Source organism: Ailuropoda melanoleuca, chromosome 7 (genome assembly GCF_002007445.2).
Source record: "Ailuropoda melanoleuca isolate Jingjing chromosome 7, ASM200744v2, whole genome shotgun sequence".
NCBI classification, from domain to species: Eukaryota; Metazoa; Chordata; class Mammalia; order Carnivora; family Ursidae; genus Ailuropoda; species Ailuropoda melanoleuca.
Window position 1 is genome coordinate 46,449,908 of NC_048224.1, and position 72,089 is coordinate 46,521,996.

Below are 72,089 nucleotides of genomic sequence, written 5' to 3' on the forward strand. Positions count from 1 at the left end.
ACACTTGCTCTACCCCTGGCAGTCTGCTAAATTCTTAAATACATCTCCTTATTTAATCCCCAACACAACGCCATGAGGAAACAGGCTCCGAAAAGTTGAGCTGCTTGTCCAAGGTCACTCAGCTAATATGTGATGCATGTCAGGCGCGTCTGGCTGCAGGGTCTGAGCCCATAACCACGGAGGTACAAGCGCATGGAGCCTAATAACTCTGGGTCTGGATCTGAGCATTGCCTTGAGCCAAGTAGGTACAGGGTAGGAATTCAGGAATAACCCGCAGACCGAGGAGATCAGCTGCTTGCATAGCATGGAGGGAATATTTCCTGCCTTACAGTCCAAAGACCTGGGTTTGGATGTCATTCCCTCCACTTCTAAGTGTATGAGCCTCACAGAAGTCATGACTTTCTGATCCTCGTATTCCTCCTCTGTAAAATGGGCTCGATGATAACATATCACAGGATTATCATAAGCATCAAATAGGGATATATATAAAGGGTGGGTACACAGTAGGTGTTCAGTAAATGTTAGCACTTAATACCGTGTTTATGAGCAGGACTAACCAGGGCATGGATGGAATAAGTCATGGCTGGAGAGAGTCAGATGACAGCGGGTTTCCAAGACGAAGAATTGTTCTAAGTGTTTGCCACAGACAGTGTGACATCTGCGGAAGGAAAATACCTTCACAGAGCACCTTTGGGTCCCCAGACCAGTGTACAGACTCAGTCTCTTGCTTCATTCTTCCCTTTATACCACGAGAAGCCAAGCCACACACCCACGAAGTGGCTGGCAGCACCCAGCTCTGCTTAGGGGGCCAAGGTGCACCTCTGGGGCTGAGTGGCAGGAGCAGGAGAAATCCTTTCCCCCACCTCTAGATGGCGCTGTGCACTGAACGTGGAGCCGGGCTGCTCCCGCTCTGGGGTCTCACTGCCCCCGGGGGTCTCACAGACATGTTCCAGCTCCTACAGTTCCAGCTGGCATCTCTCCGTCAACGCTCAAACCCAGTCACCTCTGCTCATCCCAGGGGGCAGAGGCTAGAGGCTAGAGACCCGGCCATTCTTCCTTCCCCTTGCTTTTTCCTCCCACGCAGATACCTACACACGGACACCCACACCAACACACACAAACACACGGGCACACGTACACACTCACATGCAAACTCTCTCTTTCTCTCTCTCTCTCTCTCACATACACACACACACACACACCTCTTTCTTCTTCTTTCCTCCAAAAAGCCGAAGCCATGGAGCTACCTGGGAGGGCAACATGGTAGTATTACTTCTACCCCAGAAATACCCCTGTCTCAACTCTGGTCTAGCTGGAATGTGGAGGCGCAAAGGAAGAAGGGAGCCATTTGTACTGGAGAATGAAGGAAGGCTTCACAGAAGTGGTGGCATGTGGACTATGGAGTCCAGGTAATGGAGAGAAGCCAGTGTGATCTGGAGCATGGGTTGTGTGAAGGAGAGTGGCGGAAGAAGCTGGAAAGTTACGTTCAGGCTAGTCTGAGAAAGCCTGGAATTGGGTCGCCAGGGTGGCTCAGTCTGTTAAGCATCCAATTCTTGGTTTCGGCTCAGGCATGTCTCAGGGTCATGGGATCGAGCCCCACATCAGGCTCCATGCTCAGTGGGGACTCTGTTCGAGATTCTCTCTCTCTCCCTCTGCCCACCTCTCTCTCTTTCTCTCTCAAATAAATAAATCAAGAAAGAAAGAAAGAAAAAAGAAAGAAAGAAAAAGAAAGAGAGAGATGGAAAGAAAGAGAGGAAGGAAGCCTTGAATGGCATGGGAAGGTCTAAATAGTATCCCTCGGGATGGTGTTTTTCAGTCAGGCTGGTGTCTCAGCTCCCTGAGGAGAAACGTAAAAATACACTTGCCTTTCCTCTCTACCTCTCTCCCCCTCCACACCCCTTTCAGCATTTGGCATCCGTGGTGGAACCTGGAAATGCATACTTTAATAAGGGGCACCATGGAATTCTGGAACATGCTCTTCTTCCTCCACCCTTGCAAACCCTTTCATAGACAATAGGGAGCCATAGAAGGTGTTTGAGTCGCGTGATCCAAGGTGTATCTTTGGAAAGTACTTTTGGCATCTACAGCAAAAGAGGGTCAGAGGAGAGCCCCATGCGCATACCTCAGTCTGCGTGCCCACCACTGGCCTGTGCAGTGCTTTTGTATACTTTCGAGAAAAGCACCTTGCCTTCAGCAACATTTAAAAAAATTGGCCTATTCACCTGAACAACCCTAAGCCGTCTGGCTCTGGCACAGCAGGGCCGTGGGCAGATGGCCCCTCCAGCTATGTTTGGTGCCCCTGCCATGGCCCTCATGTAAAGAACAGGGAGGTGGAAGAAGGGAAGTGAGGGGCCAGGGCCAGGGTGACGAAAGCTCGGGCCCTGACTTTAATCTGTCCCATCGGCTAAAACTCACCAGCACCGAGTCCAGATTCCCAACTTCTTTTTCAGTTGAAGGCCGGAGTGTGTGTGTCCCGTGAAGAAGCGGGTGCTGCTGCTGTGCTGTGGGTGAGCCCCTTGGCTTGGCCTGGCTCTGCCCCGGGGGAGGTTTCAGGGGTCCGGGGGCAAACGCACACCCCATCCATTCCCACCCTGCCTGACCCAGGCGTGCACACCATTTATAGAATGCGCGGAGCCCCCAACCTCATCCCTCAGATGAGACAATGGTACCAGATTCAGAGAGAGGGAAAGCGTAGTCAAGTCTGCAAGAGAAAACGGAGGTGCTCTCAGAAGTCATCCAAGCGCGATCAAGACGGGAGCAGCCATAAACATTCACATTCTCCACTGCCTGTGCTGTGTGTGGGCTCCCCCGCGTGTGAGCACAATGCAGTGTGCCAGCTGGGAGGCCTGATTCTTGATGACCATTCACACCCTCTCATTTAGGTTAGTCTCTATTTCTAACATGAATGATGTTTCCTCATATGTACCGCCTTTGTGCAGTGCTCAGCCTGAACATCTGTACACAGTGGCTCTGACGGTCCAGTGAAAAGTTCTGTGTATCTGGCTCTCTCCCCACAGGACTGTTAGGAGAATCGAATAAGAGATGGAAAAGCACTTTGATCCTAGATTTTATTATTATTGTTATTTTACTGCCCGAAAAAAAACACCCCTCCTGGGTCTTTGAATTACCTAGGCCATTTCTTTTTCCATTGACTTTGGATCCCCAAGAAAGAATGATATTTTCAGCAAGTTTTAGCTGCTACAGATTCATGAAATGGTGGAATGACAGACCTAGAAGGCACCCTAGGGATTTTCTACTCCCATTTCATGCAGATGGGAAAACTAAAGACAGAGATGCAGTACCTGACCTGAGGACACACAGCAGGTTAGCTTACACCCTTCATCTTAACCCATTTGCAAGGTGCCATCCAGTGGCTCGGAGGTGGGAATATTGCTCGGGTGAGACAGGGGTGTCATAGAAGGGCAGGACCTTGGGCATCCTCTCATCTCCAAGGCTCTCTCTGCGGGGACCATTCGGAAGCTGAACAGGACCGTGGCCCCCTCTCCCTGTCTGCAGCTGAGTCAGCAGGCTCGAGCTGGCTCAGAGCTTGCCAGGAAAAGGGAGTAAACAAGCATCGGGACAAGGGTGTCCGCACACATCACCTCAACTTCTCCTGGTGTTCAAAAGACGGTGAACACTTCTCCTGGAACTCTTGACAGAAATACACTATTTTGTGCAAACTTCCTGATAGGCTGGCAGGAGAGTCTCCAGAGAAACAAAAGGAGATTTATTGGAAAGAAAAAAGAAGGCATTTGGGATTGCATGAGGAGTGGAAGTGGATATGGTTCTGGTGAAAAGTGTGCTGGCTGCCCGGCAGAGAAAATGCAGACACTTTCCATCCATCTTGCTCAAGAAACTGCACCTTCGTGATACCTTTCTAAACAGAACGATTTCATTCTCCCACTTTACAGGCTCCTCGCTGTTTAGCTGACTGCTGAAAAGAAGTGTATAGTTATAGCTCTATTACCCTAGAGGCCGCCTTTCCGTGACTGGCTTTACGGTCAGAATCGTCATTATTAGACACACTCTGCTTCATGCTAGTCTGTGTTTGCTCTGTCCCCAAAGCCGATGGTGAACGTCTCCCTGTGCAGGGACTACGTTGTTTTGAGTATCCCTCCCAGCGTCCAACCCAGGGCTGAGAATCCAGCAGGCATTTAAGATCGTTTGGAAGGGACTTCATTTAAAAATCAGGAATATTAGGACAGCGGATCGGAGAAGTCTGAACGTGCTTTGGGGGGAATAGCGAGATGGAATGTTTGAAAGATGAACTTGCCTGAGAACCTGAGACAGGTGAGTGAAGCGTGTGCGTTGTTGGATGGCAGAAAACAATAGCAACCAAGGCAGCAACAGTAACAACAGCAGGCTCCTCCTTGTCCAAAGGATGGTGAGGCTTCCTTCTCTAATTTCCAACTTCTTGACTATTTAATAATTCAACAAATATTAATGGAGCACCTGCTGTAGGCCAAATATTGGGCTAGACCTTCGGGGGAGGGGATGGAAAAACAAAGAAGATATGGTCGCTGCCTACCCCACCCCCCAGAGGGAGCAGGTGCAGAGGCAGAGTGCAGGGGAAGATAGATGCTGATGTCATCAAGGTAGGAGCAATGTGCCATTGAAGCAAAGAGGAGGTCCCTTAATTCTGCAAAGGGAGAAATGGTGTCGACTTCACAGACGAGGTGACTCCTGAGGGATGGGGTAGAGGGTTGGGGAGTGGGTAAGGGAGCTGGAAGGGCCTTCTAGACAGGGAAACTGCCAGAGGTCTTGAAGCACAGGGGATACTNAATTCAACAAATATTAATGGAGCACCTGCTGTAGGCCAAATATTGGGCTAGACCTTCGGGGGAGGGGATGGAAAAACAAAGAAGATATGGTCGCTGCCTACCCCACCCCCCAGAGGGAGCAGGTGCAGAGGCAGAGTGCAGGGGAAGATAGATGCTGATGTCATCAAGGTAGGAGCAATGTGCCATTGGAGCAAAGAGGAGGTCCCTTAATTCTGCAAAGGGAGAAATGGTGTCGACTTCACAGACGAGGTGACTCCTGAGGGATGGGGTAGAGGGTTGGGGAGTGGGTAAGGGAGCTGGAAGGGCCTTCTAGACAGGGAAACTGCCAGAGGTCTTGAAGCACAGGGGATACTGAAACCACAAAAGGAAGTTCCATGGGTTTGGGGTGGGTTGGACAAGAGTGCGAAATGAACCCAGGAGTGTCTGGTCAGGAGATTGGGTGGTTGTGAGCGGGAGAACAGGGCTCTGGTGGGAAACCATTTGGATGGAAAGGAAGAAGAAGAAAATACAGTCAAAAAGACAAGGCTTCAAACACACATAACTGAGACGCCGCTGGTGTTCGTGGCCACTCTGGGAAAGAAGACTAAGAATTCAGTTCAGGGGAAGAAAGAGTGAGCACAGCTCTGCCCCCTTCCCTTGGTTAGAGCCACTAGTGCCCAACATTGAGTGGTATTCCATTATGAATTTTTGTTCTCTTCCCATGAGAAACACACCCTTTCTTGGAAATGAAGGCATGTACACAGATAATATAGTACAAAGAAGACAGGGTGCCTTTCAAAATAGAGACCTCCGGAAGGCAGAAGAAAGATGATCCTTGGAGAAATCAGAAAAGTCTTCCAAGAGGAGGTGGCATTAGATTTCAGCCTTGCAGGATGAATAAGAGCTCAACCCATAGAAATAAGGAGCACAAGCCCAGGCAACACAGGATGTTGGGTTAAGGTGGTTTGGCTGTAATGGAGAGGGGACAGGAAATGCCAGTGGGAATCGTGCTGAATTAAGAGCACAGTGGGAAGCCATTGAAGGTTTCTGAGCAGGGGAAAGACCCTGGGCTTCAGAAAGCCCTTGCTGGTGGTAGCAGAGGCCCCAGTGGAGTCGTGGAGGGAGCTTGAAATAGGAAAGAGAAAATGACTTTCTGAGCTGCCCATGCCATCTCTCATGGGTTGTCAATTCTTGGGCTCATGATAGCTCTCTTCTGGGACTAGCTCAAGAAAAGCTCTCACAGCTAATAATTTTATGTCGAGCCTTGTGTAAAACCAGGTTGGATTAATTATTGATGCAAACTTAGGCAAACGAAAGCTTGCTCTGGCTTGGCAAGGTTCCCGTCAGCAAAATTAGCTTCCCCAGCTCTGGCTGCCTCCCGGGGAGAGGCACTGGCCTGTTGGTGGCTCAGACCCACCGACGGTGGGAGGGTGAGGGGGGACGGGGACGCGGACGCGTGCGTGGAGAGGGCTTTGAACCCCTGAATTCCGATCTGTGCCCAGAATCTCAGCCACTTCCCCGCTCCATCTGTGCTGAGGGTGTGAGAGCAGGCCCGGAATGAGTGGGCAGCCGCTCCCAGGCCTCCCGTGGGTTCCCTCGCAGCCGCGCATGCGCAGAACACAGCATCAGAGATAACAGCCTCGCAGATTCAATTCCATCCCATTTAATTAAATGGCTTCAGCGCGCACAAATTGCAGCGATAGATGCGGGCTCATGCCAGACACACAGCTGCAGACCTGTGACACAACACGCTGGGGAAGGTGCAGCCAAGACCGGTTACCACCCCAGGGGAGCCTGGCACCCGGCAAGGCGGGCGGAAAAAAGGAACCCGCTCTAGCCTGTACAGCTTCCCGAAGCACAGGAGCCTCCTTCAATCATGCCTTCCGCAGACACCGACTGAGAACCTACTGTGTGCCGAGCCCCATGTGCCAAAGCGACAGCCTTGCCGTGAAGGGACTCGAGTCTCCCGGGGGCACAAAGGAGGGAACAGACCAGGACATGCTGGTGTCCTCACTGTTTTCATGGGACAGCCCGATGAGGAGGGCGGGGCAGGCCTGCAGGGCAAAGGGGGCTTAGGCGGGGCTGCACATTCTCCCGCACAGATGTGAGTCCCTGGGGGGAGAGGGAGGGTGAAGCAGGAAATCTATCTATCAAGCACACTCCATGTCCCAGGCACCATGAAAGTGCTGGGCATATTGGAGGCAACGGGCCTGCAGGTTCCCTGTCAAGCTTCCTGTAAGCCCTGCCGCCCTGAAAGCTCTAGGAAGACAGACCCGTGGGAGGGGACGAAACTGGACTAGGTCAAGTGAGTGAAAAGTATCATTGCAACATTAGAGGGTCAGTGACCTTGGCCACATAATTGCCTGAGGTATTCCCCCCCACACACACACACACCTGAAAAATGGAAATAATGCAACATGGGCTCTCTACCCATCAGGATCAGGTGTGAAAGGTTAGGGACGTAGTAGGCACTCAACACATGTCTCGAATGAATGAAACATGGCAGACGTTTTTCGGTCAAGTGAAGAGTTTACCGCACAGGGGGTAAGAGGTGTGTTCTGGTTCTCAGTCTCCTCCTTGTTGAGTGTCAAGTGCTTGTATTTTACAGTTTACAAAAGGGAGAGGGGCTTGGGAATAGCATTTATTGAGCAATCATTCATTCATTGATTCAGCAAGAATGTCTGAGCCAGATGCTGTTTTTGGATCCTGGGATGACGATAATGAACAAAACAGACCTGGCCCCCTGGCCCCNAAACAGAACGATTTCATTCTCCCACTTTACAGGCTCCTCGCTGTTTAGCTGACTGCTGAAAAGAAGTGTATAGTTATAGCTCTATTACCCTAGAGGCCGCCTTTCCGTGACTGGCTTTACGGTCAGAATCGTCATTATTAGACACACTCTGCTTCATGCTAGTCTGTGTTTGCTCTGTCCCCAAAGCCGATGGTGAACGTCTCCCTGTGCAGGGACTACGTTGTTTTGAGTATCCCTCCCAGCGTCCAACCCAGGGCTGAGAATCCAGCAGGCATTTAAGATCGTTTGGAAGGGACTTCATTTAAAAATCAGGAATATTAGGACAGCGGATCGGAGAAGTCTGAACGTGCTTTGGGGGGAATAGCGAGATGGAATGTTTGAAAGATGAACTTGCCTGAGAACCTGAGACAGGTGAGTGAAGCGTGTGCGTTGTTGGATGGCAGAAAACAATAGCAACCAAGGCAGCAACAGTAACAACAGCAGGCTCCTCCTTGTCCAAAGGATGGTGAGGCTTCCTTCTCTAATTTCCAACTTCTTGACTATTTAATAATTCAACAAATATTAATGGAGCACCTGCTGTAGGCCAAATATTGGGCTAGACCTTCGGGGGAGGGGATGGAAAAACAAAGAAGATATGGTCGCTGCCTACCCCACCCCCCAGAGGGAGCAGGTGCAGAGGCAGAGTGCAGGGGAAGATAGATGCTGATGTCATCAAGGTAGGAGCAATGTGCCATTGGAGCAAAGAGGAGGTCCCTTAATTCTGCAAAGGGAGAAATGGTGTCGACTTCACAGACGAGGTGACTCCTGAGGGATGGGGTAGAGGGTTGGGGAGTGGGTAAGGGAGCTGGAAGGGCCTTCTAGACAGGGAAACTGCCAGAGGTCTTGAAGCACAGGGGATACTGAAACCACAAAAGGAAGTTCCATGGGTTTGGGGTGGGTTGGACAAGAGTGCGAAATGAACCCAGGAGTGTCTGGTCAGGAGATTGGGTGGTTGTGAGCGGGAGAACAGGGCTCTGGTGGGAAACCATTTGGATGGAAAGGAAGAAGAAGAAAATACAGTCAAAAAGACAAGGCTTCAAACACACATAACTGAGACGCCGCTGGTGTTCGTGGCCACTCTGGGAAAGAAGACTAAGAATTCAGTTCAGGGGAAGAAAGAGTGAGCACAGCTCTGCCCCCTTCCCTTGGTTAGAGCCACTAGTGCCCAACATTGAGTGGTATTCCATTATGAATTTTTGTTCTCTTCCCATGAGAAACACACCCTTTCTTGGAAATGAAGGCATGTACACAGATAATATAGTACAAAGAAGACAGGGTGCCTTTCAAAATAGAGACCTCCGGAAGGCAGAAGAAAGATGATCCTTGGAGAAATCAGAAAAGTCTTCCAAGAGGAGGTGGCATTAGATTTCAGCCTTGCAGGATGAATAAGAGCTCAACCCATAGAAATAAGGAGCACAAGCCCAGGCAACACAGGATGTTGGGTTAAGGTGGTTTGGCTGTAATGGAGAGGGGACAGGAAATGCCAGTGGGAATCGTGCTGAATTAAGAGCACAGTGGGAAGCCATTGAAGGTTTCTGAGCAGGCGAAAGACCCTGGACTTCAGAAAGCCCTTGCTGGTGGTAGCAGAGGCCCCAGTGGAGTCGTGGAGGGAGCTTGAAATAGGAAAGAGAAAATGACTTTCTGAGCTGCCCATGCCATCTCTCATGGGTTGTCAATTCTTGGGCTCAGGATAGCTCTCTTCTGGGACTAGCTCAAGAAAAGCTCTCACAGCTAATAATTTTATGTCGAGCCTTGTGTAAAACCAGGTTGGATTAATTATTGATGCAAACTTAGGCAAACGAAAGCTTGCTCTGGCTTGGCAAGGTTCCCGTCAGCAAAATTAGCTTCCCCAGCTCTGGCTGCCTCCCGGGGAGAGGCACTGGCCTGTTGGTGGCTCAGACCCACCGACGGTGGGAGGGTGAGGGGGGACGGGGACGCGGACGCGTGCGTGGAGAGGGCTTTGAACCCCTGAATTCCGATCTGTGCCCAGAATCTCAGCCACTTCCCCGCTCCATCTGTGCTGAGGGTGTGAGAGCAGGCCCGGAATGAGTGGGCAGCCGCTCCCAGGCCTCCCGTGGGTTCCCTCGCAGCCGCGCATGCGCAGAACACAGCATCAGAGATAACAGCCTCGCAGATTCAATTCCATCCCATTTAATTAAATGGCTTCAGCGCGCACAAATTGCAGCGATAGATGCGGGCTCATGCCAGACACACAGCTGCAGACCTGTGACACAACACGCTGGGGAAGGTGCAGCCAAGACCGGTTACCACCCCAGGGGAGCCTGGCACCCGGCAAGGCGGGCGGAAAAAAGGAACCCGCTCTAGCCTGTACAGCTTCCTGAAGCACACGAGCCTCCTTCAATCATGCCTTCCGCAGACACCGACTGAGAACCTACTGTGTGCCGAGCCCCATGTGCCAAAGCGACAGCCTTGCCGTGAAGGGACTCGAGTCTCCCGGGGGCACAAAGGAGGGAACAGACCAGGACATGCTGGTGTCCTCACTGTTTTCATGGGACAGCCCGATGAGGAGGGCGGGGCAGGCCTGCAGGGCAAAGGGGGCTTAGGCGGGGCTGCACATTCTCCCGCACAGATGTGAGTCCCTGGGGGGAGAGGGAGGGTGAAGCAGGAAATCTATCTATCAAGCACACTCCATGTCCCAGGCACCATGAAAGTGCTGGGCATATTGGAGGCAACGGGCCTGCAGGTTCCCTGTCAAGCTTCCTGTAAGCCCTGCCGCCCTGAAAGCTCTAGGAAGACAGACCCGTGGGAGGGGACGAAACTGGACTAGGTCAAGTGTGTGTGAAAAGTATCATTGCAACATTAGAGGGTCAGTGACCTTGGCCACATAATTGCCTGAGGTATCCCCCCCACACACACACCTGAAAAATGGAAATAATGCAACATGGGCTCTCTACCCATCAGGATCAGGTGTGAAAGGTCAGGGACGTAGTAGGCACTCAACACATGTCTCGAATGAATGAAACATGGCGGACGTTTTTTGGTCAAGTGAAGAGTTTACCGCACAGGGGGTAAGAGCTGTGTTCTGGTTCTCAGTCTCCTCCTTGTTGAGTGTCAAGTGCTTGTATTTTACAGTTTACAAAAGGGAGAGGGGCTTGGGAATAGCATTTACTGAGCAATCATTCATTCATTGATTCAGCAAGAATGTCTGAACCAGATGCTGTTTTTGGATCCTGGGATTACGATAATGAACAAAACAGACTTGAACTTTGCAGTCCATGGAGGGGTGACTAGGAATGAAATAGCCCCACAAGTAAATATGAAATCATCCATGGTGGTGAGTGTGCCCTGAAGGAGAAATGCAAGAAAATGTTGGAAATGTAAGAAAATGGCAGAGAGAAGCCTTCCTACCCTGGGCCTTTGCCAGTGGTTTCCCTTGCCCATGAAGACTTCCGTAGCTCTGGTCAGGCTGGCCCCTCCTTGTCTCCTCCACCTCAGCTTAGACATCATCTTCTCAAAATAGCCTTCCCTGGACACCCTCAGGCAATCTCTAATACCTCCCCATTTGCGTTTTCCACAAAGCACTCATCATTACCTGCTATTTCCTTTCTCTATGTATTCCTTCACTTGTTCGTTGCCTGTTTCTTCCTGTTAGGATGTAAGCTGCCCGGCAGGGTGAAAGCTGGGGGCCACCTCCACGTTCCCAGCCTCTGAAACAGCCATGATGGGAACCATGAAACACAAGTCGATCAATGAAGGACACACAGCCAGGAAGATGTGGGTCTGAGATTCCAACCATGTCCGAGCCCAGAGCTTTCCCATCCAGATGTCCATGACAATGGACATGACAATTGTCCATGACAATTGCCCAGAGACAATGAGATGAGAAGACGGGAACTAGCTTTGAAAGATTGGCAATCTCTGAAAACATGTGAGCTGTCATGAATCTCGTCTGTAATGGGGGTAAATAGAACTCCTCGTAGAGTTGCTGTATAATGTGCTTGGAATATCATATACTGCTTGTTGGTAGTAATAATAGCAGTGGTGCTGTCCCTGGTGCTGATCATGGTGGTGGTCGTCGTGGAAATATTTTGAGCATTAAAAGCTGCTCTCAAGAATATGAGTGACTGAAGTTGACTTCCAACAGCACCTGAGGAATTAGTCCTATTGAAGGCTTCAGAGAGCCTCTTTCTTCTTGATTAGATCAGTGAGAGGATGCCCGTGAATAGCTCCAGGGTGACTGCCCAATATTTTCTATGTCCTCACGAAAAGAAAAAGCGTGCTCTGATAACATGAACCTAGGGTTAGAGAACAGACTGACATAGGTTCAATTTCTGACTTTACTCTTTTCAATTTGCTAGAATCTGAGGAGGCTGCTAATTCCCCAAACCTCCGTTTCTTCATCTGTGAAATGAGAACAAGAAAAACTGCTGTGTGGGGTTGTTAGGAGGGTAAAATGATACTATGTAACATTGCATAAAACATGCAGCACAGGACTGGGCATGTAGGAGCTTCTCCACAAATATCACCCCCTCCCCTCTCACTTTGCTCAAATGGACAGGCGTTGACGAAGTCCTAGGGGACTCCCTAAAGACCTTTCTCCTCCTGAACCCATCCTTACCTTTCCGAATGACTTTGGGCCACAAACCCACCCTTTTTGAGCCTTGGTTTCTCAGCCTCGAGTGCTAGAGTAGCCAATTTTTTCTAACTTAATTACACCCTCGGAGAAAGTGCCTCATGGTGCATGTACTAAATTAAAACATTAATTAAAATAAAACATGAGCTCAGCAACAATTAAAGCAGGAGAAGAAATATATAATAAAATAATTCATACATACATATATAGCACACCCCAGCCTCGGTCCCAAAGCCCTGAGGATCTGAGAATGGCTTCAGAGCTGACACACAGGGACAGATTCCCAAATCATGTAGGATATCCAGGGAGCCACAGACTTCCAAAGGATAGGCTCTTTGCATCTCTCGGGGTAGATGTTTTGAAAGGTTAGCAGAATTCAGCTTTTGCCCATTTACTCATTCAAACAAAGGCATCTGGTTAAATGCAGCTAGGTGTTGAGATGTGGAGAAATTCCTTCCTTCATTAAACAGCTGTTTTTTACATGCAGCTCCATGTTGGTCCCTATGCAGATTGTGGGGATGTGGCAGTGATGGTGTGGCTTCTGTCCCCAGGCAGAGTTTGCAGTCCAGTGGTCAAGCAGAGCCAGGCCAGTGGGGCACAGAAACCAAGAACACCCAGTGGCTTGGGTCCCATTCTGCGGACTCCACTGTTCCCAGAAAACATGTCACACTCTCTTCCTCTGTGCCTTTGCTTGGGTTACCTCCGCTGTCATGAGCATCTCTCATCTAACAAAACCCGCCTTGTGGGTCAGAGCCCTTTCCAACACCACCTGTCCTGAGGTCACAAGTCTGCCCTGACCAGCTCACCCCAGCCCAGGGCTCCCTTTGGGGAGTGACTTCCTTCCTAACTGACCACACCGTCTCCTGGACACAACACGGACTGCTCAGCGTTGATAGGTGGATTTTTATGAGGACACACCACAGAATGGGGACCTTCTAGAACTAAAAGGGGCCTGAGAGACAATCTGGCCCACTGCCTTTATTTTGCACAAATAGGGCCCAAGAGCCCCAGGGGAAAACCAACACGGCCGCAGTGACACATGAGATGGAGTAGAGCCAAACTTCCATCCCAAGCCTCTTGACTCCCAGGCCATGCTCTTTCTGTTCCTGCTTCCAAGACCCTTCTACCCCCTTACTTGTTATCTTGTTCCTTCAGGTTTCTGGGTAACAAAAAGAGAGGCCAGACTGGCTGCGGGATCTCAGATGTCGGGGGCCGGTACCACTGTAGCAGCAGGCAGTGGCCATCCCTGGCTCATCTCAGTGGAATGTGTATGGTGAACCACCTCTTACAGGAAGCCTTCCTGATGACCCAGCCCATCACCAGCTCCCCTCTGCGAGGTCTGCCACATGATTCGGCAGCTCCTGGAGGAGACGGGGCTGATAAATCCTTACGTTCCTGGTCTCACTAACTCTGCTGTTCCCAAGAGAATTGATTCTCTCTGAATCAAATTTCCTCCGCATTTGTGGTAAAGGGGACTTGGAGCGAACACTGGAGGCCACTTCTGTTCATCAGTTGTCTGAGCTAGGAAGCTGTGAAAGTAAGCAGTCAACTTGGAGCCTTGGTCTGATCTCAGTACATCTTGTTGAACGTCTCCCAACTCCATAGAGTCATCTCCCTATTTGGCTTTCTTCTCCTCCTAGCCCTGTAATGGCCAGTGATTAGGGCTCCCTTGGAAGGGATAGAAGGAGAAAGGCCACCAATGTGGTCCAGTTTTCAGTCCCAGAAGTGCCCTCCTATCTTCTGTGGCCCTTCTGCCTGTGAATACTGGACAGAGGTCCCTATGGAGCCAGGCTTCACTTCACACTTTGGCCCCAAATAAACATAGGGAGCTACTCCGGGAGTTGCACTGGCAGTGGGGGTTCTGGAATCACATCCCTCTGGGAGAAGTTGCACTCTTTGGTTCTTCTGAATCAGACAAAATCATAGCACTGGGGGCGCCTGGGTGACTCAGTTGTTAAGAGTCTGCCTTTGGCTCAGGGCGTGATCCTGGCGTTCTGGGATCGAGCCCCACATCAGGCTCCTCCACTGCTTCTTCCTCTCCAACTCCCCCTGCTTGTGTTCCCTCTCTCGCTGGCTGCCTCTCTGTCAAATAAATAAAATCTTAAAAAAAAAATCATAGCACTGGGTCAACCAGCACATCCCCACCCATTCAGCAATGTTCCCCGGTGAAAACCTTCTTTTGTTTTTCTTTTACAACATCCTGCCCTTACCCTTGATGACATTGAAGGTCAACGTAAATTGGTCTGACCATTTCTGGTGCCCTCCTAGCCAGTAGACAGCACGGAGCAGAGAAATGGGATGAGGTTTAGCAGCAAGCAGGCTTGGATTCAAGCCCTTATTCTGTCCTTCCTAGCTGTGGGATGCAGGGCAAATATCCTAACATCTCTGGGCCTCAGTTTCAGGAAACTGGAGATAATAATAGTACCTGCTTCATAAGCTTTTGTGAAGATGATATGAGAAAAATCTGTGGAAAATACTTGCATAGTGTCTGGCATATAGTACATACTCAATAGATATTAGCTGGGATCACTGGCTACATTGCCATCATTATCCTAATCATTAGTAGTAATAATAATGGTATTAATAATTCGTATTTATTTAGCATTCATCCTGTTCCTTTCAAAGAGAGTTCTTCCAGCAGAAATCCCCACCAAAGTCTGAGTGTTCTTTCAATACAACTCTCACCTGTCCAGACTTCCACAATTTGGAGCCTTACCAGAGCTCATGTGAGGTTTGAATTTAACAACATTTATTAAGCACTTACTGTGTGCCAGACTCTGGGATAGGCACCTACAAAGATACACAAGACAGTCCCTGCCCACAGTCTCCTGAAAAACAGACAAGGACACAGCTCAGAGTGGCAGTTTCTCTTGGGGATAGTCACTCATCCTTCATGATGGCATCACCCCAACATCACCTCCTCCAGAAAGGCTTCCTAGCTTACTCCAGCATCCTGAATTCTCTCTGATGAAGTTCCACTGTCACATGATTCAGCAGTTCCTTGATGAGAAGAAATTATTATCCCTTATGCCCTTCCACGGACTCAGCTCTGCTGATCTCAAGTGGGTGATATTCTGAAGATCCATTTCCTTTTCCTTTGTATAAATGGGACATCTGAGGGAAGCTGGATCTGCCTTCTGTTCCTTACCCCCCTGGTCTCATAGTGTAAAAAACAAAAAACAAACAAACAAACAAACAAACCAACAACCCTTGACCTGGAGGCCACCAGCTTGGTTCAATCTCACTTTTGAGGACTCAGATGAACCACTTCCCTTTCTCACCCCAAGAGTCTCCATCTACAAAATACGGCTGCCTCCTGGGACTGTCATGATGACCAACACATCAATCACAGTGCGGCTGGTGCATAAACGGACCAAGGAATTTCCATTCTCTCCTGGCCCTTCTCTCTAGAAATGCCACTGACTGGTCACACTTCCCTGCAGAGCCTGGACCCCAGACAGGGCCAGAGAAGTCACATGCAATTAAAATTTCATTACCTTTACCAAGTAGAGTACAGTACATTTACTAATATAATTACACTGCAATTCTCAAAGCCAGTGAACAATGTGCATTTACAAGGTGGTGTCCTCATTAATTACAGCCCCTTCTCTCTTCCCAATCCATAGTCTCACCCATCTTCCCCATCACTTTCTACTGCTCAGAAGGACAGCCCTCATTTCCTTACAAGACATAGGAGGGTGGGGATTCAAGGACTGCTTTTATTTCTCCTCTTTGACTCTTCCAGACATCCTGAGGGCAGACAGAGGAGAGCAGAGGAGAGAAGGTCAAAACACCACTTGCTTCTTGCCTAAGCTCCAGTACCGTGACACTCACCTTGTCTTGTTGGGGCAAGAGCTCGAGATGCATGCACGTGAATTTCTGATGCTCCCCCCTGCACACACTCCTCACCTGGACAAATGCCTTCTCTGCATTCCCTTATGCAGGGCTGCTGGCCTTGAAGAGGTAAGACCTCAGGGTAGGGCCCATTTTAGGAAACCCAAAGCAAAGCAACAAGTTGGCCCTGCCCGGAGCTGGTGCCCTCACAGAGCTGGGACAGTCCTGACATCCCAGCACAACACTGTCATTGGGTCCACACAGTGCAAGACTCATTCATGTCATTGTGGCTGTGATGTGCAAAACGCCTTGACTTCAGCTCTCTTACACCTTATCTCTTCTGGTTTTCACATGGGCTCAGTGATGTGAGTATTCTTCCCATTTCTCAAGGGACAAACCGAGGCTTAAAGAGGTGAAATGGTTGGAGCAAGAATACTCAACTAGACAGTTGTAGGACTGCGATACAAACAATACAATACAACTAGACAGTTGTAGGACTGGGATTCAAACCAAGTCTTCTGGGAAGTCTCCCCTCTCCCCTCTCTGTGGTGGGAAATGGGAAGAGCCAAGGCTTCTCCAGCCCTAATCTTCTAGCTCTGACACTTCCTAACTGGGAGCCCTCCTGCAAGTCACTTAACTGGCCCCCTCTGGTTCTCACTCAAAGAATCCTTCATAGCCCCTGAGTCATAAGTATGGGTTTACTGCTGTGATTATTTTCGGGCTTTCACATTAAACTATAAGCTTCTGATTTTATTCATCAATATATCCTCACTACCTAGCGGAGTGCTGGACTCGTAGAGGTATTTAATGAGAATTTATCCAACAACTGAATGAACAGATGAATAAATAGCCAAATAAAAAGCTCTCATTATCTGTGTGATATCAAGAGACGTACTTTCTGATCTTCCATTTACATCTACTCTGCAGAGTTACTGAGAAAATTAGAGATAAAGTATATAAAACATTCAGCTCAGTACCTGACACATAGTAGGTACTTAATAAATGGGGGCTTCTATTATTATGACTTAATGAACACTCCAAAGCCAAGTCTCCCCCCACCCCACACACACCAAGCTACCTCTGCCTTCAGGAAATTGAGAGCTTTAGAAGTTATCGATGGGACATGTACTGTGTCACTGACATTTTCATACAGATGAGAAAAGTCCATTAAAGCCATCCCCTGCATATTGGGAGCTGAACTGGTAAATTGCTTTCTCAGCACGCCACGTTTGCTGATACCAATGTGATCATCACTCGTGCTCAAACCCCGTCCTTGGTCCCCGGCCCCTGCAGCAGGCAGCATAACAAGAACTCACTTCCACTGAAGGTCTTCAATTTTCAAAGAAGAAGAAAGCCACAGTGTTCTTTAAAGCTTCAGTGACCAGTCTGACTCTTGGTTTTGGCTCAGGTCATGATCTCAGGGTCATGAGATCAAGCCTAGCGAAGGCTCTGTGATCAGCGGGGAGTCTGCTTGAGATCCTCTCATTCTCCCTCTGGGCCTCCCTCCACTCATGCTCTCCTCAAATAAATAGATAAATCTTAAAAAAAAAAATGCTCGAATGACCAGATAGGAGCATTTTCTTGGGGGACTGGGAACCCAAGCAACAGCTCCCAGTTTGTTGACTGCTCTTGTATAAAGCACTCCTACGGTGGGTCTCAGTTTGCCCATCTGTGAACTACAGGTGGTACCCACCTCATATGATTACTGTGAGTAACGTTAATCATAGTGACAGTATTGAGGGTGCGTTATGTGTCACAAACAATGCCGAGAGCTTGGCCTCATCCTCACATGTTCTCAACAATTCTTCTCAAATTAGATTATTATCATCCCTTTTATTCAGAAGAGAAATGGAGATGCAGAGAGGTTAAGAAACATGCCCAAGCATGTAGGTGACAGATCAAGGATTCAGACCCAAGATCTTGACCACCAAGCTATCCTGCGCTGATCAACATGGGGTGAGATGAGCTTAGCCCCTAGGGGACAGGTGTCCCCAATGTTCTGTGATATTAGCTCCAACTCTGTCACTAGCTTAAGGATGAATGTATCAGATCACATCTGGGGCCTCAGGTCCTCCATCTGTGAAATTAGGGAGTTGAACTAGGAGTTATCCAAAGCTGTTTTGCACGTAAACATCCTAGACTAACATGTCCCAGGTGTGGGTCTAGTGTTAGACAGAGAGATGATTCATCCATTGTTCATTGACCTGACCCCTGTAAGCCCCAGCTGAAGGTGGTAAAATTCAGCACACTGGATATGAGAATCAGACAAGCCAGGGTTAAAATGTCAGCATTGGTTCCTTCCTGCTGGGTGAAACCCCTTGTGCCTCAATTTTTCCATCTGTGAGATGGGGATAATGCATCCCCATCTCACAGAGCACTTGTAAGAGTCAAAGTCAACCCACCCGCCCCAGCCAAGCAAGTCTTATGACCCAGTCGCCCCCACCTCTCAGACCTTATCTGCTCCTAGGCTTACTCTCTGCCATGCAGTCCTGTCCACATGCTCCTGCCTCAGGACTTTTGCACCTACTCTTTTCTCTTCCCTGCCATCCTTCCTCCAAGAAGCAATTGGCTCACTCCCTCATCTCCTCCAAACCATTGCTCAAATGTCACCTTCCCTTAGAGCCTTACCTGATCTTTCTATTTAAAATTTGCAAACCTCTCTTTCCACCTGCTCACAGCCTGCCAAGTTCGCCCTAACTCTTGACCCTGCTGCACTTTACTCTGTAACCCCTTCTCACCATCTGACATGCATTGTCTGTCTCTTCACACTAAAATGTTGTGGCTTCATGAGATCAGCAACCTATTTCGCTGCAGTATCCCCAAAACCTGGAACAGCGTCTGACACGTATTAGGTGCTCACTAAGACATGTTGATTAAACAAATACATGGACAGTATTATTCAAGGAATAAATACTCTTTCCTTTCCTTCTTTTTCATAAGTCCTGCTATTTATTGAATACTTACCATAAACCAGGCCCAGTGCTAAGCACTCTACTAACAATAGCCAAATATGAGGTCATTGCCAGTACTTGGAGCTTCAAACAACTTGCTCTCCCAGGAATCAAAGATGCACTCTCTCTACCTGTCATTTTTCGCATCCCTGGTTCTCCCCAGACTGGTCTCTCAGATGTGTTCAAGGAACCAGTGAATCTTTTAATTAAAACAGTCTGCTGTGATGAATCTGTTATTACAGAGCCTTACCTATGTAAAACATTAATAATACAAATTTCATTTGTTTATGTCAGTGCCAAGCATTAATTTTTAATAGCCAAATGTATGAGTTATGAAAGGCATTAATGCAAACCAAATCACCAGCTGAGGATGAAAAGGAAATCTATTTTTTTAGGGTAAGCAGTGGCGGTGAAATATTATTGTGGCTTCCAAGCAAGAACAAGAAAATATCTCTTCACCCATCCACAGCAAGTAAATAAATAAATAAAAAGACCCAGGTGAAGAACGAACTTTATCAGCACCTTAACATCTGTGCTAAATTGGAGCAGAGAGCTTTCCCTTTTGTCCTGCTGGATCTCAGGCGACAATTTCTTTCTTTCTTTTTTTTTTTATCAGTAAACCAAAATTTTATTTTATTTTATTCTATAATAATTTTTTATTATGTTATGTTAGTCACCATACAGTGTATCCTTAGTTTTTGATGTAATGTTCCATGATTCATTATTTGCATATAACACTCGGGTGACAATTTCAAAGCAAGTTTATACAAAAATTGTCCTAATTACCCACCCTGGTCACATTAGCACCCCTAGGGAAAAAAAAATAATAATGATGTGTTGTTTGTACAGCATGATAGATTGACAAAGCACTTTCCTTCATTATCTCCCTGAGTCCTTCGACTCTGCAAGAGAGGAGAATGTATGCCCATTTTACAGATGAGCTCACTGAGGCATAAAAATTTTGGTAACAAGGCTAGGACTGCAGTGAGTATTTGTGAGCAAATAAAGCGAGTGGGCAAGAAAAGGCAAGGAAAAAGAAGGGGTGGGAAGAAGACTGGCCGGTAGGCCAACAGGAGAATGCGAAGGAGGGGGAGAGAAAGGAAGGACAGTGGAGGCAAGAAGTCTAACATTCAGAAAACTCTCCAGCTGCCACACATCTGCCCTTCTCCAGGTCCATTTCGGTCCTCATCAGCCCTCCTCTGGGGCCCAGGAAGCTCATACCTAAGGACTTCCTCACCAGCCTTCCTCCTTCTTGCCATCAGCCAATGGGAAGTCCCCAGGAGAGTGGCAGGTACCTTTTTCATGTGCACCCTGACCTCCCTGCTTCATTCAGCACCACCTCCTAGCAATGACGACACCCCCTCTACATTTCCAGCTCCCACCAGGGCCCCCCAAAACCCTCTGTCCTCCCCCTGTCTCTTTGTCCCTAGAGATGCCAACAGCTCCCCACTGATGCTGATCTCTGGGTACCCGAATCACCTGTGTTTGCCCCCCCTAGCTCTGCTCACACCTTTGTAATTGGTCCTTCCAGGAAACCCTCTTCAACTGAACCATCCTGAATTCATTGAGGATGATTTCTCTGTCCTGCCTGGCACCTGACCTACACATGAGTCCTCTCACCACTATTATAGATGAAATTGGATTACCGACATGGAAGCTGATCAGAAACACATCAGCTATCACTCCCCTGGAACTTCTCACCTCACTAACGGGCATCTCAGCCAGTTATTTCTAAACTGAGACTTGAACTTCCAGCCTCTGCAGTCAGGTCCTGTCACATTCTTATGGTTAACTGGAATAGTTAGAAGGAGGTGCTGCCTTCCTTGAGAAGGTGATAACAAGAACATTCAGTTCCTTCCAGACAAAGAGAATGACAGTGTATCGATGCATATTTGACACTATGTAGAAAGTATTTAAATATTTTATAAATGTATCTATGTGCCTTCATGTGTAACATTTATATGTTTACATACCTACCTCTGAAATAGGTATTAGTATCTTTATCTGTAGATGAGGAAATTAAGCCCAGGGGCCATGACTAACTTGCTTTTCTAAGATAATGCAGTTATTTTATTATTATCGTCGTCATCGTCATCATCATCATCAAAGTGTGCCTTTCATGGAGTGCTGACTCTGGAGCAACATAGTGAACATGACGCATCATTACAATGAATCCTCTCAATAACCTTATTAGATAGTCAGACACTCCCATTGCCCAGATGAGGAGATCGGGGCTTAGGTCAAGGGAGAATTCATCTATTTGAGCTCAAGTTTGCTGATTCTAAAACATATACCCCTTACTGGGATGTCATAGTAATCCTACGAGATGAGGCTCTCATCTGTGTTGTCCGTCTTGATCTCACACATGGCCTGTGCCATGAAATGATAAGCACTAATTCATTCTCAGCCATCTTCCAAGGCTACCACACACTGGGGCCAACAGCTCTCCATAATCAGCTGGAAGACCACATGCTCCTAGCCGCCTGCCCCATCCACTTGCCACATCTCTTCTCTGATGCTCATAGATATTTTTAATCTCATCGAAGATTGAAGTCAAAGATAAAATCCTAAGATGATCAAAGTAATTATCCCTGGAAAAGGGATAATTGTGGCTCTTCGAATCTAATAGATTTTTTTATTTTAATTTTATAAGTCATGTACTGTTATAATATCATGTGTTACAGAAGGGAATCAAGTAAAAAATGAATACCAGCCCCTTCTCATCTGGCTCCAAACCCATTTCTCAGAGGTAACCACTATATATAATTTATGTCTTGACCCCCAGCAGAAATTTTAATATATTTTGTACAAATGGGATTAGGTTAGACAAACGGCTCTGCAGCTTCATTTATTTCCTCTAATAATAAATCTTAGACATCCTTCCATAGCAGTACATATACTTCATTCATTAATTCATCAAATATTTATGGAACTCAGCTGTGCCAAGCACTACGTGAGGTGCCGAGTTCACACTGGTGAATGGACTGGTCCTCACCATCACCTCCATCCTCCATCCGAGCAGCTGACCAGCGCCAAGCCCTACACATTGACCTTCTGTTATTATTAGGACAACCCATGACATGGGTACTATTAACATCTCCACTTTCCGAGTAGAAAATAAGGTATAATAAGTTAAGAAATCCACACGAAGTCATCCTGTTAGCTCCTGGTGGGTTCGGGATTTGAACCCAGATCTCAGACTCTTAAACAAACACATGATGTCCAAAGGATCTTGTCGTCACTGAGTTCACAATCTGGGAAGTAGGGTGGAAGGGGGAACATATAATATACACATATGGCAAATGCTACTTAAAGAAAACTAATAGGGTGCATGATATCATTTGGTACCTTATACCATCATTTAATTAGCTATTTCCCCATTGATGGACATTTGCATCATTTCCAGTAATTCCTGACTACTAATGACATAGAGTGAACATTCTGGTCGACCCAGCACTGGGCAACTGTGTTGAGAAGATAAACTCCTCAAAATGGAATTACAGAGGCAAACGGCATTTGCCTTGTTTATTTTGATAGATATTCCCAAATTGCCCTGCAAAAAGTGATGTCAGTTTGAGCTCCCACGTGCGGCGTCTGTGAGAGCCCATTTCCATTTTCTCGCCAGGACTAGCTGTTAGAAACCGCTTTAGTCTTCGGTGAAGAGTAGAATTTCATTTCTGTTATTTTCATCTCGTTCCTTTGAGCCTACTCCCATGCGTCTGTTAATTGTGGTCACTTCTCCATTTTGACTCATTATCTTGAGAGAGCGTGTGATGTAAAGAAAAGAACTTGAGATCAGGACACAAGAGAGCTGGGATGGGGTCACCCGCTCCAAAAGTTGCTAGCTGAGAGGTCAGCGTTGGGGCCCTAGAACTCAGAAATACTGGGGCTGCCGCCTCCTCCAGGACCACCCTCAGAAGGTTCTGTCACCAGGCTCCCCGCAGGGGGTCCACTGGGGGATTCAGCCGCCCCACACAAGTCACTCCCAAAGCCTTGGGATGGAGCGCCTCAACAGGGGGGCTGTCAGGTTCCCCCATGTCCACTCTGAGCTTACAACCCACGAGCTGGACCCTAATAACACCCTGAAGTGAGAGAAGCTTGCTGTCCGTGGACAATCACGTAAGAAAACGTGCTTCCTCCTCTCCTCCCACCTCATGCCTGAGGGGAACATGCAGGGGAGACAGAGGGGACAGTGGACCTCTCCTCTCAAATCCCATACCAGCCACTGAGATCTCTCCACTCTAGACTTCATGGGTGGCAAAGAGAACTTCACATCTCCTATGAGGTTGGAGTTTTAAAAACAGACAGAGTTGAATCTTAAATCATCAAAATAAGACTGTTTTAATACCAAAAGTAACTGATAGACAGTCCTGGAATCAGCCTGAGCCGTCGTGACGAGAGTCCTCCACCGGGCGTGAAAGCGGGGAGTGGTGGGCACAGCTGGTGGTAGTTATGAGGGGGAAGAATTTAAGCATTTCGTGTTTATATCTCAACCAGTTAAGACTCTTCATTATTAGTAAATAATGAGAGGATTGACTCAGCCGGTCTTTTCTACTTCTCTAATTCTGAGATTACATGATTTATTCATTCATTCAACACGCATTTGAGAAGTACTTATGAACCAGGAGCCGTGCCAGCCTGTAAGGCTGAAGAAAGGAAAGAGCGTTCTCCCCGTTCTGCAGGGGCTTTGCGCCCGTGGGAAGACAGGCTCCATAAAGGAATGGCCACACCACAGCGTGGAAAGGCATAGAGGTGCACGCCAGACCCAGTGGGACGGAGGACAGGGGAGCTGAAGAGACACTGGAAAAGGTGAACTGAGTATCAAATGATGGGAAGAACGCTGCTGGTCAAGAAGCAGGGGGAGAACATTCCAGGCAGAAGACATTGGTTGTCCTTAGAGGAACTGCAAAGGAGGTCAAGACAGCTGGAGCAGGAGCAAACAGGTGCGGTGAGGGAGACGATCCCACAGAGAGGAGTGGGAAGGCAGGCCGAGGAGCCTGGGCTCGGCCCCTACGGAAATGGGGAGTTACAGGAAGTGTGGGGACAGGAGGCATCATGGTCAGTGTGTGATTTCCAAGGACGGCTCTGGATCCAGTCTGGAGAGTGGATTGTGGGAGCTGGGAAGAGAGGAGAGTGGAGGCAGAGTCAGGCCCTGCTTCTGATATCTCCTGGGTGTCTGAGCACCCTGAGGAGGCAAGGCCAGGAAAGCACCTTGTCTGCCTTTCCTTCTGTCCCCACAACTTAAGCAAGAACAATTTCCTCTCCTTTGCAGAGGTGCTGTCCCAGCAGGGGGGGACCTGTCAAGACAGCCAGCCTGAAAAGGAGAGACGGTGGAACAAGGAAGGGAGAGAGCCCCTTGGCTTTCATGGCTTTAAATTCTGCCCCAGTGAATTTCTCCCTGACATAGCCCACAGCAACGCTGATGAGGCCCCCCTACATCCAACACAGGCCTAGATTCACCAAGCAGCAGTGCTAGAATCTTCCATGAAGAGGGCACATGAAAAGTGCATGCCCGCCCTATGCTCATGGCAAAGCTTGTCAAAGAAGGGGGAAGGCATCATCCTTGTGCGAACACCCTCTTGTCACAGACCAGTCTCGCAGATCAGAGCACAGCGCCCTGCTGGTGGTGATGCTGTCCTCGAGCTTGCTGGTTTATTGCTTGCTTGGACACAGAGAAAGAGAAATCGGGGTCCTGCCGTCAGGTGTAAGCAGTTAAACAGAGCTCATGAAGGACCCACAGGATGGGGTATATGCACACACTTCTGTGGCATCTTCATCTTGAGCCCCCAACTCTGTCCTGGGGCCCACAGCCACAGTCCTACACGTCCTGAGAGCCTCAAGTGGCCACCCCCCTCTCTCGGCACAGACGTGATGTTTGTACCTTCTCTTTTTCCTTTTCTCATCTTTTCCTCAGTGTCCTCCTCCACACCCCCACCACCCTCCCAAATAATTCCTACTCAGCCTGTGTCCATGAATTGTATAACCTTCGCCACGTCTGGTTCCGTTGCAGGAAGTGGTATTTAGATCACAAAGGCAGAAGGGAAGGGGTGTGTTGGTCTCCCAGGGCTATCAGAACAAATCACAAACAACAGAAATGTGTTCTCACAGCCCCAAACGCTAAAAGTCTAAACTCGACATGTCAGAGGGCCATGCTCTCTCTGAAGTTACGAGGGAAGCATCCTTCCTTGCCTCTCCCTTAGTTTCTGGTGGTTCCCAGCATTCCTGTGCATTCCTTGGCTTGCGGCTGCATTATTCCAGTCTGTCTCTGCCCTCACGTGGCTTCTGCCCTCTGTGTGTGTGTGTGTGTGTGTGTGTGTGTGTGTGTGTGTGTGTGTGAGTGTGTGCGACCCCTCCTCTTATAAGGACACTAGTCACTGGATTTAGGACCCACCCTAATCCAGTATAACTTCATCTGAAATTAACTAATAACATTTGCAAAGACCTTATTTCTAAATAAGGTCGATGTTAGAGGTTCCAGGTGCATATGAAGTTGGGGGGACATTCTTCAACCCAGTACAAGCGTCAAGATCATTTGGAGCCATGCATTAAGAGAAAATCAGGCCATTTGCACTACGAAAATTAAGCTCTTGCTAGAATTTCTCCAGGACCTAATAATGCTAAAATAGACTCTTTCTCCTGCCCGACATTGAGCCATCTGACCGCAGATTGTTTTTAAGCAGCCAAGTGAGTGGGGCTTACCCCAGAACCCTAGAATCTGGACCTCCTGACTCCAAATTGGGTTCTTTCCATGTTACCACACCGCCTCAGGAAAACAGGTGTGTGTGTCTGTCTCCACGTGGAGAAACATTGGGCTCCCTGGGGGGATGGAGCCAATGACCCAAAGAGAATGAGGCAGGCAGGATCCACTTTCTCAGTGCTGTGTGCCCAAGGCCTGGGGCTGGGGTTCCGAGGGGCAGGGCTGAGCTATGGCCTTGGCTGGGAGACACTACAAGGTTAGCTCAGCATCCAGACTGTTCCACCTTCTAGCAAGGAGCCTAGTGGTGAGTCAGTCACACCATGCTCTTGAGTTGGAAAGGGGAAGGTGGACTCATGCATTTATAAAGCCTTTTCTAGTAAGATGCAGATGGGTTTTGATCCTTGCCTCTGCTCACTGATATAAAAAGGCAAGTTGAGTGGTTTCCAGGACCTGAGCATGGCAGATGCCTTTTTTTTTTTTTTTTTTTTTTTTTTTTTTTACCAACTCATGTGAGCCTCGATTGCATCCAGGTCAATGCAATGAATGGCAGCCTCAGGACTCAACTCAGCTCCTGTCAGGTGAGAGCTCATATAGTCCCAAAAAGATGAGAGAGAGAGAAGGAAAGTGGGGGAGGGGGGCAGATAGAAATAGATGAACTTAAATGTAAAAGTGCCAAGTTTACTCCCATCTGCCATAACCCCAAGGCAGGTGCACATGGATGGACAGAGCCATGAGCACGCGTGGAGGGTGGGTTAGGAGAGGCGCGGACGGCTGCCCGGTGTCTGGAGTGTGTAGTCCTGGATGGACTAGCTGGCTGGCCTGAGACCGAATCCCAAACCTGCAATTTCCCTGCTTCACAACCTCCAGCAACGCCACTGCTGTTGGCCTCGGCTTCCTTACCTGCACCCAGGACGGTACCCTGGTGGCTGTGCGCGTTGAATGAGCTCGTGTACTTTTAGAATGTATTTGCACACCCACCTTGTTCCAAAAAGGATTTGTGGCACCTTTGAGATAATACAGACACAGCACTTAGCGCATTGTTTAGCATGTAATAGGTCCTCAATCAACGTTAACCTTCCTTCCAAAAGAAACCCGCAGCAATTCAGTCTAATTCAATGTGGAGAGAATGCAGCAGCCAAACTGAATTAGGGAAATGTAGATATTTCTAGAGGAAAGTAGTCTTAGTAAGTAGATCACCTATTCTTCCAATAAAAAAATAATAACTTCGCAAACTAGGTAACAATGTGAAAAAATGTTATGATGTAAGTAAAAAGGCAGTGAAATAAAATAAAATAAATCTGTAAAGTAGGGGAAGGCAGTAACTAACACTGCATTTGCATGAGGCTTTGTACACTGAGCGGATCTTACAAGACAGATAAATTTTACCTGCCTTACCCACCCCCCACGCCCTGCAGAATTTCTTCTGTAGGAAATGGCATGAGTTTGGGGAGGTTATTTGGGGAGACAGAGGCTAAATGTGGAAACTAACCCGAGTGAGACAAAGGAGAGACCGTTCCTGTGACTCCAGAGAAGAACAGTCATGGATGAGAAATTAAGCAGGAAAGGAAAAGGGGACAGAGCAGAAAAAAAAAAAAAGCAGGAGACCACCTGTTGCAGAATACCTGGGACCCTTCCGTGAGCCCCCACACCAGTCAAGTTCTTGCACAAGTGACGGGGGGCTTGCCAGGGCATCGAGGGAAGTGGCTGAACTTTGTGCTCAGACAGATGTGAAGAAGAAGAAAAATAACGTGTTACAGACAGGATCATGGAGCTGAGTCAAACCAGGAAGCAGCGGGCATAGAAACTCTCAGAAGTTTCTAGAAGACTTCAAACACTCTGGAGGCACTGAGTCGGAGAATGAGGGTGTGTGCTGACATCAGCATTACATTTTTTATACACCAAGAGAGATATAAAGAAAAATGCATAAGGAGGGAAAACCGTTGTTAATATTTTGGTGCATGTCCATGCTCATGCGCACACACACTCGCATGTACAAGTCACATACATCAGATTTTCTGCCTGCCACTTACTCTACTCAGCCACGTAGCATGAGGATTTCAGGTGGCTCTAAATTTCTTCTTCTATTTCATTTTTAATGGCTGCATAGTATTTCACACTATGGTAGTTAACCAATCCTCTGATTTTGGCATTTGCTATTCTAGATAATCTTCCAATGCACGTTTCCATCCATAAATCTCTGCATAAGCACACACGGTTATTACTTCAGGATCCGTCTTTAGAAATAGGACTGCTGGATCCGGGAAGTGTATATATTTAAAGCTTCTGTCACATTTGGCAAAATTGCCTTCCGCAGAAATCGTACATATTTTATACACCACCAGCCATGCACAAAAATGCTCGTTTCCTCCACGTGCTCACTTAGCAATGGGAGCAGTAATTCTCCTTCATCTCTGCCAATTCAGTGAGTGAAAATGGCATATGAGTTTTGCTTTAATTTGCCTTTCTTTGATCACCAGTGATATTTTTTTCTCTTGTTTACCAAGCGTTGAAACTTTCCACTTCACTTCTTATTGAATTAGGTACCCATGTTGTTTGCCCATTTTATTAGAGCTTCTTTGTTTTTCTTGTATTCTTCAGTTTCAACCATTTGTCTGCCATATATGCTGTAAATGTACTTTGGTTTATATTTAGCTTTCTGACTTGTTTATGAAGTTTTTGAAGCATAGTAGTTTTTTTCATTTGGTTATATCTACCAATATTTTCCTTTAGTATGTGATTTTAAAATATGTTTTTTAATATTTAGAGAGGTTTTCTGCATTCCACAATCAGGTAATTATTTGTTCATTTTATTTTTTTAAAGATTTTATTTATTTATTTATTTATTTGACAGAGAGAGAGACAACCAGCAAGGGAGGGAACACAAGCAGGGGGAGTGGGAGAGGAAGAAGCAGGCTCCCAATGGAGCATGGAGCCCAATGCAGGGCTCGATCCCAGGATCCTGGGATCACGCCCTGATATGAAGGCAGACACTTAACGACTGAGCCACCCAGGCGCCCCTATTTGTTTATTATTTTTATTTTAAAATACACTTTTTTTTTTAAATTTCCTTGTCTTCAGTCTACCTGGAGTTGAGTGATCTGTATAAGGCCGTGATCTAAATCTATGTGTTTGATGAATAGTCAATCATCTTGACATCATTTATTAACTGATCCATTATTTTTCACTCATGTGACACGTCACCTCTATTGTGAGTGGTATTCCATGAGCCTTTTGTAGCTGAGGTCTTCCCACTGACTCTGTTTGACCTGGTATAAAATCTTGAGTCACAAATTTTTCTCCTAAAACTTGATCAAAATTGCTGTGTCGTTGTTTCCTATTTAGCTTGTGTTCCCTATTTTTCTATCCTCTGAAAAGCTTTACACAGAAGAGGAGTCATTTGTGTTATGAAGGTTTAAAAGAATTTGCCTAACTAGTTAAAATTCTACCATTTGGGGAGGTGGTTCTTGGAGATTCTCCCCTCAAGCTCTCTCATGTTTGTTGTCATATTGTTTCGGGTTCACTTAATTCATTTTATCTTTTCTAGAAAATCACTCAGTTTATCCAGATTTTTAAAGTCATTAGCACTGGGTTTTACATAGTATTTTAGCTTAATTTCCACTTTATCAGAGTTTTGATTCCCTTACTTGTATTCAGTGTTGAATGCGTATGTTTTGTCGCTTTTAATTGGTATGATTGTCAAAGATTGTCCTATATTCATCTTCTTTGCTAATTAAATCTGAAACTGATTTACCAATTCTACTACTCTTCTCTTTTCTAATTTATTAATTTCTGGTCTTAAATGTGTTCTATTCTGTTTAAATAATTCATTAACATGGCAGGCTCCTTTTTAACAGCCACACAGAAGTGCCAGACTTCAAGACAGGATCAATGGCAATCCATGTCCCAGGGATGTGAGCTGCATCCGCAGGAGGGCCAGGGCTGCTGTTTGGAGACAGGACTCTTACTGGCTGGCTCCACATGAATTCAGTGTGCTTTTTGTATTCCACGGTACTGATGTGTCCTGCAACGCTTGCTCACAAAGTCAGGGTGAAGGGAAACACCTGAGTGCCCTTGAAAAAACACAAACCACCCTGAGAGATCTCAGGTTCCGGCAGACACGGAAGAAATGATAGGGATAACACTGCATAATGAATTGACGGGGATGGAGCCGGGAGAGTTTAAGCAGAGAAGATCTGAGTAATGGCAGACAAGTTCACTGGCCTCACATCTCCAAGGGCTGTCAGGGCCTAGAGAGAAGAGTCGCTTGCGTAACGCCCAAAGATGGGCCAGCAGGCACTCACTGGGAGAGAGATACAGGCTATCCAGAGGTACAGTGTCCAACTAACCTTTGTGTTGCTTCTGTTGTCAATGTCACTCATCCCCAAGGTCACCAGAAACACACCTGCAGTCAAAGTTGACCAGTGATCGTTGCAGTGCAGAAGAACACACCCCATGGGAACCACGAGGAGTCTCAGTGAGGTGGGTGCCAGGAATGACTCACTAATGTGGGAGGGCTCAAGGTTCATTCGAGGATGCCATCAGGAAGTGGGATAATTCTACAACTGGGTATCTGGAAAGGGAAAGAAGAAACAGGCAAGGTTGAAACTGACATAGAAAGAAAAGGACCATCACTCACATCAGCTGGAAGAAGGGATTGTTTGGCATGCTGTATTTGAACCATGGCCTTGTTGCTGCTGTGTCCAAGCAAGATTACAAAGTGGTCTTGCTTTTGTCTCATTTGCTGCAGTCACCGAGTGACCTTGTCCAACTCTGGGGTTCTGTGAGGGTGCTCATGTCCCACAGGAGAAGACCCAGGCCCAGCAGGAGCACCAGGCCATCTCTTAACAGCACTGAGGCCCAGCTGTAAGCAGGTATTAGGGGCTGCTCCTGTCTTTCATGACCACACAAGAAAATCAGTTCCATAATTTAGCTCCCATGGGCTCTGACTCCAAGTGTTCAATGCTGACCTTGCTGTCTCCCCCTTAAACTTGACCTTTGTCCAGTGCTCCCCACCTTGGTAAGTGGAACCTCTGCCCACATGGGGACCCAGGTGAGATATTTGGATATCATCCTTGCCTCTTCCCTCCCTCTTGTCTCCTTGCATTTAATCCCATCACAAATCCCATTGATTCTGCCTCAAGATTAAACTCAAACCCCTAGAAGTATTGTTGTTCCTGTTGGATCTTGACTGCCCAAATCAGCATCCAGGGAGGAAGCCGTGTGGATGGCCACTGTCCGCTTCTCCACTAGGGCCTGGGATGAGTTTGGACTTTGGAGAGAAGCCAAAAGGGGTGTGCTGGTGATGGGTTGTACAGGGCTGAGGGCACAGTCCCTGTGTGGCATCACTGTGTGTGGAACCGAATCAGGGAAAGAACACTTTTCCCAACTCCACCAAAGTCTACCACATGCTTCATCCATCCTCTTGGTGTCAGGTTGCCAGCAGAGAAGAGCAGGTGTGTCCAAAGAAGCTCAAATCTTGAGAAAGAGCATGGAAAACAGAAACAGAGACCTTTGTGGGGGGAACCCAAACAGACAAATAAGAACAGAATTTTCATGAGCATTTAAAAGCCAGGGGAGACTCAGTCCGGAGGGTTTAGGTCAACAAAATGTGACTACAAATACTCATGTGATTCTGTTCGTAGCCCTAGGCTCGAAAAAAGATGAGATATTTGGATCTCACAAGGTCTGTGCCTGGACTAGTGCTTCTCAAGCTTTCAGGGGCAAAAGACCAGTTGGTATTGGTGTTGACTTCCAACCCATCGTGGGCCACTAGGGGGACTGCTATGTGTAACTAAGACATGGTTTCTTCCCCCTACAACTCACCATCTACTTCCAACCACGCACAGGCTGGTCTGGACTCTGTTCAACAAGCCCTTGATCACATGCTTGGATGTCTCAGCAATGCCAAGTTGCTGCAAAAAGCTTTAACATTTACTTCCACCCATTTTCTGGACTTACTGCTCCTCCTCCCAAGAGGTGGAACCAGCGGGTGGGGAAGGGCAAGGCAGATGCTTTCTTCCCAACAGTTCACAGACCAGTACCTTTCTGGGAACCGCAGTTTGTCGAGCACTGTCCTTGAACATCAAAGTCAACGTGATCACTTAAAAGTCACCTAGTCTCATCCCCTCTTCTCAAGAGTGCAGCATTTTGCTCAGTCAGAGTTGACTAAATGTCTCAGACTCGTAGAGGCCAAGATGGAATTAGGACCCAGGGAGAGGTCAGCAAGAATGTGACTGTCCAGTTGCATCTCCCATCAAAGATGGTGTGTCGATGAATTTCTTGTAATTGCTGTGACAAATAAATACAAACTTGGCAGCTTAAAACAGAACTAATTGATTTTCTTATAGGTCTACAGGTCAGAAGTGCAAAATGAGTCTCAGGGGTGAAAAACGAGGTGCAGCAGAGCCAGTTTCTTCTGGAAGCTCTGGGGAAGAACTCATTCTTTGCTTCCTTCCAGCTTCTAGAGGCCATGGCATTCCTTGGCTTCTGGCCATGCCACCCCAAAACCTGTCTCGACATCATGTCACTGTCTCCGGCCTTTGACCCGCTTGCCTTTCTCTTATAAGGACCCTTTTGATTACAGCTACGGAACCCAGATAATGTCCCCAACTCAAAATCTTTAACGTGATCACATCCGTAAAGTCCCTTTCCCTCTCTGAGTTAAGATTCCCAGGTCCCGGCAATTAGGACCTGGCCATCTTTGGGCTGGCCATTATTCAGCCACCCATAGTAGGGAAAGCATATTTTTTTTGGAGGTGTCTTCCCACCTTGTCTTCCCTCTCGATTTCTACAAAAAGAGGGCTGGACTTAGCCCTTCCTAGGCTTGTGTTCAAATTCCAGCTCGGACATTTCTTTGTTGTGCCACCTGTAACATGTACTTTTCATCTTTTCTGAGTCTCAGTTAGTCCATCAGTAAAGTGGAGTCATCGACCTACCTCACAGGGTTGCTGTGAGGATAAATATAAATGAGAACTCCAAGGGCAGAGCACCCAGTAGGTGCTCAGCCAATGTTACTTTGCGTTTGGGGGGCAGGTGGTACTGTACCTTCCTTATCAGTGACTTGGAGCTTCTTTCTCACTAATAATCCCCAGGGGATGCATGTTATTGTGAGTTCACATGCATTTCTCTCTTGTTTGTCTTTTATCTCCAGGAAATCTGCCCCTGCGCCGACCTCCCAGCCAATGCCCACAGCAGCAAAGGCATTTTTCCAGCCTGGCCCAAACCGAGCAGAGACAGCGGGCAGCACCCAGGAGGCTGGCCACAGGAAGAGACACAGCCAGACCTGCCTCCTCCCTGTCCGCTTTGAGGCCAGACATGAAAGGCCTTTTTAGAGAGATGCAGGGAATTGTCATTAGAGCCTTTCTTCTCTTGATAATGGTCCTGCCAGAACCAGAAGAAGAAAAAAAAAATGTTGGTGTGCTATTTATTATAATATGTGGGCTGCAGGGTATATACAATCGTGGAAATCATTCTTTAACCAACAAGGCTATTGTAATTGTGCCCGTTTTAATACTGTGTACCATCTAGACTTTTTCTATTGGTGGTCTCAGAGAAAAATTATAGAATTTTAGCATTTTAGGGGAATCCGATGCCATTTAACACATCCTCCAAAAAATCCAATATATCGTGATTTAGTCTCTCCTTGCTTATCTCTAGTGATAGGAAGCTCATTACCTACTTCCTCCAAACTTCTATCTGTTTTCTTTCGGGCGTTGAGGGTGAAAAATAAACATACTCCTTTCCCCTCCTGTTTTGAATTAGTTGTGAAAGAGACAGGCAAGTCAGCTAGGGGATAAACTATCAGCCTCGATGCTCACAGAGGGGGACTGGAGTAGGAAAATTGGACGTGAGACCAGAATGGGCTTTCTGTGCTTCCCCTCTGGTCCAGGGCCAGCTTGCAGTGAGAAGTGGGTCCACAGAGCAGTCTTCCACCACCCAGCCCTTGGGGGATCCTGGTTGCCTCACATGCCACTTGGGCTCAGCCCTGTGCTGCTTTATGAGAGAGTGGCAGGTGGTCCCTCTCTTCACCCCATTCTCAGGAACCTAAAAAATGCAAATTCTCAATGTCTCACTGAGGGGTAAATCACTCCTCCCTTGGCTCAGAGCCAACAACAGCCTAAAGCCCAGTGGAAGTTTCCTCTTTCAAACTTCCAGGAGTTCCTGTCCTGTGGGCCAGCATTAACCCAGTGAGGGGGAGGGTGGTTCCGCCCAGTGTGATTCTTTCAGTCAATCTGTTTGATTGCTTCCTTAACTGAGCCAAAGCCTGCTTGCCATTCAAATCCAGCCACCCTTCCCAGTTCTCGGATCTGTCAAGGACTCTTTGACAATAGCCACCACCATAGGCTCCCTCATCTGGCAAACCTCCGTCCAAACCAAGACCCCACTACTGACTCAGCCCGGGTAAAGTGATCTACTTCTCTGAGTCTCCAGATACTCACATGTGAAATGCAGGTGATGATGGTCCCTCCCTCTCGGGGGTTTATGGTAATTCACTGAGATAACTGGCATATTGTCCTAGTTTCCTAAATACTGGCCCGGTGTTGTTGGCGCCTAGAGTAGCGTAAATATCACATAATATAATATAGCACAGAGCATGGGGCCCAGCAGTTGGAATGACTCCCAGCGGCCGCTCTGGGGAATGCGAGAGAAAACCCGGGACCCAAGCTGCACCGTTTCCCAGACACCTGGTTGAGGGAGAGGTGGCTGAAGAGAACCATGGCTCGCATCCCTGTGCTCATGCACTCGTGTCTGTGGAACCCGCTTATTCATCCGTGCAATGTTTTCTCACTCCTGCTCTGGTTCAAGCCCTGCGCTGGGCCCTGAGGCCACGGACGTTAGTCTGAGACTGCCCCGATCCTCATGGAGCCCACACACCTAGCAAAGGACTGCACGCCTCAAGAGAAGAAAGACGGCCTTCTAGTGGTGTGCTTGGGGTGCTTCCTGGAGGAGGACGCATTTGAAGTGAGCTCAGAAAGATGGCTAGAACTCGATGGGTAGACTAGATCTGTTATTTATGCCACAATACGTGCTCCATAACAAGCCACCCCAAGACTCCGTGGCTTAACACAGTAAGCTCGTGAGTCTGTGCCTGGCCGGGTGGCTCTGCTGATCTTGGCTGGCACTTTCCCACAGCTTGGTGTTGGCTGGAAGTCAGATGGTCTCGAATGGTCTGGACGCAGACAACAGGGTAACTTCTCCACAAACTTCTCAGCCAGCAGCAGGACTGTCCACGGACAGTGTTCAAGGGGGCACAGGGAGACAGAGGTGAGAGCAAGCCACAATGTGCACGTGATCTTCGAGACTCTTTGTCACATTCCCTCAGAAGTTCCATGGCTGAGGCCAGTGTCAAAGGGAGGACCCTGCAACGTCACGGTGCACAGGAAGGAAAGGGGAAGAGCAGAGCCCTTTCACGCAATCAGTCTGCACAGGGGGAGGGAAGAGGAGAGCCGGAGGGGAGGCCAAATGAGCCCTAAGCATAGGAGAAAAAGGAGCTCTCCCCTCCTATCTGGACCCAGGGATGCCCCAGTCACCACAGCCCATTTCTTGGGCATCCACACGTGTCCGACATTCAGCAGCACTGTCTCATTTCAAGGCAGAAATTCCCATCTTACAGATGAGAAATTAAGGCTTACAGAGTGAAAGAATCAGGATTCTATCCCTGGTCTGTCAGACATGAAACCCTGTGTATTTTCGACCACCTCCCTTTCACGTCCATTAGGAACAGGGAGGGAATTAAAAATTGGACTCAGGTAGTCTGAACCAGAAGTCTGCCTCTGATCTCACCTTTTCTAGAGAGCCATCCCCTTTCTATCAAGCCTCACTTTACTCCATGCTGTTCTTGCTGCCACCGAGACCCTCCCTGCATTCACCGCCTGCACTCCCGAATCCCTATTTGAGCTTAATTAGGTTTGCACTAAGTTCACGAGTTTCCATAAACTTAATGGGCTCTAAAGAGAAAATAGAGATCTTTCTCTCCAGGTGTTTATTTCCTTCCCAAGTTGTCCCTACTGCACTCTGAGACTCATTTCCAAGTTCCATCTGGTTAATGGGTGCAGGTGAGATTGAGCAAGGCACCCCATCCCCTCCCCATTGTGCCCCCACCTTGCCTCCACCCGCAGCACACCAGATGTTCCCCACTCTCCTCCCAAGAAGACGGGAATGAAGTGAGAAACTCGACAGGCCTGGCTCTGCCCCGAATCCAGCCCTCACACCTGGCCCTAGACATCTTTGCAAAGGGCCAGAGACATTTCTTGATTACCTACTACGTGCTAAGCCCTGCACCTATACTCTCCCATTATTTGTGCAAACTGGCAGAATGCGGATTGTACCTCTGTTGACCTTGGCTTCTTTTGAGCTAAGGAAATGGGTTTGTAGGGGTAATTTGCACCAGGTCACCCAACAATATAAATAGTAACTCACAATAAACTTTAAGTCTTCTCTGCCAGCAAAGTTCTTCGCCTGTCTACTACACGCCCACCCACCTCCCCTCTCTGTGGACTAGGCGAGCTTAAAGGTAGTGATCTTGAAAGCAACAAACCAAATCCCCCAGCCCCCAAGGCAAAGGCAAAAAACAAAACAAAACAAAACAAAAAACAAAAAAAACCATCTCAGGAAGGGCCTCTGGAGGGTGGAGATGACCAAAGTCTTTGTTCTCTCTCCCTTTGTTCTCTTTGCCCCCAGGGAGGCCACTCAATGCCCAGTCCCAGGACATGTGGTTCCCACTGGTCCTCAGTCTGAGCTGACCTTCAGCCAGGTCCCAGGCACATGCAGACAGGGGAGCCAATTCTGCCTTGGGCTCAGAGGGGGCTTGGAGGATAGGGGACCGTCTGAGTGGGTTGGGAAGGACGGAGGCAGTTCACAGATCAGATGGAGCGGGATAGAGGGAGCCCCGAAACAGGAAATGTAAAAGGCCAGAGACACGAGAGCCTTTAGCTTATCCCCAGAGTGGGTCTGGGATCAGGTGACTCCAGAGGATGAAATGATCAGGGCTACGGAAAGATAGACATTTTCAAAGGGCCTCAAGTGTCCGGAAAAGTCGTTTGGGCTTCATCCCGTACAGAACGGAGAGTTTTTAAGCACATAAAGCAACGTGACTGTAGTTGGGATTTGGAAAGCTCAGTCCAGGGAGATTGATTTGAGGAGGCAGATATTAAGAGAAAATGCACTTTGGAGGGCCTGTGACAGGTCAGGTAGCCGACCGGGCACCTCGCTCCTGCCCGGGGAGCTTTGCCAGTGATGCTGGCGCAGGAGTCTGCAAACTTGGGCCAGGGGGGCACCTGCCCCCTGCTGCCTGTTTTTGTAAATCACATTTGAAAAACTACAGTCTCCATCCATTTGTTTATGTACTATCCCTGGTTGCTTTCCTACTGCAAAAGCAGGGCTGAGCGGTTGCCACCAAGACTGCCCTGCCTGCAAATCCTAAAATATTTACTATCAGACACTTTCCAGAAAAAGCTTGCTGGTACCTGTGTGCGAGGGAACTGCTACTGTCCCCATTCTACCCACAAGGAAACAAAGGCCCTGAGAGATGAGGCCACTGGACCAAGGTCACACAGCCTATAAGTGGAGGCAGGGAGGTGGACAGGGAGGCCTGTGGCAAAATCGTAGAGTGAAACAGGAAAGTTGGCCCCAGAAAGCCTGACCCCAAACCCACTGTGGCAATCCCTGTGGCACCACCCGGTCCCCTTGAGTCCAGCCACCACTGAAGCCAGCCGAAGGGACTCAGGCGCCTCTGTGTCAGCCAGAGCCCTCACTCTGGTCCCCAAACCAGCATCAAATGACTAATTTAAAACCTAATGCTTCCACCATGTCCGCCCCGGCTGCCCCTTCTTCGGCTTATCGCATCCTATTCAAATCCAAAATAAATTATTTCAGCTCTGCAGCCTTTGGATAAAGAAAAAAAAATGAAATTAAAAAATAAAAAGGGAAGAAGGAAAAGCTTTGAAGGGACAGCCTGCCTGCCTCCCTCCCTCGCCTGCACTTTCAGGCCTTTTTTCTAAGCTGGCATTGATAACCTCCAGGGGATGCTGGGCCCCAGGCTGCCCAGACAGAGCCACGCCTCCTCCCAGACCCTCGACCTTCCACAGGCAGCAGGACAGGGACAGGCAAAGGTTTGGGCACACGAGGGTCCTCTATGTCCCTCCAGTTTCACAAAGCCCCGTCCACCTCAATCGATCACAATCCCATGTTTTCAGGAGGGAGGACTGCTGGGGAGAAGAAGGGGGGAGGGTACCCATCGATAATCATTCATTTCTTCTTCAAGTTTGTATTACTGAGCCTCGGCATATATGTCAGGTGCTGGGCTCGGCCAGCCGTGTGCCATTGTCATCAAACCATCCAGCCCACTGCCCTTCCCAGTTGGCAAAGCCTTTCCTCTTTGATCTCCCTAGACCCTCCCATTAATTCTCTGAGCAAGCTGGGGGTGAGATTGTGAAAGAGCTTCCCTCCGCGGATTGGGTAGGTAAGCGGCAGAACTTCTGTTTCCCCCCCTCAGAGTCTCGGTCAGCAGAAGGTGGTGGTTAAGTCAGGCCACACTGACCTGGGCTGTGTGATCATAAGACAGGACTCTTCCCCTTGCTGAGTCCCATTTTACCCATTTCCAAAATGGGGAAAAAATGGAGTCTATTTTGGGGGGTCAGGATGGAGCTTAAAATGAACGGTAATCAGAATTTCGTGCAATGCTTGACACGCAGTAATTTCTTCCCGATAGCCTGGTCTGCTATCGATGCTGATGTTGCTGATGGAGAATAATGACCGAGGAGGGGGAAGGGCAGTGGCCTTATCTGGCACCGCAGCCGACTCCCTGTGGCCCTGACTCTGCCTCGGCGATATGCCAAAAGACCTCTGTGGTCCGGACAGTACCACAGACGTCCTCCATGGCCTTGGACAGATCTTCTTACTTCTCTCGGCTCAGTTTCCCCGCCACAAGTGATGGAGATGGGCAAGACAATCTCTAAGCCTTTGTGTTGGTCTCACTTGCTGGGCATTTAAGCCCCAAAAAACCATAAAGGACAGTCCCAGGTCCTGGGTGGTGGGGACAGAGAGAAGGCAAAGCCAGCGCAGACGCCTTGCAAGTTGAATGCCTCGGTTGTCTTTAAAGGAGACATGCTCCTCCCTGCCCTGGGCAGCTCACACAGGGTGTCTCTTCCGCCTTCCCTGATTCCAGAAGGATGGCTGTGGACAGAGAACGCTGGCAGGAAGGATCAGAAATGTGTCACAGATTTCCTGAGCATCTCAGAGGGACTCCGTGTGCATAGCAGCTGGGGGCCATCCTTGAGAGGGTGTTTGAGAAAACTGCTAGGGGGTCTCTCCTGGGGAGCACACCTGGGGCTGAGGATGTCTTCCCCACCCTGGCTCTTGCCTGGGGCCTGCGCAGTCTCCACCCCAAGTGCGTGGGCCAGGCTCACATGCCTTCCGCGCTCAGATGGGATGGTCCACTTACAGGGGATGCCCAAGACACAGCCATGGGCTTTTGCCATTGCCCCCCTGTCTGGAAAGGGGTGCAGATGGGAACCAAGACTCCACAAAAGGACATGCTGATGTCCAGCCGCTGTATAAGGTCAGAGGCAAGTTCATGAACCTGTCCTCCTCTCACTCTCCCTGTGCTCCAGGCTCCCAGAACTGTTGCTGGTGCATACCGACTCCCCAGTAAATAGTGGCTTGTGCACCATTCCATGTGCTGAGCCCCAAAATGACCCTGAAAGCCCTGGGAGGGATCTGCCCTCTGCTTTAATTCTTCTGAGGAACAATTACCCTCCAACCCTTGGCTCAGAACAGTCCCTCTCCACAGCCCCAAGTCCAAGCAGGGTCATCAGGGGCTCCTCGTTCAGAGGGACCCTTCCTGTGGCCTCCTGTCTGGGAGAATCCCAATTGCCTCTGGCTCTACGTGTATGGCATGGGAGAAAGAGAAGGAATGCATTGGGGGTGTGACCTGTCACCCCCACCCCCCACCTGAAATGCAGTCCGGCCACCCCTCAGCTGTGTGTCTTTGAGCAAGTTCATGAAACTTCCAGGTGCCTTCCTCTGTACGATGGAAAGAACCATCCCTGCAGCCCAGACTTGTCAGCAGGACTGAAAGCCATAAGCTTGCCTGGGGTAGGGGATTCCTACTGGGGGGATGCGGGCAGTGGTTGTTTGTTTATTGTGTGTCAGGCAGCATGCTAAGGGCCCACACGTGTGAGCTTAGTTAATCCCTGCAGCCTCCCTTTGTCCCTGCTTTCCACGGCAGGAAGACTGAGGCCCCGAGAGAACCAGTGACTTGCCCTGTGTCACTTAGCTACCACACGACAGAGCCAGCTTTGGAAACAGGCTCTCAGACGCTATGCTCCTCGGCTTTCTTTCATCTCAACAGGCCTGGCGCGGTCCCGATCGTGATCCCCGCCTTGCGCACCAGGACTCTGAAGCTCAGGGAGGTTAAGGGCTTGCTCAGAGCCATGCAGGGGCTGAGCTGTGTGGCTCCCGTGTGGCCTGGCTGGAGGTGGAGCTGGTCCCGCTGACCCCAACCCCTGGACTCTCCCCATGACTCCCACCTGCCTCTTTTCATAACGTTCTGTGTTTTAAAAAGAAGGAAGGAAAAAAACTGCCCTGAGCATTTAGCAGCGATGAAGCCGATGGAAGACATCACATTGGTATTAAATTATGGATTGCGCTGGGCTGGCAGCCCACTCCCTCCCCCTGCCACGCTCCAGCCTCCGCGCCCACCTCTGGGCCTCTGACAGCTTGTCAGGAAAGGTTTCTCTGCACTTTGGGTGACTTGCTAATGGGCTGATTATGTCACTCGTGTGACCAGGAGGGAGTGAGGAAGCACCTTGGCTTAACCTCCAAGCCTCTACAAGGAGCTTTCACCTTCGTCCAGAGAAGAGCTGAGCCCTCTGGGTGGGGGGTGGGGGGCAGAGGGGTGGCTCCCTGACCTTCTCCCCCTGTGCCTTTTCCCAACTGGCACTTAAGGCAGGCAGCCTGCTATAGGGAAAGGTTCAGAGAGACCAGACCTTCAATTCCAGCTCCAAGACTTACCTAGCTGTGTGACCTTGGGGAAGTTGCTTGCCTTCTCTGAGCTCTGGCTTCCTCCTCTCTACTATAGGGATAAATAACGGTACGTACCACATAACGTCCTGACAAGGCACAAGTAATGTTCAAGGAGCAGGCTCAGCGACAAAGACTGAAGTTGGATCTCAGGCTTCTTGAGTCTAGTGGGTGGGTAGAAATGACGTGGTGGGAGTCGGCAATTAAAATAAAAAATAAATAAACTGTACCTCTGAAGAAAATTGAGATGGGGGGAAAGGGTGCACTGATGAATGATGTCCTCAGTTGCCCTTTCTGATGGCCGAGACTTAAGCCTCTAACTCTCCCTCAAGTGGAAGAAAGGTTACAGTTGGCATGGAGGTAGGGAGGTGGCCCAGGCGAGAGGGATGCCCTCAGTACATGCTGTCCCAGGCTTCATCCCAGGCTGAGGCAGGGACGCCCTCAGTATCTGCTGCCAGGCCTGGAAAGGGGAAGGCAGGGCAGCGCTGAAGCCAAAGGGCCCGCAGGGACGAGGAAAAAGTCCCCTACTTCCCGGGGATGGTAGGAGGAAGAGGAGAGCCAACAGATATATGCTTCTGAGATGCATGACCGGCGTCAGCAAACTGATTTTCCTTCACCTCTCTGGAGCTCCCCCTTTCCTCTTAGATGTGGGACTCCTCGTACCTGCCTCACCAGGATGGAATGAGATGGTGCAGGGCGCTCTGGAGAGGGCCTGGCACATAGGAGGTGCTCAATAAATGTCAGCTGCTCTCCATGGCAGCGTGCCCACCGTGTCCAGGGGAGAAGGCCAGCCCCAAAGAGCTCGGGACTAGAGCGTGTGGGGCTTCGTCAGTCACGTGTGTGTGTCTGCACAGGTACGTGGCAGAAGGGGCGTCATGGGCAAGCCTGGGCCGGGCTTGCCACCAGGTGCATTGGGGTAATACCTCGCCTCGCCTCAGGACGCCTCAGGGGAAAAGAGAATAAGGGTGAAAGCGACCAGAAAGGGAAAAGAGAAAATTGAGAGAGAGACAGAAAAAAGAAAGCGAAGAACATCTGTAAACTCAGGGTCTGTCTGTCGTCTGTCTCTGTCTCTCCCTGTCTGTTTCTGAGTCTCTCNGGTGAAAGAGACCAGAAAGGGAAAAGAGAAAATTGAGAGAGAGACAGAAAAAAGAAAGCGAAGAACATCTGTAAACTCAGGGTCTGTCTGTCGTCTGTCTCTGTCTCTCCCTGTCTGTTTCTGAGTCTCTCTCTCCCTGTATATGTGTGTGTCTGTGTCTCTCTCTGTCTCTCTGCCTCCCTCTCTCTCCTGGTCTCTCTCTGTCTCTCTCTCACACACACACAGAACACGCAGTCTCCTGGGGACAGCCCTGCACATGGCCCTACTGCATGCATGCACAGGCGCGTGTAGACACTCCTTGACCTCTGCCGATGTTCACTCTCCCTCCTGTCAATGCACACACACCGTGACCCAGATAGCATCAGAGCCACGCATCAGTTCCCCATCCATACAGCCTGTCTCCATATCTGCATTCCCGCTCTAGGGGTAGCAGTCTGTCTACACCCACATCCATAGCAGAACCCATGGGAGCCCATAGCGCACACAACATATCACATGTACTAACACCTGTGTCCCTACTGTGTAAGTGCCTTCCCACTGTTGAGCTCTTGGACCACTCACAAAGGGGGACCTGCTAGGGCTTGTGTGCTGGGGGGACAGACATCACAGCTGCCATATGTGATAAGCGGGAACCCTTCTTCCTGGCCCCCGATGCTTCCTCCCAGGAGTAAGAGCGCCATCAGTGTAACTCCTACTCTCTCGCTCTTCTCTTCCTTCTCTCTGCCCAGGGGACTTGGAGAGACTTATGTTATTTGATTTGTGAATTGAGGAAGAAAAACTACGCACGCTCAGCTCAGCTCAGCCCTCCTCCTTGGGAACAAGCTTGAGCTCGGATGTACGGTTCTCTGCCCCTCCCTGCAGCCATGTTGGGAGAACATGGCCCCCATCCAGCAACTCCTCAACCGGGTGGGTGAGCCTTCCCAAACCTAAAAGCCAGTGAGTAGAGTGTATTGGCCCTCACACTAGGACATGAGCTTCCTCAGAGACCCCGACAACATACTTGTCCATCCATCCAATTTACACCCATCTACCACCTTACATGCCTACATCTCCCTTCTCATCTAAACCCACTCTGATGTACGATCTATCTCACAGAGTAACCCACACTGTAGGTACAGATCCACACCCCTCCCCTGCACCTCCCTGCCCACCCTTCCCTACCCCCATTCCCACGTCCCCTTGACAAACCTCCCCACCCTTCTCGGCCAATTCCCCTCCCACACCCCCCGGACCTCACTGCAAGTCATCCCCCTGCCAACACAGGCAGAACCAGGTCATGTCGCAAAGCAATTCTGCCCAGCCCGCCAGATTTTTCACTCAGCTCAGATAGATAACTAACAGGACCATCTTCCCAGCTAATGGGAAAGAAATCTGGTGGGCTCAATTGCTGCCGATATGCATTTAAATGGCTGCATCTAGGAGGGAAATCTAAAATGAGAGCTTGAAGGGAGGCTGGGACACTGGGGGAAATCTCGCTGTAATAACTGTGTGAGGCTAAGCAAATCAACAGAAAGCTGTACACTTGCTTGGGGAGAGAGAGGAGACTCTCCTGTAACACGTGCACTCTGAAACTTATTGGAATCTTCGCACTTTTAATATAATGGCATTAGTGTCACGGTTCCTTATGTATAAACTTCGCCCTCCATACATAATGAACGCAGAGCTATTTCCCGGTGCGTGCGTTGCTTGGATGTGGGTGCAGGCGGAGGTTATGTGCTCAATGATCTCTTTAGATGTCTTGTAGCCCAGAAGTGCAGACGGAGCCTTATTGGAAGGCGGAGCAGACCTAGTTCAAAGCTAAGCTCTGTGCTTATGCACTAGGTGACCTTGGACAGATTTCTTCACTTAGGAAATGTCCATCTCCTTGTCCATAAAATAGAGATAATGATGCATACCTCCTAGAGTTGAATCGAGGATCCAATAAGTTATATAAAAGCACTTGGCAAATAATAGGCACTTAATACACATCATTAATAGCCCTGGTTTGAATCTGGCCTCCAATACTTCCTAATGGAGTGACCTTGAGAAGGTTACGTAAGCTCCCTGCCCCTCAGTTGTTTCACGGTAAGATGGGGACAATCACAGCCCTCACCTGGGTGAAGGCACGCAGCGTGCTTGGAGCAGTGTCTGCACTTCGTACGTGCTTGAGCCACACTAGTTACCAGCATCATCACCACCGCTGGTTAAAGATGCTGAAGATTATCGAGCACCTATGACATGGTCCTTTGAGGGACAGAAGAAAAGGGAGCATGAACCCAGACCATAAGCCTGTGAGCTACCCTAAAAACCACATTTCTTTTTTTTTTATAATAGTATTTTTTTATTATATTATGTTAGTCACCATACAGTACATCCTCGGATTCCGATGTAAAGCTCAATGATTCATTAGTTGCCTATAACACCCAGTGCACCATGCAATACGTGCCCTCCTTACTACCCATCACCAGTCTATCCCATTCCCCCAACCCCCTCCCCTCTGAAGCCCTCAGTTTGTTTCTCAGAGTCCGTAGTCTCTCATGCTCTGAGATGTGGATGAAAGAATCAAAACGATGTAACCAAAAGAAGAGAAGACTCCGGGAGATTTGTTTACAAAGCACAAATGCCTTAGGGTTATCACAGAACAAAGAAAGCAGGATTGGTCTGGGTGGCCAGAGAGGGCAGAGCCAGGACTGGGGTAGGGACCATGAGGCTACAAGGGGTCCAATTTTAACTGCATTCAATGAACTTTCAAATGAATTGAGTTATCTAACAAAGGATGACCAGAGAGGTAAAAAAGATTAAGAAAAAAAAAAAACCCCAACTCTCTCTGGTAGGAAGTAATTAAGTGAAGCTTTAACCATTTAATGGAGGAAATGGAGTCCCATGATTTGAGGGAAATTTGGTCATCAGCCTACCCAACCCCAGCTGCCATGTCGCAACATGCCTGTTTGGAATGAGCTCAGCAATTCCTTCTCATCTGGTTTCAAAATGTAGCTACAGGGATTTGTAGCTTTCCATTAAAATAGGTTCATCACAATGTCCACTTGATAATATTTTATTTTCCTGGCTGTTATGAATTCAGCTTCAGCCTTAAGGTCACCTCCTCCCCTAGGCATGGGATGGCCTCAAGATCAATGGTCCCTGGTCTTGGATGGGACATGGGACACACAGTGTATATGGACCATGGTGAGGACCATGACAATATCCACAGGAAGTACTTAGCCAGAGAGAACAGCATGTACAAAAGCCATGAGGAAGGAAGAGGACAGCCTTTCTTTGCCTCTGGAGCAGCAGGATATGAGATGGGGACAAGCAAGAGGCCAGATCATGAATGGTCTTGGAGGCCATCAGAGAACTGTGGATGTTATCTCGAGTGTGATAGGAAGCCAAGGGCAGGATTCAAGGGAAGGAATCACAACTGACTTGCTCCACTCCTACTGTTCCCCATCTCAGTTAATCTCATTCACCACGTTGGTCTGGCCACAAACCTTAGAGTTATCCCTGACTCTTCTCTTTGTCTCCTGTTGACTGCTTTAGAATGGAATGCAGCTCTGATCACATCGCATCACCTTATCCCTGCCAGCTGAGCCAAAGCCATGTACCACCTGGATTGTGGCAAAGCTGTCTCACTTCCACCCTTAGTCCTCATTCCATTAGTAAAAGTTCCTCTGCATACCACGCACGGCCGCATATAAGCACTAGCACTGGTAGAAAGGACCATTTGCTGAGAGAAAGAACCATCCTCTGTGCACAACTGGCAGACTTCTTCCAAAGAAAGAGAACCAAAAGCAAATCCAAGAATAAGGAGTTGAGAGACAAGACATCTAAGTCAGAGATGGTGGTAATAATGTAAGCTCCCAAGGTCTCTGCAGAAATCCTGAGATGTCTGGGCTTCTACAGAGGATAGAAGGAAGATCTGTGCCAAATATATCCGGATCTTAGGAGGCTGGGAAATTCCAACTCATTTCTGTGATATGAATACATCTAATAAGAGATTACAGAGAAGGAAATTACAACAAACTAGTAAGAGTTAGCTGTACAAGCACAGACGATCTTTTCTTTTCCTCATTTTCCTCAAGCTTCAAAATTGTCAACAGTGAATGTGTTTTATAATCATGACAAATATATTAGAAGTAAAAATCATCAAGTGGGATCCCATAAGTTTCTGCATTTCTCTGGTATAGATTGAACCCGTAAGAGAGTAGGACAGGCTCTTCCCTGTTCTAGACAACACATTCCTGATGATGGACTTGAAGCTGGACAGTGACATGTCACAGACTAGGGCTGACTGTCAATGCTGACACCTATGTACCTTTGACAGGCGCTGGGCCATAGACGTATCTGTCCCATCCTAAGTCTGTGCTGCCAGCGTTTGAACCTGAGCACAGGATAGCTCATTCACCCCAGTTCGTTGCATCTTACAGGGTCCCATCTGGAGTTGCAAGCTGCTAAGACCTTTTCTTCTTTTCTCTTTTTTGGGGGGGAGGGGCAGAAGGAAAGTAGGAAGGGGATCTTAAGCAGACTCTATGCTCATTGCAGAACCCAATGTGGGGCTCGATCTCCTGACCCTGAGATCATGACCTGAACCAAAATCAAGAGCTGGACACTTAACCAATGGAGCCACCCAGGTGCCCTATGCTGAGACCTTTCCTGAGTCTGAGCCTGTCTTCCTAAAACATCCACGGCCCCTCCCAGCATCCTGTGCCTGGAGAACTGATGTATGCATGCCATTCACATGTCCACTCAGTTATCATGTCTAACAAATATTTACCAAGCATGTTCCAGGGGTCCGGCCACATTTTAAGAGCCTTACATGTGTTAACTCAATCCTCACAACCCATAGATAGATGCTAGCATCATCATCATTTGATAGATGAGCAAAATGAGGCCATCTGGAGGTTGAGTATCTTCTCCAAGACCTCAGCAAATAAAGGGGCAGAGGGTGAGATTTGGCTCTGTGCTCTTCGATACCACACTATGCAGCCTTTCAAGTGGTTCTTGAAGGCCTGCCCTGGGCCAGGCTCTGTGATAGTGATGCAGACACAGAAAGGACGAGGCGCCTCCTTTCAGAGAGCCTAGGAGGTGCTGTGGTTAAATGTAGTCGGTGCTATGCCGACTTTCCTACTGTGGGTCCTTGGGCAAGTTACTTAACCACTCTGTTCTTTGGCTTCCTCCTCTGCAAAAGGAAGCTGAAATCGATACCTGCTCTATGGAACTGTCGAGAGGATTCGATGAGTTAATACAAGTACTTAGAAGAGCACCTGGCACATACTAAGTGCTCAATTAACATTACAAATTATTATTATATTATTACTATTATAGGATATAATGAGACACAAAAAGAGGAGTGCTCCGTGCTTCCTAAGAGGTCTTCAGAGAGGTGCCGAGAGCTGAGTGTTGGAGGAAGAGCAGGGCTTCGCTCTCTGTAAGTGGCGAGGAGGAGCTCGGGCTTTGCAGGCAGCAGGACGGCAGGAGCCAAGGCCCAGAGGCCAGCAGGCACGAAGCCACATCTTCACTCCCCGTGTGCATTTAACCACAGGCTGCTGTTTTCCCCCCACCCTGGAAGTGGGGGGCAGCATCCGCTGCTGACCTGTGCAAACCACCCTGATGTGTGGCCTCTGGGGTTGGACGACGGCTGAACACTTTGTCTGGGCTTTAGCTCTGTTTAGCGCTGGTTTAGTGCTGGAAGAGCGCAGGCTTCTCCTTCAACGAACAAAGGCACTTGGAAGTCTTATGAAAGGGCTTAGGAGCCTTCTTGTGCATCAAACACGCCTTACAAAGCAACATGTTGATGAGTTAAGTGCAAAGGAATCAGAAACACAAGGATTAAATTTCCCTTGAAATACACATAGGTTTAAAGATTAAGAGGAAATTGCCTGGCGAAACATGTTTCGGGTTAAACACTGCAAAGGAGTTCAAGTTGGTTCCTGTCTGCCACTTGCCTCTATGATTAGTGGAAATAACAACAATAATAATAGTATCAACACTGCTTGATATACTTCTGGCTCCCTCGGGGCCCATGGGAAGCTTGTAGGTAGGTGCAGAAAATATTTAAACGTAATGATCGAAATGGTTCCCTGAGNCTTCTGGCTCCCTCGGGGCCCATGGGAAGCTTGTAGGTAGGTGCAGAAAATATTTAAACGTAATGATCGAAATGGAAGGACACCCAGGGAACCAAGATGGTACACCGGAGATGGGCAGCTGTCTGTTACACCAGATTCCGCTTTTCTGCTCGGCTTCCAGCTCGACTACATCTCCCATGCTGTGTTTCAGCTGACGGAACACAGGCAGAGCAGGGTACATCACTGCCAGGGCCAGGTCTGGCCCTAGGTAATCCTGAAGGTCATGTGTTAAAGACAGAAGAGTCTTTGTCCATCCCCCAGCCAGTGGACATCATGGGAACCCAAAATAAACTACTGTGTGAAGACATCAAATTTTTAGGACTTCTTGTCACAGCAGCAAGTATCACTTTCATGAAGACAAATAGTTGGAGGGCCACGTGGTGGAATAAAAAGAAACTGGGACCATAGGGCAGGGCACCTAAGTTCTAATCTCTGCCTCGAACATGCTGTGTGGGGCTCTGGGCCAGGCCCCTTCCCCCACTCTGGGTCTCAGTTTCCCTTCTGGTAAAATGGAGAGTAGACAAAGTGCTTGCCAAAGCCTGGCTATAAGGTTGCAGATTAACTGGTTCTAAATAACACGTTTCAAATTGAATTCTCTTCTGGTCAACAAAGGTTTATCAAACACCTACTACTTTTCAGTCATTGGAGCTGCAGAGATACGCAAGTCCAGGCATTAAGAGTATAAGCTTAAAGAGAAATGACTATAATATAAAAGACCAGAAAGCAAATGATAGATGATAGATAGATTAGGGAGAGAGAGAGAGAGACTGACCGGATTTGCCTGGTAGGAAGGGGAAGCATAAAAGAAAGCCACCAGAGGGGCACCTGGGCGTCTGCCTTCGGCTCAGGACATGATCTGGGTCCTGGGATCGAGCCTCATGTTGGATTCCCTGCTCAGCAGGGAGTCAGCTTCTCTCTCTCCCTCTGCCCCGTACCCCCTACCCTGCTTATGCTCTCTCTTTGTCTCTAATAAATAAATAAAGTCAGAAAGAAAGAAAAAAGAAAGAAAGAAAGAAAGGAAAGAAAGAAAGGAAAGAAAGAAAGAAAGAAAGAAAGAGAGAGAAAGAAAGAAAGNGCCTTCGGCTCAGGACATGATCTGGGTCCTGGGATCGAGCCTCATGTTGGATTCCCTGCTCAGCAGGGAGTCTGCTTCTCTCTCTCCCTCTGCCCCATACCCCCTACCCTGCTTATGCTCTCTCTTTGTCTCTAATAAATAAATAAAGTCAGAAAGAAAGAAAAAGAAAGAAAGAAAGAAAGAAAGAAAGAAAGAAAGAAAGAAGAAAGAAAGAAAAAGAAAGAAAGAAAGAAAGAAAGAAAGAAAGAAAGAAAGAAAGAAAGAAGAGAAGGAAGGAAGGAAGGAAGCCACTAGAAGACAATGACATTTGAACTAGGCTGGGAGGAGAGAAGGCTGCTGTCCAGCTGACAAGGTGGAGGGCCCATTCCATACAGATCCCGGGACTTCATAGCTGAAAGAGCTCTTATTTCACAGATGGAGAAACTAGAACTTAATTAGACACATCACTGATTAGTAGTAGCAAACTTGGGGGTCATTAACAATTTTCCCAGAGTTTCAGACCCAGTCCAGAATTTTTTAACAGTGAAAACGTCTGGGAGCTGAGCAGGGCCTCCCCCCACCCCCCAGGGTGTGGGGTAAGAGGGTCTGTCTTAGTCCATTCAGGCTGCTGTAACAAAAGACCACGGACTGGGTAGCTTATCAACAAAATTTATATCTCACAGTTCTGGAGGCTGAAAGTCCGAGACCGTGTGCCTGTATGGTGGAGGGAGGACCCCTTCTGGGTCACAGGCTTCTCAAGTACACTCAGTGGCAGAAGAGGGGAGGAGCCCTCTGGCGCCTCCTTTGTAAGGTCACTAATTCCATTCACTAGGCCCCACACTCATGACCTCATCACCTCCCCAGTCCCAATCCCTAATATTATCACCTTGGGCCTTGGGATTTCTACATAAGAATTTGGGGAGGACGTAAACATTCAGACCAAAGCAAGAGGTATATTTGTTTTCCATGGTTGATGCAACAATTTGCCACACATTTAACAGCTTCAACAACTCAAATTCATTTATCCCACAGTTGTGTAGGCTGGGAGCCCAGCAATGGGTCTCTCTGAGCTGAAATCAAGGTGTCAGCAAGGACTGTGTGTTCCTTTTTGGAGGCTCTTGGTGGGCGATCCACTTCCTAGACTCTAGAGGCCATCAGCTCCCATCATTGCATCCTGAGTGTCTAGAACTGCACTTCTTGCAAAGTAGATGTTCCCCTCAAGCTTCTGAAGGCCACCTGCACTCTTTGGCTGATGGCCCTTCCCTCCACATTCAACGCCAGCAGGGGTGGTGGGAGACTTTTGATATTACCCTCCCTGACATCCTATGCTGTCCTCCTCTTATGCTTGTAAGGATCCTTGTGATTACATGAAGGCTACCTGCGTAATCCAGGACACCCTTCCTATTTTAAAGTCAGCTGCTTAACATCCTCAATGCCATCTTCTACCTTAGTTCCCCTTTGCCACGTCATTTACCGTATTCCCAGGTTCCATTATTCTGATTATCACGAAGGAGAGTCAGTTCATTCTTTTCATTCTTTGTCATTCTTTATCAAGTGCCCGTTGTTCACAGCTCTGGGGTCTATGGACAGAGTAACAAGATAGAACTTTTCCCTGCCTTTGCAGAACACACAAGTAAAAAAGACACAGAAGGAGACATCATCCAGGAGTGATTGGTGTCACAACAGAGGAGGTATGGTGCTAAGGGCTAGGAAGACATATCCAAATAGAATGCATCTAAATTTTGGGTCTTGCCTCATACCCAGATTAAGCCAAGACTTTTCTCCCAAACAGGCTAGTCTCTATCCAAAAAAAACAAAAAAAAAAAAAAAAAAAAAAGAAAGAAAGAAAGAAAAAAAAAAGAAAAAGAAAAGGAAAAGAAACAAGATTTATTTTTAATGAACCTGTCTTGCCTCTGAATAATCACTGCTTCCTTTTCTAGGTTGACTTTATTATAGCTTGGTTTGGACACTTGTTTGATTGGAACATCGGCCACGTACAAAGGTGGTGCTAGGCACTGAGGATACGATGTGAGAAAGATCGCAGAGACTTCGGGGGATGGGGGGTGAAGATGAGTCTGCGTGCAGCCACCACAGCACATGACAATGTCTTTACTCTGCAATGTGGGGTCTCGGGGAGCAGGACAGTGTGGGCCAGAGTCACATGGCAGGTATTGCAATACATGGACAAGAAACCACAGCCAGGTGTTCACAGGTTAACAAGGCTCAGGAAGACAGTCTGCTTCAAAACATCAAGAGGTCCACACTAAGAACAGTCAAGCCAGCCCATGGGGGCCGGCAAGGAGGAGTCAGAAGGATACTGGGAAAGGCATTTGGTGAGCCAGTCTATGGAAGGTACTCCTACCCGTGATATGGGCATTAAATAAGGTTCAACTAAACTAGGAGATGTCTTCTTGGTCCTCCACAGGTGAGTAAGTGCTTCCAGGTGTGGGGGTAGGTGTTGCCCAGCATCAAGGAATTGACATGAGGTCACACCTGGGCTACCGTGATGGAGGATGAGAGACCCAGACCTCAGCCACCCCAGTTGCCCCCACTGACAGCCAGTCAACCATCAGACATGTAAGTGTGCTCAGCTAAGACCAAAAGAAACACAACTGCTCTGACTAAAAAGACAATGCCAGACTCATGAGCTAAATAAATGCTCATTGTGTTAAGCCACTGAGTTTTGGGGAGGTTTGTTACACAGCACTATTATAACAATGCATAATTGATACCCATATCCATGCTGCAAGGAATGCTGGGAACAATATCTAGTATTTTCAGCCTCACTAATGAGAGAGAATAATGGCTACTGGGTCGGCAACCAACAATGTCTGCTACAGCAGCCAAGAAGAATGACAAATGCCTACAAGTCCAGAGAAAAGCAAAGGTAATGCCAGTGCTTCCATGTAATTCTTCAAAAGGGATTGGCCAGTGGGTGAAGGGTTAAGCAAGGAATGAGATCAAAGTAGCCAAATCCTTATGCAGCCAAGATTTATCGTGTCTTTCTGCCTGAGTTGTGATGATAAATACATCAGGGACTGTATTATCAGCAAGACAATTGCAAAATCATGGGACGGCTCCCTGTAATACAGAATTCATGAGTCTCTGGAAATAGTCTGTATTAAGGCACTTCCCCCAGTCATTTCAGCAGAGTTTGGACATTCACATTTTTAATACATAGCCCAGCTGAGTTCTCACACCTTGCAAATCCCCCAGAGAGGGGGATCACCACTCACCCCGGGTGTGGTCCAGACCAAACCCCACAGCAAAAAATGGAATTAACCCATGACCTTGGCTGGGTCTTCCACAGTCCCTTGTATTCGGGTTGTGTTCCATTTCCAAATAACCTCCATGATCTCTTAGAACCCTTCCCTCCACCACAGGATGGTTGATTTCAACCCTCATCTCAGATGAAAACACTGAGGTCTGAAAGGCTGTCCCTGGCCCACTGTCATGAACAAAATGACGAGAAAGTTCTCGCTCCTTCTGCCTTGCAGCTCCATCTGGGGAGCTCCCCGTGTCTTCCCCCTTCACCTAACTTGAGTCTCTTCTCAAACACCACCTTTCCAAGGACAGCTTTCTGAACCACCCTTTCTACATTACCACCCTATGTCTTTCCCTCACTCTGTTTTATTTTTGGTAATAACTCTTATGCTGCCTGATACGGTATCACATATTTTCCTATTAATTTTTAGTAAGTCTCCTTGATAAGAATGTAAGCTTTCTAAGGGCAAGAACCTTGTTATGCTTACAGCTATATTCCCAGTACCTATGGCAGTGACTGACATATAGTAGACAGTCAAGAAATATTTGTTAAAGAGATGAATGACTGAATGAAAGTGATAATTAGGTTGACCTCTATTCTGCACCTGTGGAGGCTCAGAGCTGTCCAGGGTCATTCTAACTCTGACCTCTTGCTTCTGCAGAGTGTATTTATTAATGGAACAGTTTCCTTCTGCTCATGTTTCACCTCTATCCCACACCGCCTAAACCCAGTGAGAAACCCAGTATTCTCCATAACTGTCACCGGGAACTTTCCATGCACACATAGCATTCTCAGGCATAGTCAACTTTACTCATCGTTTGGGTTAGGGATTGAGAGAAGGAATTGACCTCCTATGAAGAACAATTTCACAGCAAACATTAGACATCACAGCTTTTAAGATGTTCTCTCGTCCCATCACCATCAAGGAATTTCCAGGACACTTCCCCAGTCCCTCATCCCTCTTGCCACCTCTCGTTCTCTTTCTCCCCCTCCTCCCTCCCCTCCCTTCCCTCTCACCTCACTTTCCTAAGTAAAATAGCACTTTGGGCATCTCTTCCCAGTGATTTACCTGCCACGGCCCCTCTGCTCCACAAAGGCATTTTCATGAATGAAGACAACATCTTCCTTAGAAGAAATTCACGTCCCAACTTGAAGAAGTTTGCCCTGCTATGCTGGGGAAGGTCAAGAAGACTATGTTCTACGTGATGGGAACCAGATAGCTGAACCTCAAGGAAGAACAAACCTGCCTTCAGTCACTGAGCCAGTATTCAAATTCAGATCTGCATTCTAATGATGGCACAAAACTATCAGTCTTCACCCCACCTGCTCCTCTCCTGATTTCAGCAAATAGCATTCAAGCTGGGAACCTTGGAGTCTTCCTGGAGTCTCCTCTTCCTCCACTTCTTGTACCTGATCTCCACTTACTCTCCTTAAATATCACTCAGCCCAGCCCTGCACCCCTTGCCCCGCCTCCTCTGCCATAGCCATGGCCAGCATCTCTCCCCTGGACATGGTATTCTACGCCCCCACCTCCAGGATGGCTCCCTCCAGTCCCCGACACACAAACAGCTGCCAATGAGGTCTTAGTAACGTATGTCCGGTTGTGTCACTCTCTTGATTACAAAGCTTCCATGGCTCCCTATTGTCTTAGGAGGAGGACCAAATTCCTCTCTCTGGCCCACACAGCCCTTCAAGATTTGGCCCTGTAAATGTTCCCACAGTAGCCCTCATACTCCAGACAGAGTGGGAGCGCTTCTCCATCCCTCCTTCTCTCTCGTTATCACCCTTTGCATAACCAATGTGCTCTGCCTACAGCTTCAGCTCCCACATTTTCTCTGTCTGAAAGTTCCCACTCTTCCTTCATGGCCCAGCTCACTGTCCTCACTCTCGCCACACACCTAAGCCACCTTCCTCTGGACTCCAGAGTAGCCAAGCCTGTTCTAACACCATCCTCTTCAAACTGGACCCTAAGACCCCCTTTACTTGTCTAACTGCCCGACTGAACCATGACCATCTGGAAGGCAGTGACTGAATAGTTTTATCATCTCCTCAGTGCCTGTGCTTTGTGGGTGCTGAACACATAGTAAATACCCAGTATTTGTTGAATTAATGAATGAATGAATGACTTAAAATATCTCCTGCCTTCTTCTACCACTAAAATTGACACACAGAACCACCATCACCCCACTACCACCTACTCTGTCATATTTTATTCTCATTCTTGGTAATTTCATGAATCAAGTTTTTCATCTTTCTTTCTTGTGATTTGACAACTCTGTTGATATATATATAAGCTAACCACTATTTCTAGAATTTGAATAATGTATAAATCCTCTTTAAAGGAAAGTGCTTTTCCATAGGCCACCCCAGTTCCTCCAGATCGTCTGACCCAACTTTGAAAAACATCGCATTAATAAAATGGAGTCTTATTCTATGAAAATGTCTTTTGATGATGAATTAGCACTGCTAGAGAAGCTTTGGCTATAAAACCTGAAAAATAAAGAAGGAAATGAAAGCAAAATAATAACAATAAATTCTCATAACTCAAGGAGCCTCAAGAATATGTTTGCAGACCCCCAAGCTTCATGACCCCTGTTTGAGAAACCCTGGACTAAACTCTTAGAACCATAGATAACCCAAGACTGCCTTAACCAATTTTCTTGTCCCACAGATGATGAAGCTGAGACCCAGAGAGGGGTGTGGTTTGCTCAAGGTCACACAGCAATGCAGAAGGAATCTGGAACTCCTGGTGCTTAGTTGTTCTTGAGTCCACTTTCCCTTCTGAATTATCTTGATAGCTATCTCCCTGCTCATATAATTACAACCTCCATGTACTTCATTTTTTGCTTTGCTTTGGTTGGCTTGGTTTATTTGAAAGAAGTAGGTATAAAATATGTCTTTCTCCCCACCCTACTGCCCCCCCAAAAGACCCTATATTCTTGAGGAACTTAGTTCTCCAAACCCAGTAAAGAAGCAGATGTCCAAAGCCTTTCAGGAATCATTGGCTTTTCTTATTGTTGATGAAAAAAATGGCAGACTGTACATTTCTCTGGGAAACAGAAACAACTGCTGCCAAGAGCAACATGCCTGGAGATGACCCTCGCAACCGAACCATTCCCACAGCCACACAGGTGCCCTCACTCGCACCTCATGCATTCCTTCAACAAGTCTTAACTGAGCACCTATTGTGGGCCAAAGTCCTTCCAAATCAGGAAACTGAGTCTCATGGAAACGAAGTGACTGGCCCAAGTTTTGACCCAGTAAATGGCAGACCCCAGACACAATTAGAATAAACTAACTTATTTAATTTAAATTCCCTGGGCTCTTGAAAGCAGTTTGCTTTAGAGCAAAGATCCCATGCAAAACTGGTCGATGGATCTGAAGGGAGACATACACTTTAAAATAATAAACAAGAAACCATTTATAAAGAAAGAAAAATTGAAGGGCAGAAAGTAATGAATCACCATTGCAAGTCGGCACAAAAAGAAAAATTAGTTCATAAAAATGCAGTTGGATAAATAATAGGTTATTTCATCATGTAAATATGTCCCAAAAATAACTTTATTGAAACGAAAACATCTATCGCAGCCCAAACTATTCATCACACTAATGTATATCTAGAATCCTAACAAATTTATGAAAATGTTATATTCCGTAATCTTCCTGATCCAATGCAAATAAATAGTTGTGCTTCCACTGTCTCGTTACGAAATGATTAATCACAGCTGCCAAAAGCAGCCGAGAAGCTAATTTTGATTTCTCACATCGTGGGTGGCATTTGGGGGAGTCTCCAAGGACTGTGATCTCTGAGTATGGGACCTTCTGGAATAAAGATCTCATTCCTCTGCCTCCCCCCATTGGGGCCAACCTGGGGAAGAATCATCATTCTCACTTTGAAGCTAAGTACAGCTTTTTCTAGCTAAAGAAATTCAAGAGCTTCTTGTTGGCCAGAATGAGTCAGGAGAGGAAGGAGGGAAACTAATATTCACTGTGGTCATTTTCTTTTATCTCACTACGCCTGCCCAGCACGGATGAACTACTATTATTGACCCTAGGTGAGAAAATTGAGGCACAAATCTCCCCCAAATGAGCCTAACAGTAAGGTGACCTACTTGTCCAAGCAAAACCAAGACTTTGGGTATTGCAAGTCCCATGTCCCAGAAACCCCCGTCCTGTGTCAGCAAACTGGGACAAATGGTCACCATGCCCTGTGGCTGAAATGTGAGCTTACCTGATCTCAAAACCCTATGCTCTTTGTATTTGTACAACTCCACCACCCCCAAGAAATCTCAGGGGCCCCATTTTGGTGACTAGAACCCTTTGGGCTTGGAGACAGAGGCCAAGGCTTGAATCCCAGCCTAGTTTCTAGTCCTAGAAGCCATGTGCCCTCTGGTGCGACTGCCAAATCTCTGGCATAAATTGGGGTGGGAGAAGATGGGGGTCTCACTAAATCATCCCCCTGAGCTCCCCTGCCCTCTCGCTATCGACCCCATACAGACCATCCTGGACCAAAGAGTGAAGATGATGGCAAACCTCTCCCACCTGTTTAAAATCCTATTCCATTATCTATGTAATTAGAAAAAAATTTTTTTTTAACTTTTACTTTAGAAATGCTGTTCCAGTTTTAAAAGAGTTTATTTTGGAAAGGATGCTAGTTCCTGTAGGAAAAAAAAAACTTTCTGGCTGAAACTGAATTTTGTAACTGCAAGTTCTTTCAAAGGCAAGAAGGCAGGCTCTTGAAAGGATGGTTACTAAGGAGACAATTGTATTTAAATTATCAGCTCACAATAGACCCAGCAAAGATATTGATTGGAAGTGAGAGGGTAAAATTATTTTCTTCAAACTGGGGAGAAACCGAGGGTCTGGCTAGAGGCTCACCCTTCCCCAGGTGGAGGGAGACAGTGATTGTACTGGTTTCCGTGGTTTAATTGCAGATGCTAAGAACCGAAAAAAGATGCTTGCTCTTTTTCTCCATGATAGTCTCTCCCTCCGGTTAGCTGGAACTGGGAGGAATGAGCACAGAGAGAAGGGAAATGGGTTGTGCTCATCAAGGAACCAAAGGTTCACAGGGAAGTTTTCGTAACAATCCTGAAGCCACATGAGAAACTAATAACAGTAAAAGCACGTGTAATCCTGTGTACATGTGCGAGATTCTTTAATATAAATATGCTATGTGAGCATGTTTAAGCCTTACAATAACCCAGTGAAGTTGTTGATTATTATGATTATTATGATTATTATTTTCATTTTATAGACAAGGAAACAGAAAAGGATTAAACAGGCAGCTCGAGGAGTCACAAACATACCTGGCATAGCTGGGATTTGAACCCAGGCACCTAGCACAGAATCCATGCCGTCTCCTCTGCATCAAGGCTGCCTCTCCGAGGTTTGGAGCCCTCATTGGCATAAAAACCCTATCGCTTATGGACAAACTCCAGAAAAAGGGTCTTTAATTAAAGGTGTCCAATAGAGCTAGAAAGACGTGTGTAAATAAGCCTGGAGAGGAACCCGGGACTTGATAAAGACATAACTGATAACATTTAAGGACTAGTGATCCAATTAACACTTGTGCCTAGGTGTGACAGGACAGGAATGTCATCTTTATTCACTCTTGACTTAGGGGTTATTTAATAGCAAAGGAATGGACCATCTGGCTGTGTGAAACCTCTTGTGGTCTACACAGAGCTTCACATCTCTTCGATCTTCTTAACAACCCTTTGAAAGAAAAACCTGGGGTGTGACTCTCTCTGTTTTACTGTTGAGGAAACAGATTTTGATGCAGCCGCAAGCCTCGAGAGTTGGGGTCTTCTAAATCCTAGCCCTCCTGCTCCTTCCATTTTCTCAGGCTACCTGTTGAATACGATCTCCATTTTATCCACCCCTGGAGGCTTCACCACCACGTACCTCCTCCTTAAAGCCTTCCCAGATGCCTGCCCTGCTCTCCCACAGCCCCAGGTCCAGGCCTGGGCTTTGTGCACCGCCCCCCCACACCCAGCACTGACCAGAAGGGGGGTAATTGTACTCACTCATGTTTCTGATTTGCCTCCCCCACTCCAAATGTGAGCCCCTGGGGCAATCACTTCTTTTCCCCCTCTCCGCCCCATGCCCAGCGCTGTGCCTGGCACCTAGAAAATGCCCAGTAAATGTTTGTCAAATAAATGATTCAGGGAATGATCATTCCAGAGTCTGGTGACTTCATATGATTTGAGTTATTGCATTTTCTCCCCTATCTAAAAAGAAAAGCTCCAGACGACCCCTCTGCTGTGTTCAGATATTGTAAATAATTGATCATAAAGATGAAACGCACAAGCAGGACAGAGACCAGGGAACCTGTCAATATCGTGGGAATAAATCTCCATTCGCAGGAGCCCAGAGCCTGAGCTGGCTTCCCAAGGCCATTAAGCTATCACTTCGGCTCAGGCATTAGTTGGAATAAAGTGTTTGTGTTTGTCTGTTATCATTTCTTAGTAAAACTAATTAAGGAACTAATTGATTGTTTTGTTATTCTACTAATTAACTCCATATGGTGCCCATTTCCATGGAGATAGACTATGAGTTATGGGAAGGACTCTGATTCAACGTGTCGCTTCTAGGTTTGGGGACAATCCTTTAGAATTAAGTATCCTTTCCAATCTCATTTCCTTTCATTGCCACAGCCATGTTCTTGGCCTCCCCAGGTCCTTGAGGATGGGGAGATGGGGCCTGCCAGGGCCAGGCAGGGAAGCACGGGGAGGAGGGAAGAGCTCAGGGCTGGAGCAGGTAGTGGAGAAGGCCCTGGGCTCAGATGATCATACCTGTTGCAGAGGCTTCCATTTTTAGCACCTACTGTATACCTGGCACCATGCTGAATGCTGTATATACATTACCACAGACCCTGCTGATGGCCAACACCCATGTTAGTGGCCCCATTTTGCAGAAAAAGAAACTTGAGTTCTCAGGGTCGCTTGCATAAGGTCATCCAGCTAACTGATGTGTTTTCATTCATTCAACAAATCCGTACTCGGCACCCTCAGTGGATGAGGTGCAGTTCTCACCTCTGGAAGTAGCTCTGAATGAGATTCAGTCCTTCCCCTATGAGCTGTATGTTCTAGAAGGGAAAACAGATAATAAATAAAAAAACAAACAAGATTATTTTAGGCAATGACGAAGGCAAGAAAGAAAATAAGTCCAGGTAGTAAGAGAGTGATGGTGGTGCCTTTTTAAATCTGTTGGGCAGGGAGCGCCTGGTTGGCTTAGTCGGTTAAGCATCTGCCTTCGGCTCAGGTCATGAACTTGGGGTCCTGGGATCAAGTCCCACAATGGGGTCCCTGCTCAGCAGGGAGTCTGCTTGCCCCTCTACCTTTGCCTCTCCCCCCACCCTTGCTGGTGCTCTCCTCTCCCTCTTTCTCTCTCTCAAACAAATAAATAAAATCTTTTTAAAAAATCAGCTTGGTAGGAAAGACCTCCGTGAACAGGTGACATTTGAGCTGGAATTTGATGAGAAGACAAAAACAGCCATGTGAGTATCTCAGGTGAGAGCCTTCCGGACAAAAAGAGCAGCAAACAGAATGCCAAAGCAGGACGGAGTTTGCGGCATCCCAGAACCCATTGGAAGTCCAGGCGGAGGGAGCCAGGGGAGAAGGGAAGGAGATGTGAGGTCAGAGGAAAGGGGGCCAGGCCATAAGGTCCTTAGATATCTCCGTAGAGTCTAGATTCTCTTTGTGTAGACAATTCAGTCCACCTGACTCTAGAACACACGTTCTTCTCATAACCTGTGCTGTGATTTTAGGTACAAGTCTGGGCCATCCCACAAACACATGCAGGGCACTCACTGAGCACCTTCACTGGATGCTGGGATGCAGTCCTGACAGGGTCCTTTCAGACTGACTTGCTCAGTGGCTCCTGACCTCAGATCCTCAGAGTCTCAAGAATCAGAGAAATTAGTCTCAGGACACCTGGCCCAGGAAAGGAAATGTTCTTTACCCAAAGTCAGGCTCCAAAGCTTACATCAACCTTCCTTGAAGGTCTAGGTCATAGTGCAGGTGACTGTTCAATAAATATTCACCCTCTTTCCCCTCCCATGGTGAATGAGATATGCCTCCCCACCTGTTGATGCTGGGCTGGGCCACATACTTGCTTTGGCCAACAGAATGCCAGCAGATGTGATGCAAACATAAGCTTTACATGCAGGTTGTCTGGGCCTCGTATTGTAGTGATCTGTCATGAGACAGCATCTCTGGCAGCTGCTATCCTTCAGCCTAGTCCCCAAAACAAACCCATGGTCTAGAACCAAGCCCAGCCAGCCACCGTTTGGAACAGAGGTACCTAGCAAAACCTGGGCTAGATCAGCTAAACCACAGTTGACCCACAAGCTGGTAAGCCAAAGAACAAACCCTTGTTGTTATAAGCTACTGAGCTCTGGAGATGTTTGTTACACAGCATCATTGTAACAATAGCTGATTAGTATACTTACTATGTCCAAGCCCTTGACTAGAAGCTGGGATGAAGAAATAAGTATGGTTAAGGAATTTTATCTACCTTTGAGGGGCTGAGAGTCTAATAATGACCCTTTTTTTAAAGTCATAATTATATTAACTCAAGTCAGAAACACTGGTAGTTTTACTCTGATTACTACCCTGATTGGTAGTTACATATTGACAAATTTTAAAGGAACAACATTAAGTATAACTTAGTGCATGTAAAGGCTGTGGTCACTAATAAAGGGAAGGCATGGTGTGGTCAAAGGATGCAGCCTTGGGAGCCAGACGTACTGAGTTCGAATCCTGCTTTTGCCATTTAGTAGCTGGATGACTTCAGAAAAGAAAAGCCAACTTTCTGAGACCTGGTTTTTACATCTCTACAATGGAAAAAATAATGCCCACTTCCCAATGAAGTTGTCAGGGTCTTTTAAGAAAATATATGTGAAATGCCCAGCATGATGTCTCTCAGGGGTAGTTCTTCAGACACTCCCCTTTTAGCTGTAGTTTCTTAATAAACAGGTAAGGGACAGGTTCCATAGAAGGTGGGGGTTTAGGTGTCCAAATTCCATTGCCAGCACCCTTCCACTTTGAGGTTTCCTAGAGAGCAACCTGTCCACAAAGTATCCCAGCGAAGAATCAAGCAAGCTGTATTAACAGAAAAGACAATTACCCCCCAAAGCAAGGCTTCTGTGTCAAAGTTGACTTCAAGAAGGAGCCTGAGGCCAAGAAACTAGGAACAGCTTCTGTTTCCTCCACCTAGCCTGCCCCAAATAGCCACAAGGAAGGAGGAAATCCATCTGCCTCTCACTCATCACAGGCTGGAGAGTGAGCTGGGGGCTGGCTGACCATCTGCCCTCAGACTGGATGCTTTCTCTCTCATGTCATGGACATGACAGGTGCCATAAAGTGACTGTGAGGAAGACCTCCAAGGGGAGGAGGGAGCACGGATGGTGGTGCTTCCCCAATGGAGAGAAGATTCCAGAGCAGAAGTTCCATCCCCCTACCCTGAGCCCAAACTGAAATGAATACTAAGGGGTAGAAATATTTCCCCTGTTTCTTCCAAAAATTAAACTATCAGATGTTTAATGTGACAGCCGAAAGAAAAAAAGAATGTGTTTGTGGAGCTGTGGCACAAAGAGAGAGTTCAGATTGATGGCAGTGACAGCTCTACTCCATTTGGCCTTGATTTGGCAAATCATCTAGTTCTGGATACCATGGCTTCCATTGGACATTAATACCTACCATGTACTGAGAAGCTCATTTTATATTTGAGAGACCAAAGTCCAGAGAAATCAAGTGACCATCTTGAGTTCATCAAGCTGGAAGTGGCAGAGTCAGAACTTGAACCCCTATCTCCCTGACTCCGTAGCTTGAACTCTTGGGGCCTCTGAGTAATCGTGATGGTGGTTAGGGGCAGGCTGGTGTTTGTCAGACACGTGGGCAGCCAGGCCTCATCTAGTTCCCTCTAGAAATTGGGCTTAGGAATATCAGAGTATCGGTCAGGTAGCAAATACTTTAACATTCTTTCTATATGCCAGGCACTGTTCTAGACCTGGCATATAGTCTAGGTCTAGACTATATTGTGAACAAGATAGTCGGGATCCTTGTCCTTGATGTGCTTAGTTTCTAGTAGGGTGAAATAGCAAACAAGGAAGAAGGAGGGAGGGAGAGGAAGAGGGAGGGAAAGAAAGTTTCAGTTATCGATCCATGTTATAAAGAACATACTATCCATTACTAGAGAATTCTCGTGAGGCTCAGTGGTTAGTGTTTAGCCAGAATGGTTGGCAAAGGGATTGCCAAAGAGTGACATTTGAGTTAATATCTGAAAGACAAGGTGACACCCAGGCAGGGGATACAAGCAATGCAAAGATTTTGAGACAGGAAGAGTCAGGGGACACGTTCAAGCATTCAAGTAGACACTTGACTATAAAGGTTCGAAGCTCATTGTAGAAGCTCAGGCTTAAAATACAAAATCAGATATAAAGTCAAGAGTCTTTTCAACATGTAAAAGGCAGCATTTGATGAGATCATCCACGGAGCACGTGCAGCTAGACAAGAGAAGCAGCTGAGGATGGGCCCCAGGGTCCTCTGGCATTGAGAAGTCCTTGGAGCCAGTAAAGAAGCCTCAGGGGGTGGCCAGGGGAAGTGGGTGTAAAAGAGGATGTGTTTCAAGAATTAGGAAGTGCCCATGTTCAGTTCTGCGGAGAACCCAGCATAGTGATGCCTGGAGCTGGCCTTGGCTTTGGCAAGACCAGTCCTTTGTGACCTTGATGTGAGCAGGCCAGTGGAAGGAGGTGGGAGGAAGCTCGATTGCAGTGGATTGAGGAGGGAACAAGAGCAGAGGAAGGATGGCGTTCCTAGAATTCTCCCAAAGGGAGGCAGAGAATCAGTGCAGAAAGCTGATGGTGATATAAAGGCCTGCTTGTAGGCCTGAGGGACCTACCCTGCACAGAGGAATCTGTCATACTGGATAAAAAGAGAAAAAAATTAGTGGGGCCCTTTGAGGGCATGGGAAGAATAGGACCCCAGGCTCACATGGCAGACTGACCTTCACTGGAGTGGCAGACAAATTGGTAGACACTATCCTTGCCCTGGGCAGGACATGGCCCACAGGTGAGAGTCCTTGGTGCTCCCAGGTGTCTTCTCTTCTTGTGCCCCTCCCTGCACCTAGCACCAAAGCACATGGTCCTGTCATCAGCCCTGTAGTTAAGTGGAACCACTCCTTCCTAGTGCATGCCCCTTGCCTGGGCCAAGAGTTTACTTGCACTGTGTATAATGTTCGCAATAACACCAAGATGTTTGTAAACCCATTTTCTATTTGACAGTACATCTGAGTTCAATCCTTGGTTATTCACTCTGCAAAGCCAACACTTTCCCCCACCCAGATCTTAGTTTCTTCATCTACCAAATGAGAAGTGGGGCCAGGAAATTCTACAAGTCCCCAGTAAATTCTCAAAGGGGGAAAACTTGCTATCTTTTGTGTCACTTTAGTTCCAACAGTCCTTGAGACTTTCTGAGACCAGAGAATAATGACCACAGAAAGCAGGTTCTCCCACTCATCCCCTCCCCAAGTTTTAGGACAGCCTCCAGCTCGCCTCAAATGCAGCTGCTCTCCCAAATCTTCACATACCCCCTCCCTGCCTTCTTTTTTCCAGTCCCTGTCTCTAACCTTTCCAATTGTTTATTGCCTCTGATGTTGTCTGAAGCTCCAAAATAATTGTTGCAGCAGAAGCAATCAGCTCATCCTTCGACAAGTCATCAAGGCAGACAGGCAAGCTGGGGTATTAGGCTGTCAATTTCCAGGCCCTTCCAAATGTTAGAACAATTTTGGTGAATTACAAGCAATAGAAAATCACTTTGAGTGCTCATTAGGCAAGAGGCAGGAGCAATGATGAATGGTTGGAAGCAGAGGCAGAAGTAGGCTTTCCTGGAGCCACAAGCCCACCTTCCAGCATCTTCTGGGAATGGCTCACTTAACCCTCACTCTTCTGGAGAAAGCCCAAGGATCCCCCAGGGTTTGATGAATGGTGATAATTCCTTCTGGCCTTGGACAATTCGCTGTGCATTTATGGGGCACTCACTGCCTATGCTGGGTCCTGGGATGAGCGAGACATACTTGCTTTGGTTGCTCAGGCCAATAAAAGATGCATATAGAAAGGATCAGGGGCGCCTGGGTGGCACAGCGGTTAAGCGTCTGCCTTCGGCTCAGGGCGTGATCCCGGCATTATGGGATCGAGCCCCACATCAGGCTCCTCTGCTATGAGCCTGCTTCTTCCTCTCCCACTCCCCCTGCTTGTGTTCTCTCTCTCGCTGGCTGTCTCTATCTCTGTCGAATAAATAAATAAATAAAATCTTAAAAAAAAAAAAAAAGAAAGAAAGGCCATGAAAGACAAAACAGACCAAGGACTATAGGAGGAAGGAGGAAAGAGAGATTTATTTTGACCAGAGGAGGGGAATGAGGGTGACTTTACAGAAGTGGTACCTTTTCAGTCTTGAAGAATAAGTAGAACATTAAAATATACTCTTGCCCCATGATTAACAATAATAATAATGGTAATGGCTAACACTTACACAATGCTTATAAAATGCTACTATGTTCAAGCCTTGTAACTAAGAGCTTTACATGTTAAATTATGTGATAATTCACAATTACCCTTAGATAGATACTATTATTATTCCCATTTTATAGATGAGTAAACTGAGGTATAGAGAGGTTAAGTAATTCCATAAAGAATTACGCCAATAAGTATCCACGTAAGGATACAAAAGAAGTGTAACACTGATTATTGAAAGCAGACCTGGAATAGTTCTCATAGCTCTTTAGGGAAAGTGGGAGATAAGTGTTGAATAGAAGGAGCATCAGTCAAGAAGACCAGGGCTCGTATCCGGGCCCACCACCTATGACTCAGGTGGCTACTCAGGTGATTTGAGGGAACTATTTAGACTTTCTGAGCCTCAGCTTCCTTAGAGGAGTCAGCTTGGTCCCAGGTGTCCAGCAGCAACATCCAAAAATAGTAGCTGATGGAAGTCAGCTCCAGAAAACTGGATCTGCCATTCATTCCATTGCTCATGGCATTCATTGAGCATCTATTGTGGGCCTTACACCAGGTTAAGTACTATGGGGAGAGAGATAAATGAGACCAAATCCTTACTGTTACAGAAAATGCAGTGTGGTGGGGAATGTTTTTGAGTATTAATCTATGGGTTTGCTCTCAGATTCTGAGATCACTGAATTCTCCCCACTGGACCCAAAGGGTGTCTCCTCTCCCCCATCCCCCAGGCTGCACATGTAGATATAAGTCATCCTTTGCAGAATATAAAGCAAAGTTTCTGTGACCATTGCCAAAAGCAAAAGGAGTCAGATGTACAGCAGGAGAGCTAGATTTTCTGATTTCAGAGACCACATAAGGGACGGAAGAATGAAGAAAGAGAGAGAAAAACTTGGGATGGGACCATTAGGACCAGAAAGGATAGAGTGAAGATATGCTTAGGGAAAGAAAAGGATCTTGAACCTAAGGTGTTAGGGTATACAGGAACACAAACTGACTCAGGGGGACCCCACTGGCCAGAAGTCAGCCCCACCAACCATTGGCCACCCAGCTTGCATTGGTATTGGTCTGTGCTCCACAGACGATGCCCATGATTGATCCACCCCATGAAAACTATCTCAGGGTCTTTGACACCTGCAAGGCACCCAAAGCAGAGAATGGAGTTCTTGGAAAACTCATGGAATAATCATGACCTGAGAGAAAAGTCTAAACCTCTGACTAAGGTGGGACCAGAAAGGGTCACCTTGAAATTGCATCATTTCAGTGTCTGGAGAGGGAGCCAGAGAAATGAAGGCACTGGAGATGTGGGTACAGGATGGAACCTGCACAGAGTCCAGGGTCCAAAAGGAGAATGAGGCCAATTCTACCAGTAGAAACAATGGGTTGGAGTTGGGAAAACTTTTGTAGATGAGGTCACCTTTCAACTTAGTCCTGGTCCCACTCAACATGTCTTTGGGTAGAGAAGGATGGTCATGAAGCCCAGCAGTAGCAAGACTGAAGGGCTAGGTAAACAGGAGGGAACAAGATGGAAACGTGACTTGGCATAGCAAATACTCCTCAGATCTAAGCCAGAATGGAAATGGAAGGGCTGGGGAGGGGGTTCATGTCAGGGACAGCCCTGGCCTTGGTGGCAGGATGAAGTCACAGATGAGGCTCAGGGGGATCCAGTTTGGGGGTTGGAGTGAGGTAAGGTCTGGAAGGTGGACTGCACTGGATACGTAAAACTGGACACAAAATGTTTGCGTTTTGGTCTCAAAGCCAACTGCCTATGCCCAGATGGAAGAAATACAGGTGGAGAGAAGTTTATATGAAAAAGATTTAAAAGTAAGAGATAACTACAAGCTCTGTAGAAGCCAGCCCTAAATTCAACCTGGATTTTACAGTTACCCGAATGCATCACACTCGGATGTACAGTCAGGATGTCATAGAGGCTGGTAGAAGAAACAGGAAACCAGGGGCACCTGGGTTGTTAAGCATCCGCCTTCAGCTCAGGGCATGATCCCAGGGTCCTGGGATCGAGCCCCGCATCGGGCTCCCTGCTCAGCCGAAAGCCTGCTTCTCCCTCTCCCACTCTCCCTGCTTGTGTTCCCTCTCTCACTGTGTCTCTCTGTCAAATAAATAAAATCTTTAAAAAGGAGGAAAGAAAAAAAGAAACAGGAAACTAAAGATGCATGCATCTTTATCAGGGAGTGGCCTGATAGAAAGCACCCAGGTTGAGTCAGACAAACATGTGTTCGAATCCTGACAAGGGTGCTTAGTAGCTATGCAAACTTAGGTGAGCTGTTCTGTTTCTCTAAGCCTTAGTCTCCTCAACTGGACAGGTTACTGGGAAGATTAGAGAAAACAGATGTAAAGCAACAGATAGAAAGGCTGGCACAAAACAGGTGGCTCAAAATATAATAGTCTTTAATACTGATGAAGGTGATAATGGTGGTAATGATGGAGGGGGTGGTGATGATAGAGATGGTGGTGATGATAGTGATAATGTAGTAGTGGTGATAATGATGGTGGTGGTGATGGTGGTAATGATGATGATGGTGGTGGTGATGGTGGTCATGATGATCGAGGTGGTGATGATGGTGATGATAATGATGGTGGTGGTGGTGATGGTGGTGATGATGAGTGGTGGTGATGGTGGTCATGATGATCGAGGTGGTGATGATGGTGATGATAATGATGGTGGTGGTGATGGTGGTGATGATGATGATGGTGGTGGTGATGGTGGTCATGATGATCGAGGTGGTGATGATGGTGATGATAATGATGGTGGTGGTGATGGTGGTGATGATGATGATGGTGGTGGTGATGGTGGTCATGATGATCGAGGTGGTGATGATGGTGATGATAATGATGGTGGTGGTGATGGTGGTGATGATGATGATGGTGGTGGTGATGGTGGTCATGATGATCGAGGTGGTGATGATGGTGATGATAATGATGGTGGTGGTGATGGTGGTGATGATGATGATGGTGGTGGTGATGGTGGTCATGATGATCGAGGTGGTGATGATGGTGATGATAATGATGGTGGTGGTGGTGATGGTGGTGATGATGATGATATGATGGAGGAGGTAGTGATGGTGGTGATGACAAATGAGATTATAATGTTTTCTTTTAATTAAGCCAAGCAGTGATTACGCTCTCACCACACCCCATAGATCTTGGATACTCTGAAGACCTTGAGAGGTGGAGAATAAGCATCCAGGTGGAAAGTAAAAGAAATTTAACAGCTATGGACCTCTGAGAAGGCAAATAGTTTGTTTCATAGCCAGCAGAAGCTGGTACTGGTTGGTGGGGGGGTGGACAGTAACAGTAGCTGTCATCTGCTGGGCCCTCACTGTGGGCAACAAGGCACTAGGTGCTTCAATGTTCAGGATCCTGTTTCAGCTCACAACACTCTGAGAGGTAGGAACAGCGCTCCCAACAGAGGGAACAACAATCTGTGAAAAGGCACTGAAAAGGAGGAGTTGGAGGCTGGGAGTGGACCCCAGAGAGGAGAGAGGGGTGAAACGGAGCTGAATAAGATAAATGAATCAATACAAATAAAGCTCCTGAAACAGCACATAGTGTGTAGTAAATGCTCAGTGAACTCAGACCCCGTATCATCACTGCCGTCATAAAGGCAGTGTGAGAGTCGGGGTTATACCAAGATGGGAGAGGTGTGCTGCAGGAGGGAGAAAGCTTTCTGTCACAGGAGGCATGCAAGCAGTGGTCACTGGGAACATTCAGGGGACTGCAGAAGAGCAGGTTGAAGCCTAGGGTTGAGGCAAGACTTGGACCCACAAGGTCTGGGAACCGTTTCAATCATTCCCTAGAAGACAGGGAACTGAGAGAAAGGAAGCTCAGTAGACATGGAGATATCTGGGGTGCCCTGAAAGCTTTCGTGAAGGTATACCCCATGTACCCCATGCATCCGACCAGTATCTCCTGCCTGGGCCAGAGGTAAATTCTACCCGAGGTGCCCAGCCCAGCCCCGGGCATAAATGCCCCAGATAGGCAGACTCTCTCCCTCTGCCTTAATCCCTTTTGAACTTGTCCTGCCTCCTTTGTTCTCCCATTTTAATGATTCCATTCCCTCCACCAGCCCCCCTTGACAGCCACCATGGATCAACCCCACGGCAGGGAGCCCTATAATTGGCAGCAACGTTGCCAACACTCAGCTGTGCGGGCGGAGAGGCATTTAGTGGTGTTTGTTCTATACAGGGGGGAAAGGGGGGAGTTCTTCAAAACCAAGTAGCTCCAGTAGCTTGTTCAACACGATTGCAAGGTGATAAATTGGACCTGATTTTTTTTTGTCATTTTTTCCCCTGCCGGTTCTTCTGACAAGTGGCCACTGCTGAGCTTGCTGGAGGAGACAGAATTGCTTTCACCGACAGCTCATGCCTTCCCGCTGCCTCCTTTCCTCTCCTCCCTCCCTTCTTCCAGGAGCTAACACCACCCACTGCAGGACCAGCCCCAGGGTAGGGCCCAGCAGACCCAGGACTGCGTCTCTGAGCATCCAGAGCTAGGGCTACTGAGTTCTGGAAAGAAAGATCTAGAAAGAAGGGCACATCTATTCACTGATGTGTGGTTGTGGGGACCTTGAGGATGGTGCCCAGAAGCTCAGGCTCTGGATATCCTCTCCCCCTCCCCCACCCTCACTTCTCATGTAGCTCATTCATTCCACAAGCATTTATTGAGTCCCTACTACATACCAGGGCACTGTACTAGGAATACATAAGTGAACAGAACCAAAAAATTCCTGCTCTCATGGATAAGAGAGGAGACACAAACAATCAACAATACATACACTAAGTTGGGAAATTATATCTATTCAGAGGGTATTGTGTGCTATGGGGAAAAAACTAAGCAGAGGTGGGAGGAGGATTGAGAATGTGGGTTGGGAATGGAGAGAGCGCAGTGTTCAGTAAGGTGAACAAGATAGCTCATCCTGAAACGGTGACGTCAGAAAAAAAGCCCTGAACGTGCTCCTTCATTCACTCATTTCCTCATCCCTCCAACCAGATGTTCATTCATTTAGTCTCTGAGCCAACCAACCCTTTGTTCCCCCATGCAATGATCCCCCTAGTCCCTAGCTCTCTCACCTTCTCATTCATACATTCATTCACGCCCTCACTCACCCAACGATGTCTCAGGCACTGAGCCCTTTTCACTTCTGACCACAAATATGCCTCATGCCTCCTCTCTTCAGGACCTTTGCATCAACTGTTCACATAGCCTGAGATGTGACTTCTTCTTATCTCCACCTGCAGTGCTTGGCTTAGAATCACCCCTTCCAGGAAGCATCTCTGACCTGCCATCTAGGTTAAGGGCTCCAGCTCCTGTTTCCATCTCCCACAGCATTGTTTCAGCAGTTGATTTCTTAGCCTGACACCCTTACAAGACCATGAGCTCCTTGAATTTGGGGATAGTGTCTTATTCCTACAGCTGGCATTGTCACTTGGCACACAATCAATATTCAGTAAATACTTGTTAAATCAATCAATGGTCAAGAACATTCTGTGCAGAGGACTGGAAGGAGAATCACTGACCAACCAGGGACACACACCACAAGGAAGGTGAAGAGATCATCTGTGCTGAGTTCATCTATGCCCCCCATGGGCTGTACAGAACTGAGTAAGCAGTGCACTGACCATATGAGGCAGGCATTTTTAACTTCACTTCATAGATGAGGACATGGAAGCTCAAAGAGCTCAAATGCCTTGCCAAAAATCCCATGAGCAATATATGGTCCAGCTGGAATTCACCTCCAAATCTGTCTTACCCTGCAAACTCTGCTCTTGCCACACCCTTGAGCAGTCTCTTTCAAGACAAGTAAAGTCCATCTGGTCACTTTGAGAATGAGCCTAGAGCTCTGGGGCCATGTTCACAGGGTCCTAGGCCCCATCTTAACTATCTGCTGCTGGCTGATATAAGATTATTTTCCTGATTCTGCATTTAAATGGGCCCAGACCTCCCCAAGACCACAGAGCCCTGGCCTCAGACCTTTTAACTGGTAATTACTCTGCAGCCACAGTGTGAGATCATCCATTAACCTGAGGCCAGAGTGTGCCCTGCTAATCAGCCAGCTCAGATTCCATCAAGCAGCTGGGCTGATTGCAGGCCTTAATCATGAAGGGACGGGCACATTCGGACTGTCCAGCCCTCCTCCAAGCCCAAAGGGGAAAGAAAGTTTTATTACAGAGGGGCTGACATTTGGCAGCCTTTGCAAGGAGAGTTTGCCATAGGCCATGTCTCAGCCAAGACTTGCTTAATATCCACACAAGACTAAAGGAGGAGTAGGAGCTTGGGCCAGGTAGACAGGATGGAGCATGAGACAGAGATCAAGGGAAGAAAAGGAAGGGAACTCTTTGAGCACTATGGTCCAAACCATAGACCAAGCACAGCGTTGGGTGCTTCACTTACACTGCCTTAATCTTCGAAAAATGTTGCAAGGTAGTGTGCTTGAACCTCACAAAAGGGAAGCTCAGTTTCAAGGAAATGAAGAAACTTTTCAAGCTCATACAGCTGGTAAAGGGCAGAACTAAGAACCAAAGGTGAATCTTTCTGGCTCCAAAGTCCATGCCTTTTTTACCATCCTCAAATATCTAGCTTCTAGACTGGCTGATTTCCTTGTGTTGGGGATGGCAAAGAGGTTGACCTGCTGGTTGAGACTGAGGTGAAATGCTCATTGTCACCACAATTGCATTTGAAGAGAGCTATGATTGAACCAAAGAGGGGGCCCAGTAACAGTGGAATTCTAGGCACTGTGTGAGATGACTGGGGGGCTCTATCAGCCAGGAGGACCCTCCTGGGCGCTCCAGTCCCTATTTATAATAATCCCATCCTCCCTAGTTTCTTTAATAACTTTGGCCATGAAAGAACAGCAAGGAAAGCTTGAAATCCTGTAGATATTCTTGCCAAATTCTTCAGAGAATAAAAATAAGAGTTACAATGTTCATGGAAATAAAGGTAAGAGATGTCCACTGTGGAGCAAGGTAACCCAGTCCTGGGAAGAAGACTTCATTCAGCCTTGGCATGAAGAAGAAGAGGAGGGTCTAGAGAGGCAGGGCACCTCATGGTCAACAGGAGGTAGGCAAGTAATGTCGTTCTGTTGCCCCCCACACTGAGATGGTGGTCTGGGAGCCTAAATGGGGTCTAGACAGGTGATCCCAGCCACTTGCCCATGACCAAAGGGATTATTTACCTCCCCCAACAATTCTCCAAAGTTAATCCATATACGTGACCATTGGGTTCTCCACTTCTGTGCCTAGTCTCCCTATATCGGATTGCCCTATTTTATGTATTGCTTTCATAGCCCCGCTCTCTGAAATTACCTTCTATCATTTGTTTATTGTTTTTTATCTTCCCCATTAAAATGTTAGCACCCAGGAAGGAGGGGATCTTGTCTGACTTGTTCACTGTTGTAGATTCCAGC